The sequence below is a fragment of the Antechinus flavipes genome, chromosome 3 (genome assembly GCF_016432865.1).
Source record: "Antechinus flavipes isolate AdamAnt ecotype Samford, QLD, Australia chromosome 3, AdamAnt_v2, whole genome shotgun sequence".
In the NCBI taxonomy this organism is placed as follows: Eukaryota; Metazoa; Chordata; class Mammalia; order Dasyuromorphia; family Dasyuridae; genus Antechinus; species Antechinus flavipes.
This window is the reverse complement of record NC_067400.1, coordinates 597,272,942-597,345,030: the sequence shown is the minus strand read 5'-3', so window position 1 is coordinate 597,345,030 and position 72,089 is coordinate 597,272,942. Positions and strand designations below refer to the sequence as shown.

Below are 72,089 nucleotides of genomic sequence, written 5' to 3'. Positions count from 1 at the left end.
ATTGACCTTTCCTAACAGACCATAGTAACCCTTCTGGTCATCAGAGAGTTGTCTGTAAATGCCTAGGCTATAATGGGCTTTAAGCCCACATGGATATGGCTGCTGAAACAGCCCTTCCTGCTTTAGATCTGAAGTTGGTCTAGGAGCAGTGGTTCTCAAACCTTTGTTCTCAGTATCTTCATGTTGTTAAAAAACTATTGAGGATCTGTTCAAAGAGTTTTTGTTCACATAGATTATATTTATAGCTATTTACTATATTAGAAATAAAAAATCATTTTGAATTTGTAGACCCTCTGAAAGGGTTCCAGAGACCCCAATAATTCTTTGGATTATACTTTGAGGACCACTGGCCAGGGGATGAAAAGGATATTGTTTAAAACACTAAAATGTAAAATCTGCTGTTTACAGTTAGCTCAGCTATGAGCCCCTATTATGAGATCTAATAGTATCTGAGAACATAGAATGACTAAAAAAAAAAAAAGGCAGGTAGAGGAACACAGACACAGTAGCATAGTACAGAGGTGTTCAGGTGCTTGTACAGCAGCATAATTTCAGCAAGAATACACTCACCTAAAGAAAAAAGTGAGTCTCCAAAGGATCCTCCTCTCTTAGGTCACCTTCCAAGGCATTAGTAGATTCTGAGACTAGCATGCTATGATCATGAAGATTATTACAAGCAGAGTCCAGTGGAGAAGAAAGTTGAATAAACACTCAGGTGAAGACAATTTTCACGTATTCCCATTTCCCTCCTTGATCTTTTGAGGAAGACTGAACAGATGGAACAGAATCCCAGGTGTGTACACCCCATAGTTTAGATCTGGACTAAAAAGGGAAAATAGAGAAGATAATGAGAGGTTTTTAATAGTCTCAGCCTCATTGACTTAAAAGTGAAAAGTATTTCCTTAAATTCACCAGGTGAGTGGGATTCTCAGTAGCCTCAGAAATCCTGGATTTGTTTCCTCCCTGAGACTTCTAATTATTACTTCTTCTTTAGGCTTGGGAGCCCTTTGAGCTGCATTGGATTTCCTGAGGTTTTGCTCCTCTCGTGTGCTTTGGCTTCTGGGTCATGTGGGTAGTGGTACCCATGTTGCTCCATATGGTTGATAATCACTTCTGATGCTGTCAGTCTGAATGGTAAGATCTGAGGAAGGAAGATAGGAAGTGAAAAAGAATGAATTGAAAAACAGAGGAAGTATTTCTTTTGTCCTGTTACCTAGTTTCCTGCCACAAAAGGCAGTCAGAACAGGAACTTCCATTGTCTCTTTTTGTCCTAGAGAAGGGACAATCTCATTTCAGGTGGAGAGTCTCATAAATTCTGCCCCATGTGTCTTTTTTTCAAATAGCTTTTTATTTACAAGATATATGCATGGGCAATTTTTCAGCATTGACAATTGCAAAACCTTTTGTTCCAATTTTTCCCCTCCTTCCCCCCTCCCCCCCCATATAGCAGGTTGACCAATGCATGTTAAATATGTTAAAGTATAAGTTAAGTACAATATATTTATACATATCCATACAGTTATTTCGCTGTACAAAAAGAATCAGACTTTGAAATAGTGTACAATTAGCCTGTGAAGGAAATAAAAAAAGCAGGCAGACAAAAATAGAGAGATTGGGAATTCTACGTGTGGTTCATAGTCATCTCCCAGAGTTCTTTCCCTGGATATAGCTGGTTCAGTTCATTACTGCTCTATTAGAACTGATTTGGTTCATCTCATTGCTGAAGATGGCCAGTCCATCAGAATTGATCATCATATAGTATTGTTGTTGAAGTATATAATGATCTCCTGGTCCTGCTCATTTCATTCAGCATCAGTTCATGTAAGTCTCTCCAGGCCTTTCTGAAATCTCCTGCTGGTCATTTCTTACCGAACAATAATATTCCATAATATTCATATACCACAATTTATTCAGCCATTCCCCAATTGATGGGCGTCCACTCAGTTTCCAATTTCTTGCCACCACAAAGAGGGCTGCCACAAACATTCTTGCACATACAGGTCCCTTTCCCTTCTTTAGTATCTCTTTGGGGTATAAGCCCAGTAGAAACACTGCTGGATCAAAAGGTATGCACAATTTGATAACTTTTTGAGCATAGTTCCAAATCATTCTCCAGAATGGCTAGATGTATTCACAATTCCACCAACAATGTATCAGTGTCCCAATTTTCCCATATCCCCTCCAACATTCCTCATTACCTTTCCCTGTCATTCTAGCCAATCTGACAGGTATGTAGTGGTATCTCAGAGTTGTCTTAATTTGCATTTCTCTAATTAATAATGACTTTGCTCCATGTGTCTTGCTTCTTAGCCTTCTTCTCACCATAAGGGCCTTCATCCTCCATTATCATAACCTTGGACCCTGCCCTGGCCCCAGATTCTGATAGATGAACTGGACAGTGTCTTGCTTAGAACCAGGCTTCCATGCCACATGGCAGCCATCTCTTTGTGTTATCTGTCCTCTGACAGATCATCCTCATCTTCAGTCCCATCCTTATCTCTATCTTTTGGAAGCCTGAGTTCTTGCCTTATCTTGCTGAAACCAGGCTTCTGTACAAATACCTAAGCGCCTCTATACTCTGTTACCATGATTGTGTTCCTCCTCCTGCCTTTTAAAAAAATCCATTCTGTGTTCTCAGATACTGATTTATAAACAAAATCTGTTCATGCTTTTCTGTTCATGGATCACCTCCCACTCCCAGTACTGTATCTTTTCTCTCCCAGAGTCATCAGTCTAGGGATGGGCAATTGCCTGCAGCATTATTGACTGAATGGGTGGTGGGTGGAGGGAAAGAATGGAGGGAAAGAAGGAATAGGGCAAAGATATTGATTCTGGCCCTAATCTGGGGAGGACAAGAGGCAGAACTGTATCCCCCACCCCCACCAAATTCTCTCTTATTCCATTCCTAAACTCAACAATAAGTGTCATCCCCCAGGGCCATCTCCTCATCTATTTGCTTCTTTCTTTCTCTTTCCGTGCCTTACCGCAAAATACCTATTAAAGGACCTTCTCAGTCTGGGGTTGGAGATGAATGCTGGGAAGAGACAAAGGGATGGTTGAGTTGAGGCATCTCAAGATGGTCACTTTTTAGTCTGGAAGGCTGCCCCATCCCAATCCTGACAGATCCCCACATGTTTGGGAGTATGGACTGTGGCTAGGGCTTAGTCTAAGGCCCTTCTCATCCCTAAAGTTTAAAATAGAAGTGTCATACAATTCAGATCCTGAAGTCCCCAACCAGAATCAAATAGAATTGTCTGATACAGCTAGTAAGTATCTAAGGAAGGATTTGAACTCAGGAAGATAAATCTTCCCGAATCCAGGCCCAGCACTCTGTGTACTATGGCATCACTGACTTCCCACCTGGCCCATAGTAGGTGCTTAATAAAGTGACTCCACTTTGTGTCTGTCTGGTTTCTACTCCATAGAACTAGATGTTCCTCCTGGGATAATCAGCTCACCACTTCTACACACTACCCCTCTCTCTACATGCTTTGGAGGCTAGATTTGAACTTGTGGAAGCTAATCAGTGCAGTAGATAAAATGCTTTGCTGGAATCAGGAAGACACGAATTCAAATCTGGCCTCAGCTACCAGTTGTGTGACCCTGGGCAAGTCACTTGACCTTTGTTTACCTCACCTTCCCCAACTGTAAAAAGAAGATCATGATAGCACCTCCTTACCACGATGGTTGTGAAGTCCATGATGGTTGTGAAGTCCACGATGGTTGTGAAGACCAACTGAGTCAGCTGTAAAGACAGTAGATATATATCAGTGTTTATTCCTTTCCTAATTCTAAGTTCAGTGCTTATCATTAGCTGCCTATGTATCCATCTATGTATGTAGCTATCTATCAATCTATGTATTATGTATCTATCTATGTATCATCTTTGTATCTAGCTACATATCCAAGTATTCATCTCTGTATCTAGCTCTCTATCCATTTATGTATTATATATCTATGTATGTATATATGTATCTAGCTATCTATTCTATGTATCCACTTATGTATCATCTATATATGTATGTACATATGTATGTAGTTTTCTATCATCTGACTATCCATCTATTTATCTATCTTCCATCTGCCTATCTATCTATCCATCTGCACATCTATCTCTATTCCTATTCATCCATCCATCCATCCATTCATTTATCTATCCATGTAACCCTCCATTTCTATGTGTATCTCTCTTTGTCTTTATCTCTCTTTCTTCCCTCATTTCTCTCTCTGTCTCTATCTTTGTACCTTTCTTCTCTCTCTTTTTCTTTCTCTACTTTTTCTCTTTCTGTTTCTTTCTATCTCTCCTTGGAAGATTTCCTACTCTGTAAGAGTATCACAGAGATGAAAAATCACTTGCAGAGGCCCTGTGCTGCAGAAGTATTAAAGATTCGCTAATGTAGAAGAGAGCTCAGAGGCCATCATTTAACCCATAGATCATCACAAGAAGACCCTACAGTCTCTTAAGGTGTCCCACTCAATCTGTGGATGATTCTAATTCTTAGGAAGCTTTGCCTCAAGCCATAATTTGCCTTTTCCTGAATCAGCCTCTTACTGCTCCTGATTTGATCCTTTGGAGTCCAGTAGAAAGTTGTGTCTCTAGGTCATGATCTTTTACATATTTGAAGATAGCTGTAATTTCCCCACTTCATTCTTCTCTTTTTCAAGCTAAAATGTACCGAGTTCCTTTGATTATTCCTTCTGGGCATACTTTTGAGGCCTTTTCCATTCAGGTGGTTACTTTCCAGCTTACTCCGGACTAGCTACATTGTTCAAATAACAAAAACATGCTTGCCAAAAACATTATTTTATGGAGACCTTATCTAGGGAAAGTACTCACAAGGTGGTCAGAAAAAGCGATATAAGCATACTCATAAGGTCTTTCTTAAGGAACTTTAGAATTGATTGTATGATATCGGAGACACTGGCACAGGATTGCCCAGCATGGCATGCTCTCATCAGAGAAAGTGCTGTGCTCTGTGAACAAAGCAGAATTGAATTAATCTGAAGGAAATGTGAGATGTGCAAAGTCAGACAATCCATTCCAAATATTCGTAGGGACTGTTGTGTCTGACTTGTGGCAGAGCATTCTGAGTTCGTTGCTTTGATCAATCACAGTAGGATACACCATAACTCAACTCTAACATTTTGGTCCTTTTCCAGAATGAAGGACAGCAAGCATCATTATCCATGCTCTTTGCTTATTCTCCAACTTATCTGTGTCTTTCCTTAAATGTGATGTCCAGAATTGAACATAATAACCCTAATGTGAAATGCCCAGAGTGGGAGATAGCTGGAAGCTGAGCTTCTCTTAACACAGCCTAAGATGGCTCTAACCTTTGGCAGCTGAATCATACTGTAGATTCATAATGCTATTAAAATCCCCAATAGTCTTTTTTCTTCAGCTATAAAAAGGGTCACAGGGGAGACTCCAATCGACTTGATGATACTTCAAGGCATGGACCTTTACCTGAAGAGAACCTCCCACAAAATTAAGTGTGTGCATCCTGGCACCTTACAGAGAGGGCACAGAGAAATCTTTTTCTTGATTTTCACTGACTGGGGCTCCTTCCAAGAAGACTGGTGACAGAGAGTGGGGTAGGGGGCAACAGACCCTGACTGGAAGAATTGTTCCTGTCTCAAAAAGCAAGCTGTGAAGTGATTTAGGGCTTTTTCTGCTATTGTGCTTTCTTTCCTTTGACAGTAAAGCAGATTTTCCTTCTCCACCAAAGCTCAGAAAAAGCATATGGTGAATGGTTCCGAGTTCTTGGACCTTACCCAGTTTCTGGCCATTTCCTCTGCCTTTTTCTTTCCTTTTCTGAACACAGATTAGGAATCAGAGTTCCTGAGAATAGGTTGGCCATGTCCAAATATATGGAGCAACTCCATAAGAGTTCCTGAAGAGATACCTGGCAATAGTGGCCATGTACTCAAGAGGAAAGATATGAAATAGGCCTTTGCCAGCCTTGGGGGTTACCTTGTGGGCATTTCCAAGTATAATATGGATATTGAGCAGGATAAATGAAGATCAAGGGTTTTTCCTCATGTAACCTAAAGTAGAAGTTAAAGTCATCCAAGTACAACTGGAGTTGAGGAACCTTTATGTAGCAATTGTTGGAGTGATGTTGTATGGGTAAATGGAACCTGAGCAAATAAGTATTGAGCATAGCAGCACACCTGTACATATAAATGCTGGCAGAATGTTTAGCTGATGATCAGCCATAGGAAGTTTTAGCCAAACTGACTCAGGCTAAAAGAGCAACAGACTGAACAGGAGGCACCCAGCTCCCTAGCCCTTCAACACTTTAGCCCTGATGCTATGGGAAGCTTGTTCTTCCTAGGTATGCCTTGCCTCAAAGACTTCTCTATGTTGAATCTAGGGGGATAGTTTTGGCTTATATGTTCTCTCTTTTTTTTTTCCCTTCTTTTTTTTTTTTTAAAATTTATTTATTTATTTTTTTAAAAAATTAAGATAATACAAAATTGTTAATAGGCACACATTAAAATTAATATATAACATATAACACAAAGATTGTTAATAGGCACATATTAAAATTAACACATAATATATAACATAAAAGTGTTAATAGGCACATATTAAAATAAACATATATAACACAAAGGTTGCTAATAGGCATATTAATAAGGGCATTTTGGGTGGCACAGTGGCTAGAAGGCTGGTCCTGGCATCAGGAAAACTTCTCTCTGGTTGTTGCTCAGTTGTGACAGCCTCATCCAGCCCTTGTTGTCCCCATTTGGCCTTTTCTTGGCAGAGATCTTCCCTAGTGGATCCAGTGGATCCACTTTGTCACAGGTAAAATGACTTGTCCAGGGCTAGGCAGGATGTGAGGCTAGATTTGAATTCAGTTCTTCTTGACTCCAGGTCCTGTGCTCTATCTCTCTCTCTCTCTCTTTTTTTTTTTTTTTTTGTGAGTGGGTTGGGGAGGAGACATTTATTTGGTCACTCCAAATACAGGATTTGGAGGCACAGGAGTCAAGGGCATGTTTCAGTGTGCCTGACCATGGGAAGCACAATGGCAAGTGAAAAGAACATCGACTCTGAAGATAGAGGACTTGAATGAAACACTTGAGTCTTGCAGTATATCCTTCAATTTCTCATCTTTGTTGAAGTAGTTGTAGGAGGATTGGGTTGAACTGTATTCTCTTACTTTACTATGTTGTCTAGTTTCTCCTTTTTCTACTTCTCTTGATTCCTGTTGTTAGAGATCAAATTTTTTGTTTAAGTCTGTTTTTTTCCTTAGAAACAGATGGAATTTCTCTGTTTCACTAAATGTCCATCTTCTTCCGTGGAAAAAAATACTCAGCTTAGCTGGGTAGTTTATTCTTGGCTGCATTCCAAATTCTTTTGCCTTTCGGAATATCTGATTCCAGGCCCTTTGATCCTTTAATGTTGAGGCAGCCAGATCTTGCGTGACCCTTATTGTGGCACCTCGGTATTTGAACTGTTTTTTCCTGGCTGCTTGTAAAATTTTTTCTTTAGTCAGAAAATTCTGAAGTTTGGCCACAATATTCCTCGGAGTCTTTATTTTAGGGTCTTTTTCAGGTGTTCGATGAATTCTTTCGATGCCTATTTTCCCTTCTGGTTCTATTACTTCTGGCCAGTTCTCTTTGATGATTTCCTGTAAAATAGTATCTAGGCTCTTTTTTTCATCATAATTTTCTGGTAGTCCGATGATCCTCAGGTTATCTCTCCTAGATCTATTTTCCAGGTCTGTTGTTTTTCCAAGTAAATATTTGACATTTTTTTCCAATCTTTCATTTTTTTGGTTTTGCTGGACTGATTCTTGATGTCTCAATGAATCAGTCATTTCTATTTGTTCAGTTCTGATTTTTAGTGAGTTATTTTAAAAGAGAACTAGAAGAGAAATGGGGAAAGGAAAGAGAAGCTATGCAAGAGAGCAACAACTTCCTAAAATGTGAATTGGAAAAGATAAAAAACTCCCAAGAAGTGCAGGGAAACAGAATTTGAGAATTGGAAAAAGAAAATAACTCACTAAAAAAAAATTAGTGAAATGGAAAAAAAATTCCATAGAGCAAAACAACTCAATTGGACATATACAAAAAGAAGTAAAAAAAGCTAATGAAGAAAATAACTCACTAAAAATCAGAACTTATATGTTCTCTTGCTTATGGGAATGCGAACAAGCTCTTTCTTGACACTTCCTCAATACTTTAGCTTGTGCTGAAAAAAAACATATTATCTCTCATCTCTTTAAAGTGTCAAAGATCTCTTTCTAACTCTTTATCTGCTGTTGCTTCATTAATTACAATCCAAGAGGGGTCTAGGTCTGGAACATATAGAGAAGTATTTCTTTCTGATGGAGAACTGGGAAAGCCTGCTTTCTGGAAAAGACATTTATAACAGGTGACTACTTCCTTTCCTCTTATTGTCTTCTTGACTCTCTAAAATCTGGTTTCTGTTGTTCAGTTATTTTTAGTTGTGTCCAATTCTTTGTGACCCCATTTGGGGTTTTATTGGCAAAGATATTTCCAAAAAGGTGAAGTGACTAGGCCAAGGTCACTCAATTAGGAAGTGCTGAGGCTGGATTTAAACTCATCTTCCTGACTCTAGGCCTGATGTTCTATCTACTATGCATCCTAGCTGCCCTGGTTTCTGATCTTATCGTTAAATTAAAACTGTTCTTTCCAATGTTACCAATATTTTCAGTGAGCCTTTCTCAATTTTCATCTTTCTTGACCTTTCTTCAGCATTTGACATTGTTAATCATTCTCTTTTCCTTGACATACTTTCTCCTCTTGGTTTTGCTGATACCCCTATTTCCCAGTTCTATGCCTATCAGTTTGACTTATCCCTTTCAGTCCCCTTTGCTGGATTTTCATACAGGTCATGTTCACTAAGTATGGGTGTCTCCCGCAGCTCTGTCCTGGGCTCTGTTTTCCTTCTATACTTTCACCTCATGATCTCATTAACTCCTATGAATTAAATTATTTTCTCCCTGCTTTGAGCTAACCTATTTCCTAGATAGAGAGAAGCACTAGCCCTGGCAGTTCAAACCTCACCAACACACCAGTCACGTCTCAATAATTTCTGGATATTCCATTAGTTCTGATTACCTCCATTCCATAACAGAAGCCCTCAAGAGTTCTAGTCGACTGGGGAGATAGAATACAGTGAAGACTACTCTATGCTAAGGAGAGTCCTCCTTTCCTCCTATAACTTGGCTCTGTGCTGCTTCTGTATGGTCTTCAAGATGGATTCTTTTCTTTTTTCCATACCCAAAAGTCTCTCGAACCCAGAAGTTCAAATTGTGACCAAACTGGTAAATTCTGAGACAGAGTCATTCAGCTTTTTTGGGAGAATCATGACTCTAGCAACCGTTACACAGTTGGAAATTCTGAAGTTTGAGTGTTTCCAAGAGAATGAGAGTTTTTTGAATTAAATGATTTGGGTACCAGCCTGGTTTTCTGCTAGAGGGAAAAAGATACCCTCAGTGGCTTCTAGGAGAAGGAAGACAACTACCAACAGAGGTTTGCTCTGCAGCTGAAGAATGGAAGCCATGCCACAGTGGGATAAGCGATCTGGATCTTGCCAACTCTGCCAAAAGATGAACAGTCAGTGAAGGCTTAATGTGAAGTTGAATTGTTTTTTCATCAGGATCTCAAAGTGTACTTACCTTCTATGGGGAGTCTAAGGACCTATTTGAATACTTTATGTTCCAGTATTTATTTGTAAACTCCAGTGAATCCTTTGCATTTTGAACATCTTCTGTGATAGATATAATAAATAAAATCTGGCCCATATTTAACTATATTATACCATGAGTGATTCTGTGAAAGTTGGGGATCCTATTATCTGCATTGGGGAATCCTAGACATGAACCCTGGCTAAGCTTTATTTTGGAGATTTCTCTGGAGTAAAACTTCATAGCAAGGGTAGGAGCCAAAAATAGAATGGATTCCTAGGATCTGAGCCAGTCTACGTGAGCCCAGAGTTTTTGGTTAATGGATGACAGAGAAAAATTGCTGTCTGGCCATATCGCCTCCCATTTTGAATTTATAAGCTTAAATTTAGGTCAGAAAAGAAAAGTGAAGGGAGAAGATAATCTTTGAATATTCACTAAGCTAGACACCATAGAGAGCAGCTATAACTTAGGAAGAATAGTCTGGAAATTTATAGGAGAAAAATTCAAGAAAGGAACAAGTAGGGAAACCCAAGGCTTCAGATATCTATTTACAGATGGGAAAATATAGGTAGGTACAGACAAACTAGAGATCAGAATGCAAGGAGCAGAATTTGGTCTCATGGGTATCATAGACATTTAGTGGGATAAAAACCATGAATCTACATGCCTTGTATCATTATACCTTATTTAAAAGAAATGTGATTAAAATAATCATTGTATAGTAAGAAGATATAAGTGTAATCTTCATATAAACTATGAAGGATCTTTCTCCCAGCTCTTACTTTCATTGATGAATAGTGATGAATATTTCACTGATGAATAAATCTGACTAACTAAATAACCCTCAGAATTCTAGAGATACTGATGATGGGGGCCTTGATAAGGGAATAACTTTGTACTGTTGTTGGCTCAAACCTTTGGCATATTTTCTCAATATCAATAATTACTTACAGTACTCTATATCATTGTTTCACCATCATGTGCTCAATATTAATTAGCTATTATAGAGGAATATTTACTGAGAAGATACAGCAAAAACAACGTCACAAAGCATTTTCCCATAACAACTGGTGGGTATATTTTACCTCATACTATACCAGAGTGGTATGAGAAGAGTGGGATTAATTTAAAGTGGTTGCAACAAGATATTTGATCCACTCAGATCACTCCCAAATGTGTTATAACAGATGGATGAAGTGGCTCCCTTGTTTATGGAAGCCAGCATCCTGTTGTTGATCCCCTTGATCAAGCAGGTCCGTGGGACTTCAGTCATCACTGGGTTTAAGTGCCTGAAAACTCTAGGATGGACACTAATTTCTAGATCTTTGACACTCTTCTGACTTTTTTTTTTTTTTTTTGATGAAGCAAGTGATTTGTCCAAGGTCACACAGCTAGCAAATGTTAAGTGTTCGAGGATTTGAACTTGGGTCCTCCTGACTCCAGAGCTAGTGTTCTGTCCACTGCACCATCTAGCTACTCCTTTTTTTTTTTTTTTTTTTTAATATTTTGAGGCTCACAAAATCACAGCTTAGTTTCTTCTGTTTCCAATATTTTTGACCAAAGAGAAAGAAAGAACAATTATAAAAAGGGAAAGAAACAGAAGACTGTGTTCAAGTTACAGCTCAGGCTACTAAAGGTCATTGTTGCTAGGGCTGTTGCTGCTACTACTACTACAGTTACTACAACAACAACTACTATTATTACTACAACTATCACTACTACTACTACTATTATCCCATCCCCACTACTACTATTACTACTAGTACTACCACCACCACCATCACCACTGCTACTATTACTATTACTACTATTGTAACTACTACTACTATCACCACCACTACCATCTCTCTTCTTATCTAGAGGCTTCCAACAGTCTTTTTTTTTTTTTTTTTTTTTTTTTTTTTCATCATGGCAGTCAGGGAAAAACATTTATAGCTCAGAAGTTAATAGAAAAATCTTTCCTCACTACAGGGTAAAGTGAACTGGAAAAAGTCATAGACTACCTATGCATGCCCCAAAATCTGCATGGAGTATTATATCAATTAAACAGAGTGGAGAATATTTGGGTAAATCAAAGGCACAAAAAGAAACCATATGGCTGCTATGGTATATTGTTTACCACCAGGACATTTGGTGCATTTAGGAACTGATCACAAACATAATGGCATGATCTAGTAGTTATGGGGAATTCAGTTATCCAGTCATTCAGTAGAGTATTCTTTCTGTCAAAAGAAGGATTTATATTACTAAATATATATAATATATTATTTATACAATCATATATTATATAATTTATATATAACACACACAAATTATATTTAATTATATAATTAATAATAAAATAATTATAATATAAAATAATATATAAAATATACTATTATAATTATAATAATAAATAAATATTTGTAAGGCAAGCTTCACTTGCCTTAATATTAATTTCATTCTTCAAGAGACAAATAACAGGGAGAAAATTTTGTTTGGAATTTGATTTTCAGTAACAAGAAGAAAATGGTTTCTTAAGTGGATTTCCTGTCAATGTTGATAGGAATTGACCACTCCATCTTAGAATTTCTAATTGAGAAGCAGGAAGAAACCAGGTAAAATTTTAGATTTGGGGAGAGCAAATTTCAAAAAATTCAGTCAAAGGGCAGATAAGACACATATGACTTAAAATTCTATAGAGAAAGTCAGTTCAAGAAAGATAGGAAATTATGAAGAGTGACATTCTGCCATCGCAAAGAAAAACAATTTTAATGAGGTAAAGAGAATTTGTATTACGCACCTAAAGTATACATATAGAGAAGTCATAAGTCAACAGATTTTAAAAGGTCATATGGAAAGACGGCAGCAAGAACAGGTGAAGGAGATGAATAAGTATGGTTCAGTCCAGTAAAAATAGTATCAGGAATGCTAAAGCTCAGAATAAACAGAGGCTGCTAAGGAAACCTAATAACAGAAAGTTGTTTTTTTTTTCCTTTTTAAAAAAAAGTTATATTGAAGAAAGGGGTATCAAAAAAAGAAAATGGATTGTTGCTTGAGTTGCTTGGAATAAAAAAAATTAATAGGGGAACCAAGAAAAGAAAGGAGATAGTAGGAGAACATCTTGCTGTCCTTAATGAATTCAAAATATTTGGTCAAGAAAAATGACCTACTCAATACAGGGTATTCAATGAACTGTAGGAGGGGATTATTGAGTTGCTTTCAGTGATCTTTAAAAGACTAGGCAATAGGACCAGAGGAGACTAGAGAAGAGCAAAAGATCTGTTTTTTTTTTTTTTTTTTTAAGAGGAGGGGAAGAAAATAAATGTTGAAAACTACTGGCTGATGAACTTGATTTTACTTACAACATAGAAAATATTAAAGAGATGACCAGTGAACATATAAAACTCTTCCCAAGAATTCATTTAGTTTTATCAAGAAAACTTTATGCCAGACCAATCTTATTTCCATATTAATAGCTTTTCTAAATCATATAGATCAAGGAAAAGCTGTAGAATATATTTTAGCAAAGTATTTGATAAAGTTTTTTGCATTTTTCTTGTCAAAGAGATTGAGAATTAGACTAGCTGATAGTACACATCTGAAGTGGTTGATTGGCTAGACCCCAAAATAATTATTAGTTATTTGCTGTGAACTTGGAAAAAGATATCCAATGAAGTACTCCAGACATTGATAATTGGCTCCTAGTTGTTCAGTTAAAAAAATCATTGAGTTAGAGGTATAGATGGTGTGCTTAATACATTTTGATCAAGACACAGTGCAATGGGAGATATAATCAGGTTCCAAAAAACTCTTCTTGATAATCTAGAAGGTTTAAGCTAAGTTGAATAAGATGAAAGTCAGTCAAAATAAATGTAAAGTCATACATTTGGACTAAAAAGTCAACATTACAGGAATGACATAGAAGAGAAACAACTAGCTAGCAATTGATGTGTGTGTTTATCTGTCTCATATTCTGTAGAATCACTGCCATTTTCTACAACTATTGTTAGTAATTCAATAGTAACTTCACTGAATTTTTATACTGGGATGGAGTCAGGAAATCCTGAGTTCAAATTCTGCTTCAGACACTTACAAGCTGTGGAACCCTGGGCAAGAAAGACACTTAAGCAGTTTTAGTGATTTCATCTGTAAAATGAGAATAATAAATTCTCAAAATGAGAATAGTGCCTACCTCATAAGTTTATTATGAAGATCAAATAAAATAAAAAAATGTATAAAGTGTTTTGTAAACCTCAAAGCACTAAATAAATGTTAGCTGCTGCTACTGCAACAACTACTACCACACTTGCACCAATTACACTACTACAGTTACACCAACAACTACTACTACTACTGCTGCTGCTGCTGCTGCTACTACTACTACTATTGCTACTACTACCACTACTACTACAGTACTTCTACTATTACTACTATTACCACCACCACCACCATCACTATGGATGAATACTTATTTACATGTGGTACTAGGAGTAGAATATGGGAATTCTCAGACTCTGAATAAGGCTTCAAATAGGATGAATTTCTCCAGCAAAAACATCAAATATGGGGATTTAGCAGATAGTGTAAGTTCTTTCTTTTGGGTTGGGGCACTTATCTTTCCAAAAGCTGGGGCAATTTTCCTTTTGTTTCTTCAAGCCTCAAATTGAGCTGAGGTTTTAATTTCTGATCTTTTCTTTAAAACAATGTATTTATTTTTTCCACTAGTCTTTATTGTCCCTTTTTCCTCCAATGATTCCTTTTCATCCATTGTACTTTAAAATTTGGTGGCCTCTTGGGATTTTTGATGCATTGTTTAAAACCCACCTAGCTTTGCCTTTGAGCCCAGGTCTGGATTTAGTCACATACTCAATGCTTTGAGCTATTCTTGTCAGAATGGTAATACAGTTAGGTATGCTGTCTATTGTTGGAATCCTTACAAACTGCTAACTAGAGTTGATCTAATCTTACAAGAAGATTTTGGCCAGAACCTGAAACAAGGTACTAAGTAGAACTAATTAGTACAAGGCTTGTGTTTACACCTTTGTGTTCACACCTCCCTTAAAGCTCTTTGGGCCAGAGAGCACTATGGGAGAAAACCCATAATCCCATTCTCTCAGAAGATTCACATATAAGGCCAATGAAGAGAGAGCTATTCCAGAATATATTTTCCACTTGACTGGCTGGTCGCAGAGGAGAGTTCAGCTGGACTGGAGAGGAGCAACTCTGGTGCAGAGAACACTTTGACAGATTTCAGCGGAATTACACCAGAAGCCCTCTCTCTGAGGCAAGGCAGAATATTTTCCACTTGGCTGGCTGGTGGCAGAAGAAGAGTTTTCAGAGGAAGAAGCTATGAGTCGAGATTTCAGTGGACAACCAGATTCGTCTTCATCTCACACCACTGTGGTAGGTGGCTGGGCTCCTGCACTTCCCCCACTGAGACCAAGCTGGTCTGAAAGACTCACCAGAAAGCTAGCCGAGCACCAAGTGAAGGAGACAAGAGATTCATTCCATCTCTGTGCTGGTTGGAGGAAGCAGAGGCAGAGGCTGAAGGACAGAACCAGACCTTTGGATTTGGCGACATTCGGAGGGAGCTCTTGGAACCAAGCAGAGAGATAGACCTCTAAGCTAACCGGGCTATATTGGAGATAATAAAAGATCTGAACTTTTATCACCTGGCTGTGTTTTGAGAAGAAGAAGATCACAACATTTTGGCGCCCGAACAGGGACTGACAGACCCCTCAGTGGATTTCAGTGGAAAAGCTACGATCCTGATTCCAGTGGAAAAGTCTTCTTGACCCAGAAATTAGAGTGAGTACAACAAAGAAATTTTGTTAAAAGAGTTAAAGTATAATTTCAGCTAAGATGGGACAGATATTTAGAAAACAGCCTGTTTCTGTTCAAGGAAAATGTTTAGAGAGCATTGTCAAAGTTATGGAAAGCCAAGGTTTAATTATAAGTTTACAGCAAATCACTGAACTTTTACAAACTGTAAAGGACATATCTCCTTGTTTCTCTCTGGAAAAGGAATTAGATCTAAATGAATGGAAATTGATAGGAGAGGATCTTTGTCAATTCTATAATAAAAATGGGCCTAACTCAATAATTAATACATATAATGTAATACAATTGGCTATAAGAAGTTATTTAAGTGATAGAATGATGAAAAGGAAAGTACAGGAGGAAGAAGTGCCAACTTTACTAGGTGAAAAGGAGGACGAATCAGATGAGAATGGAGTTAATTACAATTCTGAGTATGATACTTCACAGCAAGAGGAATTAGGTGATTCCACATCTCATGACCCTCCCCCCGGAATTAACCCTTCATGGGTGGAACAAGGGGGAGGGAGAGAGACAGAAACACAGTCAGCTTCTCCTGTAAAGCAGAATTTAACAAGATTAGAAAAAGCATTAATTAAGGCAAAAAATGAAGGAGAAGATATATCTGATTTTATAAATGCATATCCTGTGATTGAAGAGCTCAACTCCTCAGGCCAAAAAGAGAGAAAATACACTCCTTTTAATTTGGAAAAAATTAAAGATTTGAAAAAGGGTTGCACTCTTTATGGGGCTACATCATCTTATGTGAAGATGTTACTAGATAATTTGTCTTATGAAATCTTAACCCCAAATGACTGGAAATCCATAGCTAAGACATGTCTAGAACCAGGACAAAATTTATTGTGGCTTTCAGAGTTTCGTGAATTATGTAGGATTCAAGCCCAATGCAATAGGCAAACAGGAGCTATTGTACAAATTACTTTTGACCAACTAGCTGGTGAAGGTCAATATGCAGAGAGTTCAGAACAGATTTATTATCACATAACAGTGTATGAGCAAATTTCTAAGGCTGCAATAAAACCTTGGAATTCTCTCCCTGGACAGAAAGATGGAAATAATGCTTTCACAAAAATAGAGCAAGGTCCCAATGAACCTTTTGCAGATTTTGTGGGACGTTTACAAACAGCTGTAATAAGAACCATTGGAGACAATGCAGCAGCAGAAATAATGACTAGACATTTGGCTAAGGAAAATGCCAATGAGGTTTGCAAAAGAATTATATGGGGTCTAGACAAAGATGCTCCTTTAGAAGAGATCATAAGACGCTGTGCCACAGTGGGCACAAATGCTTATTATGACCATCCTATGTTCCAAAACAAAAGAAAGGGGGAGATGTTGGAATCCTTACAAACTGCTAACTAATTAGAGTTGATCTAATCTTACAAGAAGATTTTGGCCAGAACCTGAAACAAGGTACTAAGTAGAACTAATTAGTACAAGGCTTGTGTTTACACCTTTGTGTTCACACCTCCCTTAAAGCTCTTTGGGCCAGAGAGCACTATGGGAGAAAACCCATAATCCCATTCTCTCAGAAGATTCACATATAAGGCCAATGAAGAGAGAGCTATTCCAGAATATATTTTCCACTTGGCTGGCTGGTCGCAGAGGAGAGTTCAGCTGGACTGGAGAGGAGCAACTCTGGTGCAGACAGAGAGCACTTTGACAGATTTCAGCGGAATTACGCTAGAAGCCCTCTCTCTGAGGCAAGGCAGAATATTTTCCACTTGGCTGCTGATGGCAGAAGAAGAGTTTTCAGAGGAAGAAGCTATGAGTCGAGAGTTCAGTGGACAACCAGATTCATCTTCATCTCACACCACTGTGGTAGGTGGCTGGGCTCCTGCACTTCCCCCACTGAGACCAAGCTGGTCTGAAAGACTCACTAGAAAGCTAGCCGAGCACCAAGTGAAGGAGACAAGAGATTCATTCCATCTCTGTGTTGGTTGGAGGCTGAAGAAAGCAGAGGCAGAGGCTGAAGGACAGAACCAAACCTTTGGATTTGCGACATTCGGAGGGAGCTCTTGGAACCAAGCAGAGAGATAGACCTCTAAGCTAACCGGGCTATATTGGAGATAATAAAAGATCTGAACTTTTACCTCCTGGCTGTGTTTTGAGAAGAAGAAGATCACAACAGTCTATATTTGGAAAGCTAAGGGATAGGGATGGAGAGCAGCTGACTGCCCTGCTTGTCACTAATGGAACCTGTAAAGTGGCTTTTCTCTTTGTCCTTGTTCTATGTACTTCCTTTATTCCAGAACAACTTGGGCTGCTGAGTCATCTTTGTTCCTTTCTATAAAAAAGCAATGAGGTTGAAATCTTCAGGGACATAAGTCTTGTATATACTCTTTTTATAACATACTTCACTGAATCTATAGCGAATAGTAAGTATTGACTAATTGTTAAGAGCATAAAAACACCAGGGACATATAGATTGATTTTTTCTGGGGTAGTATTTGAATCGATTGTATTGTGGATCTTAGAAAAGGAGGAAAGAAAGCAACACTCACTTTGAAAGCAATAGATGTATAGTGATATCTTTTGTTTTTACATCTCAAAGGTTTTCTCCTGTTTCCTGTCCCTTTCCCCAGAGAATCATCTTTTACAACAAATATTTTTAAGAAAATAAATAATAATAAGAAAAAATACAGCTAAGCTGATTGATACATCAGTAAAAAGCAAAGTAAAACAAAAGCAAACAAGCATGATGACTGCGTACATCTCCACTCTGCAAAGCATGGGGGTGTCAGAGAGGTTTTTATATATTGCTTCTTTGAGGCCATACATTAGCTTCTTTTAAAAATTTATTTTATGTTTTTTAATCAACAAAAATCTGCTTTTTCTTTCTCCAGCTTTTTTCTCTCATTCCTCCTTCCTGATTCTCTTCACCATACAACATTCACTAATGAAGGCAGTGCCTTAAACAAGTGAGGTCTGTTTTGATTAGAGAAGTAGTAGAGCTCAATATAAAAGTGGAAGTTGATGTAAATCATGGTTTTTCTAGAACAGAAGTTTTCAAAGTGTGTATGGTCACCCTTAGGCATCCCTGAGATACTTTTAGGGGTAAATAAATTGGATGCAGTGAATAGAGTATTGGACTGGGAAGACCTGATTTCAAAACTGGTTTCAGACATTTACTTAGCTATGTGATTTTGAGCAAGTTAATTCAATGTGACTTTGGGCAAGTCTGTTTGCCTTGGTTTCCTCATCTGTAAAATGGGGATAATAATAGCATTTATCTCCCAGAGTTGTTATGAGGATCAAATGAGATAATCTTTGTAAAATTCCTGGCATATAATAGGTGTTTAATAAAAATTTATTCTCTTATTTTCCTTTACCTTTCATGGGATCCTCAAGATTAAAACTATTTTCATGATATTACTCAGATATTTTAATCTCTAATATGGTAAATTCTGATAGTTATGAGCCACATAAACAAAAAGTTTTTGGGAAGGGGTCCTCAATAATTTTTAATTAAGAGTATAAAGGAATCTTGATATCATAGTCTGAAAATATCATCTTGAAGATGGGAACTGAAGTTAAATAAAGAGATGACTTTCACAATATGACTAATATGATAATATCTTTTGTAAGATTGAACATTTACACCTTATATCAAATTGCTTATAATTCAGGGCAGGGGGAGGTAAGGGAAGGAAAGAGAAAATTTGCAACTCAACATTTATTTATTTTGCATTATTTTTATTTTTTAATATATTTTTAATTAATATTTTATTTTATTTTATTTAATAATAACTTTATATTGACAGAATCCATGCCAGGGTAATTTTTTTTACAACATTATCCCTTGCACTCGTTTCTGTTCTGATTTTTCCCCTCCCTCCCTCCACTCCCTCCCCTAGATGGCAAGCAGTCCTATATATGTTAGATATGTTTGCATTATTTTTTTTAATAGTTTTTTATTTTTTCAAATACATGTAAAAATAGTTTTCAACGTTCATTTTGGTCAAACTTTGTGTTTTAAATTTTTCTCTTTCTCTCCTTTACTTCCCTCCTCCAAGATAGCAAGCAATCTGAGATAGGTTAAATATATGGAATTCTTTTAAACATATTTTCATGATATATTTATCATGACATTTGTCATGTTGTACAAGAAAAAGGGGAAAAAACCTGAGAAAGAAAAAGCCAAATAAAAAGGTGAAAATACTATGCTTCAATCCATAAGTAATCTCCATAGTTCTCTCTCTGGATATGAATAGCATTTTCCATTCCAAGTCTAATGGAATTGCCTTAAATCATCACATTACTGAGAAGAGCCAAGTCCATCACAGTTACCATCACATAATCTTGCTGGTACTGTATACAATGTTCTCCTGGTTCTGCTTGCTTTGCTCCACATCAGTTTATGTAGGTCTTTCCAGGCTTTTCTGAAATCAGTCTACTCATTATCCTTATAGAACAATAACATTCTATTATCTTCATATATCATAACTTATTCAGATATTACATTCAGACATTATTCAGCCAATATTGGTGGGCATCCACTTAATTTCCAGGAACTGAAAATTTAAAAAAGTAAATATTAAAAATTGTCTTTATATTTAATTGGTAAAAAATAAAAGATTATTTTTAAAGAAAAAGAGAAGATCGTTCTATAACTGAGCACTGAGAAAACAAAAGGAAAATATATTTTGGGGGGATGACCTTTGGAAATGAATACGGGGAATAAAGATTTTCTCTTCATTGTACTTTGCACTCACTGAATAATAACTGAGTCTCAAGAATAGAAATATATTCGTCACTAGTTGAGGAGATCTATGATCCTACTAATTCAGACATTTCTGACCTTATTGTGAATCCTACCCCATTTATGTCTTCTCTTTTGTTGTTCAGTTGTTTTAGTTATGTCCAGTTCTATGTTGTTTCCATCCATGACACACAATGACCAATCCTCACTAATACATCTTCCAGTCATGAGGGATCATAAAGAGATTTTGAGACATCTTAGCAAAATGAAACCTTCATCCTTCAACAAGAGATCAATATGGATGTCCTTCTCCATGGAGACAGAGCACATTCTGCATGGGAATTTCTCTGTTGTGCTAGAAAGTAGCCATATGGATCGGTACTTCCTGCTGTACTCTTGGTTTCTGGACATGGTTCAGTGGAGAGAGTATTGGGTCTAGGGGATCTAACCTCAAAATCAGTCTCAGACACTCACTAGCTGTGCCATTTAACCTTTGATGCCTCGTTTTACTAGTAGTGAAATGGGGATAATAATAGCACTTCAATGGAAGCGTTCAAATGATCAAATGAGATAATGTTTGTAAAAAGTATTTAGCACAGTGCTTGGTACATAATAGGCACTATATAAATGCTTATTCCTTTCCTTTCCCCATTTTGGTTAGGTCCAGCCTATCATCTTGACTTGATCTTAGGTAGCCTGCCCACTATCTCATATGGGCATATAGTATTTGAGTGGTAGAGTCCTCAGAGGGTGGTCCTATTTTTATTGTGGATGTGAATAGGCTGCTATGGAGATGTTCCATTTTATGTCAATTGTTTCATCTTCCACATTGATCAACAAAGATTCTTGAGGTATTCTGTCTTGGGTGAGCCCCAATGACAAGCATATACATACAGATGAAATGTCTATTCTCCTATTGCTGGGGTCATGAAGATGCTCAATTTTCTGAGTTCCTCCAAGTCTAAATTTATGTTCTCAACCCTTTTCCTTACTCTGGACAAGAACCTGCTTTGGCTTAGCTTGCCCATTTTACCCTGTTCCCTGCACACCTGGATCTTAGAGGAAAAACCAGGTGACAATTTGAAACTTGTTTTGACTTAGGATTGTCCATTGTCCATTGACCAAGGCAGGGCTTCTATTAAAGGCTCTATTAAAATGAATTGGGCGATGGTAGACGGAAGTGTATTCACATGATATAAACAGGACTACAGAATGCTTTACAACAGATGTTCTCAGAGACAGGAGATGGAAACAGGACATCCAATTGCAACAGAAGTTCCTCTGGTGAGTCTGCAATGGAAGAGGGGTACAGAGTATCAGTGGTCTATCAATATCCTGATTGGCTATAAAGCTTTTCTTGTTTTGTTCATGTCTGGGTCCATATAGATTTTAGGAAGAGGAAAGGTGTTTTTTTTTTTTTTTTTTTTTTTTTAGAGGTAGATCTCGACAAAGAGGAATAGGAAGAAGCAATTCCTGCTGGTTAACACCTCTAAAAGACAGGTAGGTATCATGCCTTAGGAGAAATGCTTGGAAGGATGAAAGACTTCAACTTTCAGGGGCCAAAGAAACTCTTAGAAGAAGGAGGTGGAAGAACGGGGCTCCTCCATGGGATGGGTCATTATTCTAGCTTGGTAAACTACAGAGCTATATCAATCGGGAATAAGAAAGGAAAATAGGCTTGTCAATGAAGTCAATATCCTGCTACATAATTAAAGGAAGGTTGGAAAATAGTTGGAAAATTAGAATGACTTAGTGGGGGAAAAAGCAAGAATTAGGGAAGAGGAAGCAGCACATTTTATATAGTCCAGATTCAGGGACAAGGAAGTATCTACTTGGTAGAATATCTCTAGGTCAATTTGAAAGAATCAATCTCGTCTTAAGAATCTATTTATGATTTCCCAAATAAGAAGAGAAAATCTTATTTAGCTTACTTTTAGGCAACCAGCTGAAGCAAAGTAAACAACCAAATGGAAAAGGAAAAGGGAAGGACCAGGATATTCCCTAGCAAAGCTCAAAAAAGAATAAGGACTTGATCTGTGATTTTAATGGTATAGGGAACTCCCAGGCAAGGAAAGTTCTTCCTTTAGTGCAGTTCAGTGCAACTCATGGTCTTAGAAAGTTGCCTAAATTAATGGGAGGGCTACACAGCTAGGATGAATCAGAAGCAGATATTGAACCCAAAAGTTAATGAGATAGCCCCAAAGTTTTCAGAACATAGAGGGAGCCCAAACAAGATGAACTTAGAAAAAATCAAAGCAAAGAAAGTTGAGGTAATAGAGCTTGGAAGAAATAAAGGGAAATATGAAAGCATTTTATATACCTTCCGTGGTCCTACTATTGAATGACTGGAAACCTTTCTGGTTTGTGGTTTTTGTGTTATGTTGTTAAGCATTAAAGAATCTTGGATCTATCACATCTCCAGAACGGATAATGAATATGTAAAGCACCTTCTTATAGTAATAATCTAGAATTTATATAGTACCTACTATGTGTTAAGCACTGAGTTTGGTGGTTTATAAATAAGCGGTCAGTAAACAAGCATTTATATTGCACCTACTATGTGCCAGGTACTGTGCTAAGTGGTTTATAAATAAAGGGGAAGGAAATATGCATTTATATAACACCTACTCTGTGCCAAGTTCTATGCTAAATGTCTTACAAATATTATCTCATTTTAATCTCACAACTACTCTGGGGGGAATGTGCTATTATTATTTTAAAGTTGAGGAAATTGAGTCAGAGTTTAAGTGGCTTGCTCAGGATCACACTTTGAAGCCTGTGTTCTATACACTATGGCACCACCCAGCTGCCTGCCAGTGTCCATCGAAGAGGATCCTTAGTAACATCTCATTTATCCAGAATGCAAAGCTATTGGATAAGTTGGCCACCACTTGTCACCTGTCATTTTTATTTTTAGATTCTCAGTATCTAGAACATGTCTACAGGAGGAAGGAAAGAAGTCTTCTGGGTACTTTAAATATAAAGAGGATAAGCATTATACCTGTGATTGCTTTGCTAGAGGGAATTCCCAGTGGAGAAAGGTCATGAGAGGAAATTGGCATCTTCTCCATAGCTTAACTTATGGAGAGTTGCCTAGTCCCGTGGTTCTCAAAATGTGGTCCAGAAAATCCTGGAATTTCTGAAACTCTTTCAGTCTACAAATTAACAATTAGTTTTTATTTCTAATGGTAAATATTTATAAATATAACCCACATAAATAATAACTTTTTGGACAGTTCCTCAATAATTTTTAATAGTATAAAGATACTGAGAACAAATATTTGAGAACCATTTGATCTAGAGCACCAAGGGGTTAAGCCCAGGTCATTTGTCCAGTAGATGTAAGAGGAAGGATTTGAACCCAGATCTTCCTGACTTTGAAATCAGTACTCTATCCAATAACATGCTTCTCTCTCTTCTCTTCTCTTTTCTTCTCTCTTCTCTTTTCTTCTCTCTTCTCTTCTCTTCTCTTCTCTTTTCTTCTCTTCTCTTCTCTCTCTTTCTTTCTATCTCTCTCTTTTCCCCTCTCTCTCCTCCCCTGTTTCCCAACTTGTTTCCTCTTTTCTTCTTCTTCTTCTTCCCACACACATATATGTACATGTACACATACATTTTTCACAACGGTTCTCTTTTCTCTTTTCACAGTCACCACCCAAGTTTGTACTCTCATTACCTCCCACATAGACAATTTTGAAATTACCTCCTAATTTATTTTCCTTCCATCATCCTCACCTTTCTTTGAATCCATCCTTCCAACACCTGTCAAAATAGTCTCCCTAAGGTGCAGGTTTGGCTACTTCACTTCTCTGCTCAAACATCTTTCATTTGTTGCCCTGCAGATAAATGACAAGTCCTTCACTCTGGATTTTATAGCTCTCTTCATTCGAGCTCCAAACTGTCCCTTATATCTTATTTTTCTTTCCTGTATTAATTCACCAATAAGTCAAACTGTGCTATTTGCTGTCATTTGAATATGATAGACCACTTCTTATCTTCGTATATTTGCACAAGCCGTAGCCCATGCCTGGAGTGCAGTCCTTTTTCCTCTCTGACTTTTCAGAATATATCTCTTCTTTTAAGGCTCAACTTTCCACCTCTTCCTCTATGAAGCTTTCCTTAATCCTTATTCCATTCCATTCAGTTCTGTCACTACATGTTTTTATAAAGCTTTTTATCTGATTTTTTTTCTTTTCCTCTGCTCTATCAACTCCCTATATAATCACAATATCATAGGATTACAGTTTGAAAGGATCTTAGAGAACACTGAATCCAACTCTTTCATTTTACAGGTGAGGAAACTGAGGTATAGAGTGGCTACATTGTTTGTCAAGGATGTATAGATAATAAGTTATCTAAGGCAGGGATTTGAACCAACTCTTTTTGACTTCCATTCTAATGCCCTATTCACTTTGCCACATTATCTGTATTCATGTTTTTCTTCATGTACCCTTATCCTTCCAGAAAATAAGTTCCTAGTAGGCTACACAAAATTTCATTTTTGTATTCCTGGCATCTAAGACAGTGCTTTGCATTTAGGGATAGGAGAGGGAGAAGACCTGTGAATGCATTGTACAAGGTGTTTCAAGTTCCTCCCAGAGCTAGGAAACTTCCTGCCAATCAGAGCAAGTTGATACTTTCTCTACAACCCACAGTCTTATAGGGTTAGCTCCAGCACAAAGAGATCATTTATGGTCTAGCCAGGATTATCCCACTATTACATGTCAAGAGTGGGACTTGAACTCATCTTCTTGGCTCCGATCCGTTATATCATTGACACATTTTTTTGAACTGAATTGAATATAGGGATGAATAGTGATTCTGCTTACCTGCCATGGGCTCTACAATGATTTTATAGTTAATTCCTAGTTTCAGAGAAGGAGAGAATCTAATTTATTATTATTATTATTATAGCTTTTTTATTGACAGAACATATGCATGGGTAATTTTTCAACACTGATCCTTGCAAAAACTTCTGTTCCAACTATTCTCTTTTTTCCTTCCACCCCTTTCCCTAGATGGCAAGTAGTCCCATACATGTTAAATATGTTAAAGTATATCTTAAATACATATATGTGTACATATTTATATAGTTTCCTTGTTGCACAAGAAAAATTGGATGTAGAAAGAAGGTAAAAATAACCTGGGAAGAAAAACAAAAATGCAAGCAAACAATAACAGAAAGAATGTAAATGGTATGATGTGGTCCACACTCACTTCCTAGTGTTCTTTTGCTGGGTAGAGCTGGTTCTGTTCATCACTGATCAATTGGAACTGAATTGGATCCTCTCATTGCCGAAGATATCCACTTCCATTAGAAATGATCATCATACAGTATTGTTGTTGAAGTGTATAATGATCTCCTGGTTCTGCTCATTTCACTCAGCATGGGTTCATGTAAGTCTCTCCAGGTCTCTCTGTATTTATCCTGCTGGTCATTTCTTACAGAACAATAGTGTTCCATAACATTCATATACCACAATTTACCCAAACATTCTCCAACTGATGGGCATGCACTCAGTTTCCAGTTTCTGGCCACTACAATGAGGGTTGCCACAAACATTTTTGCGCATATGGGTCCCTTTCCCTTCTTTAGTATCTCTTTGGGATATAAGCCCAGAAGTAACACTGCTGGGTCAAAGGGTATGCACAGTTTGATAACTCTTTGAGCAACTTTGAGAGTTCCAAATTGTTCTCCAGATCCATTCACAACTCCACCAACAATGCATCAGTGTCCCAGTTTTCCTGCATCCCCTTCAACAATCATCATTGTCTTTTCCTGTCATCTTAGCCAATCTGAGAGGTGTATAGTGGTATGAGAGAACCCAATTTATTCCATTTGGTATTTCTTAACTTGTAATTAATTCTAGAAAGTGGGAACTGAAAAAGAGATAATGATGTCCCCTGCCATCTGTGTAGTTGAGGCTCTGGGTGGGTCACTATTGATGATTATTGACAACTATCGTACCAAAGATTTAGAGCTGAAAGAAATCACAGAATCATAGATTAAAGAGCTTGAAAGGACCTTAGGGGCATTCTAGCTCAAACCATATCAGAAGGAATCCCCATTATACCATATCTAAGGAATGCTCATCTGACCTCTTCTTGAAGATCTCCAATGCCCTCCCAAGGCAACTCATTCCACTTTGACATGGTTCTAATTAAAAGGGAATTTTTCCTGATACCAAGACCCCATTTGGCCAGTGTTCTTCCTGTGGCAGTTGAGCAGATCAGGATCACTTAGTCCAAAACTTTCATTTCACAAAGAAGGAAACTGTATTTTGAGTCATATTCTCTATGGCCAAAACAGATGCAGTCAGATGTGAGCATGGCAGTTGTTTTTGGGACATCGCTGAAGGGCTCTCTCAGTTTCTGAAAACCCCATTTGCCAGCTGCGAGGATGCAGAAAATGCCATTGTTTTGGACGGTCTCCACATCCTGGCTCTCTTTGCCTTAGGTGCTTTTCTTGGTCTTGTGGATGCCCCAATTACAAAGCCTTCACTGTGTGGCTTTTCAAGGGAGTTTTGATAATGTTAGGATGTTCAGCAACCACCTTGATGGTGAATTAAAATGAAGATGCCTCCTAAACAGACAAGTCAACCTCCTATTTCAGCCTCTCTGGAACAGATGAGAAGGGCTCATGGTGATGGTGCTATTGCTTTAAGTGAGATGATGTAAACAGTAGAACAAGACAGTCTGGGTAAATGGTTGTTTATACTTTTTGGACTTAAAAAAAAGGCTTTTGTTAGAGAAATGCAAATTAAAATAGCCCTGATATACCATCTTATATCTATTACATTGTAATAGATACATGACAGAATAGACAGAATTTGTCTCTATTTGTCTCTGTCTGTCTGTCTGTCTCTGTCTCTGTGTGTGTGTGTGTGTGTGTGTGTGTGTCTTTCTCTCTCTCTTTCTTTGTCTCTCTCTCTCGCTCTTTCTCTGTCTCTCTGTGTCTCTCACTCTCTGTCTCTGTCTGTCCCTGTCTCTCTCTCTCTTACACACACACATAGACACATACAGAGAGAGAGAGAGAGAGAGAGAGAGAGAGAGAGAGAGAGAGAGAGAGAGAGAGGAAAGTGTCTGAGGCTGAATTTGACATTATAAGACAAATAACATGACAGAAAAGAAAAATGACAAATACTGGAGGGTATATAGAAAAATTGGAATATGAATGAATTCTTGATAGAGCTGTCCTAGAGGACAATTTGGAATTATGCCTAAAGGACTATAAAACTGTGTAAGCTTTTGACCCAGCAATAGCACCAATAGGTCTATCTCCCAAAGAGATGGAAGAAAAGGGAAAAGGACTGATTTGTGCAAAAATAGTCATAGTACCTCTTTTTGTGGTAGCCAAGAATTGGACATTGAGGGGATGCCTTTCAATTGGGGAGTGACTGGACATATTGTGGTATATGAATGTAATGGAATATTATTGCGCTATAAGAAATGAAGGGCAGGATGGTTTCATAAAAAACCTGGACTTCTATGAACTGATGCAGAGTGAAGTGAGCAGAATCAGTAGGACGTCATAACAGGAATATTGTAATGCTACTCAACAGTGGAAGACTTAGTCACTCTGATCAAGACAATGATCCGATAATTCTGAAGGACCTATGAGGAAAAATGCTGTCCCTTTCCAGAGAGAAAATTGATCAAGCCTGAATGCAAATGATGGTCAAACATCATTTTTTCCATTTTTAATTTTTTTGCTATGTTTACTTTAGCATGTGTGTGTGTATGTGTTTAATTTTGCGACATGGTTAATATGGAAATGTGTTTTGCATCCTTGTGCATGTATGATCTGTATCAAATTACCTTTTCAGAGGGGATGAGGAACTCAGAAGTTTAAAAAAATGAATGTTAAAATTTTAAAATGTAATTGGGAAAAAATTAATGGAATAAATAAAAATAATTGTTAAAAAAAAAGGGAGTGAAATAATAAACTAGTAATCTTTTTTTTCCCCCCTCAGGCAAATGGAGTTAAGTGACTTGCCCAGTATCACATAGCTAGGAAGTGTTAAGTGTCCTGAGACCAGATTTGAACTCAGGTCCTCTTGACTTCAGGGTTGGTTCTCTATCCACTGCACCAATTAGTAATCTCTTAAACAGCAAAAGTTTTTATTTTAAAAGGCCACAAAGTATAAATAACCATTTACCCAGACCATCCTGTTTTACTCTTAATGTTTCACTTCAAACAATAACACCATCACCACAATGGACCCTTCTCATCTGCTCTGTTTTGGGGAGGCTGAGATGGGTGTCTGCTCTGGAGCCATCTTCATTTTGATTAGTCATCAGGGTGGTTGCCGATTATCCTAATATTATCAGAACTCCTTTGAAATGCCACACAGTGAAGGCTTTGTAATTGGGGCATCCTTAGGACAAGGAAAGCACCTGAGGCAAAGAGAACCAGGATGTGGAGACCTTCCAAAACAATGGCATTTTCTGCATCCTTGCATCTGACAAATGGGGTCTTCAGAAACTGTCCTTCAACCAGGTCCTGAAAATAGCTGCCACTGGTTCTGCTTCTGATTTCAGACTCGGCTGCACCATGAGGACATTAGTTGCTCTGCTTTCTCTGCTTCTCACAGTCCACACTGAGGGAAATTCAAGTGGACACAGCTGGAAATACCCAGGTAATAACCAGTCCAAACTTTTGTCTCCTCCTAATGGGGGCCAAATGGTTGGGGACTTCCCCAACTGAACTGGTTTCTCTCTGTCTCCAGGAGGGTCAGAGAAACTGAAATGGTTTCAGGCTTGAAAGCCCATGGGTTAGCTTTGATTCTTGGGTTTAGCACCAGTCAGTTAATCAACCAGTATTTTATTAAGTACTTACTACTGGCCAAGCACTGGGGATACCAAGAAAGGCAAAAACATTTCCTGCCCTCAAGGAGCTTACTTTTTAAAGAGGGAGACAGTTGGTAACTAACTAGGATCAGACAAGATACACACAGAACAGATGCAGGCAATACGAAAGGGGAAGCTGTTCAGGACCGGAAAAGGCCCGGTAGGGTGTAGGATTTGAACTGAGTCTTAAAGTAAGCTGGAAAATTAAATGGTAGGTAGTGCCATAGTGCACAAAATGCCAAGTCTGTAGTCAAGAAGACTCATCTTCCTGAGTTCAAATTCAGCCTCAGACAGTTTCCAGCTGTGTGTGTGTGTGTGTGTGTGTAAGAGAGAGAGATAGATAGGGACAGACAGAGACAGAAAGAGTGAGAGAGAGACAGAGAGACAGGCAAAGAGTGAGAGACAGAGAGACAGAGAAAGAGAGAAAGACACACACACACACACACACACACACACACACAGACAGAGACAGAGACAGACAGGCAGAGACAGAGACAAATAGAGAGAGAGACAGAGAGATAGAGAAAGAGAGAAAGACACACACACACACACACACACAGACAGAGACAGAGACAGACAGGCAGAGACAGAGACAAATAGAGAGAGAGACAGAGAGATAGAGACAGGAAGGAGCTAAATTATGCAGAACATACATACATTTTTATAGCATTTATGTTACAGGTAATATCGAAAGCTTTTAGTTCTCACTGGTTTGGGGTGGATTGGGGGGTGATATGTCCCCTCCATAAATGGTTCATTAGTTCAGGCAATTATTTATTCAGATCTTGGTTATTTTCAGGTCTGACAAAAGACTGTTCTTCAGTATATAATTGAATGTAGGTTTCTCAAGGGTCCATACTTTGGTTTTTGTTTCTGTGCCTCATATCTAGTGGCTAGTACAGTGCTTGGCATATAGTAGGTGCTTAATAAATGAACAACAAGCATTTATTAGTAGTTTATTATGTATGAAGTGATAGTGTTATAGAAAGCCAGTTGTCTTCAAAAAGCTTTTATTCTAATAGAGAGAGATTACACAGGGGGGAATGGTCAGCAGGAGAGGGTGTCTGCTCCCTTCTTTTATGTTGCCCCTTTTATTGTTGCCATTGAATTTTTTTTTTTTTTTGGCCATATCCAACTCTTCATGACCTCATTTGGGATTTTCTTGGCAAAGACACTGGAGTGGCTTGCCATTTCCTTTTCCAGATCATTTTCCAAATGTGGAAGCTGAAGCAAATGGGGTGGACTTGCCCAGGGTCACATATGTAGAAAGTTCCTGCATCTTAATCTGAATTCATATCTTCCTAACTCTAGGACCTGCTAGCACTCTAATCACTGAGCTTCCTAGATGGTGTATAGACAGATGCCATTAGTTTGATAGGGTAGGGGCAGATAGGGAGTGCCATAGTGCATATACAGTGCTGGGCTTAGAATAAGGAAGATTCATCTTCCTGAGTTCAAATCTGAATTCAGACATTTAGTAGTAGGTGACTCTGGACAAGTCACTTAACCCTGTTCGCCTCAGTTTCCTCATCTGTAAAATGAGCTGGAGAAGGAAATGGCAAATGACTCTAGTATCATTGCAAAGAAAAGTTCAGATGGGGTCAGAAAGAGTTTGACATGATTGAAAAAACAGCAATAATAAAAGGAGCAACATAAAGCATTCTCTTAGTACTCTTCCAACCTGGAATTGGGAAACTCCCTCCATCATACCTTCGGTTTCATTTTTTTCTCTTTTTTCCCCACTTAACAGATGGCACAGGAAATGGGGCATGGTCCAATAACTTTCCAAATTGTGCAGGAGAGAAACAGTCCCCCATTGACATCCAGACAAACAAATTATTGGAGAACAACTTACTGGAGCCCCTAGAACTGACAGGCTACCAAGCTCAATATGGAAATTTCCTGCTGACCAACAATGGCCACTCAGGTAAGAGAGAAACATGGTGATGAAATGGCCCCCAAGTGGACTGAAGATTATACCAAAATACTAGCCTGATCTAGACAGAGTACAGACTCTGAAAATTACATGTGTCAATACTCCACAGCAATAACACCTGGGGTAGGAAATATCTATGGGATGCTTGTTTGGAATCTTGGCTCCTAGGTGCTAACACAAAAGTTAAAATCTAATTACAGACACATATAACATATCTAATTTCTTGAGAAAAGGGACAGGGAGAGCAAGGCAGGGAGAAGTGTGGAACTCAAAATATTATTAAAAATGAGTGTTGATAATGATCTTAATGTGTAATTGGAAAAAATAAAATACTATTTACTTTTAAAAATTTACTTAAAAAATCTAGCTTAGTATTATGTGCTATATTATATAATTACTATATTTGATATTATTATGTATTTATATTACATATTTATGCAATATATTATAAATCATTATTTATTATGTTATATATTATAATTATATAATTACATATTTTATGTATTATAATTATATATTATAATATTTAGTATCATAAACTAAAAATATATTAAGGTAGTATATACTACCTTAGTATTTGGATGAACTCAGTGCAATATCTGAGCCAACAAAGGGGGATAATCCCTCTATGGTTATTGAGGGCAATGCCAATACTGGCCACTAGAAGGCACTCAATTCTGAAAACACCTTAGCAGTTCCGGCATCCCCTTTAGTTATTGGTTCAACAGCTGTTTTTAACCACTTGCTGTACTGCCTTCATTAGAAATGAGATATTAATACAATTTTATAATGTGGAATTTACACTTACCTTTTTTGTCTCTATTCTGCCTTTCCCCCTTCCACACACACCTTGGGGTATCTCATCCCCAGAAGTCATAGATCTTGACATATAATACATAATCACAAAAGCTTATTGGAGGGAAAAAATGAAATGGGAAGTATGAAAAAAAAAGTACTTTTCCATACAGGCAAAAACACTCACTACCCCTGATATTCATAAAAGAATGGCTAAGAGATGTTCACTCATTTTTCTTAGGAATGAAATACTATGAGTAAGAACACATGTGGCCAGGGCAGCTCATGTCTCTGGTACTTCAGGTCCCGATAATTTTTTTATTTTTCTATTCTGTCCTCCCACTGCTTAGTCCTTGGGCACAGCTCTTCTGTTGGACAGGTAATTCTTTTGGGCTTGCTACTCTCAGTAGCTGAAGTCCCAGCTGTTGGAGATAATTCTTTTTTTTTTTTAATTTTTAATAGCTTTTTATTTACCAGGTATATACATGGATAATTTTACAGCATTGACAATGGCCAAACCTCTTGTTCCAATTTTTCCCCTCCTCCCCACCCTTTCCCCCAGATGGCAGGATGACCAATACATGTTAAATATGTTAAAGTGTAAATTAAATACAAAATAAGTATACACGTCTAAACCGTTATTTTGCTGTACAAAAAGAATCGATCTCTTAAATAGTGTACTATTAGCCTGTGAAGGAACTCAAAAATGCAGGCAGGCAAAAATATAGGGATTGGGAATTCTATGTAATGGTTCTTAGTCATCTCCCAGAGTTCTTTCGCTAGGTGTAACTGGTTTAGTTCAGACACATCTTTTCTCTGCTGCCAGAGGTTTCACTTCTTGAAGTTGCCTGTCTTTTTCTCTCTAATGGCTTGATTTGGGGTCTATTGCTGGGAGGGTAGCATCGATACTCAATCCTATGGCTGATGTGGTAAGATAGGCGAAAAACAGCTATTCCTCCAATAGTACCCTCTGGTAGGTACATTCTACAAAGGTGCTTCCTGAGAGTCTGCCAGGTGATGCAGTAGATAGAAGACATTTGACCTTGAGTCAGGAAGGTCTGAGTTCAAATTTAGTTCCAGGAATATATTAATTGTGTGACCATGTGCAAGTCATTTTCCTGCTATCTACCTCAGTTTCCCCAACTGTAAAATGAATAATAACAACACCTACCTCCCAAGGTTTTTAAGAGAATGAAATGAGATAATATTTGTAAAGTGCACAAGACCTTGCACTCAATAGACTTATTTCTAAGCATTTGTCTTGAGTGTCTCAGAGCTGTCAAGTTTTACTTTTAAGGGTTACCAGGACATGCCAGCCAATAGCAAGTTGCCCTTCTAATTTCACTGGGGAAAACACACTCACATTTTGTAGAATCACTTAGTTTTATCTTTGCACATCCTTTAATACACAATTATTTTATTTCTTTTTTAGCCTCTGGGATTACATCAACAAATTGGAGAGAGTATTAATTCTCTCCATGACACTTAAATTATTTCATTAAATACTCACAATAATCCTGATGCAATGACTGCTACAATCCTCAATTTTCAGATTAGGAGGATAAGATATAGAGTGGTAAAGTGATCTATTCAGGATCATATGGCTAAGGAGTATGAGAAGCAACACCCAAGTCTCCCTGACTCCAAGCCTAGTCCTTATGCCATTTCACTCTTGCTCTTCCTTAATTAAAAAATTTATAATAGCTTTTTATTTTTCACAAAGATAATTTTCAACATTGATCATTGCAAAACCCTGTGTTCCAAATTTTTCTTCCTCCCTTTCCCCAACAGTGTTTTAAGTGTTACCAGGACAAGCCAGTCAATGGCAAGTTGCCCCTAGACAGCAAATAATCCAATGTGGGTTAAACATATATAATTCTAAACATTTCTACATTTATCATGCTGCATAAAAAAATCAGATCAAAAAGGAAAGAGAGGAAAAAAGAACAAGCAAGCAAACAACAAACGGTGAAAATGCTATGAAGTGCTCCACATTCAGTCCCTATAATTCTCTTTCTGGATGCAGATTTCTCTCTCCATCACAACTCTCTTGGAATTGGTTTGAATCACCTCATTGTTGAAAAGAGCCCCTACATCAGAATTGATCATCATATAATCTTGTTGCTATGTACAATGTTCTCTTGGTCCTACTCACTTCATTTAGCATCAGTTCATGTAAGTTTCTCCAAGCCTTTCTGAAATCAACCTGCTGATTATTTCTTATAGCTGTTGCCTCCTTATTATGCCATCTCTTCCTCACATTTTAACTCCTCCTTTGACATTTCATTCCAACCCATCTTCTGAGCTTACTTCTTTCTGGATGTCAGTAGGAAATGCTGTTGACAGAATATATGTTGACATTAATGACATCTTATATTTGTACAGCTATTGAGAAGCTCAGAATCCTTTAAAAAGAGATCTAATATTTTCTTAGAGACAAAAATTTTCTCATTTCTTGTTTGGGTAGAGATCAAACAAAGTAAACAATATCTCAGACATTCCTCCTAGGATCCGCTTAAACTATTATTCTATAAGTTGCAGCAGAGGAGGGTGACAGAATGTTCAATGGAAAGGGCCTTTCTAAAGAAAAACATGAATTTGAATGTCATCTTTGACATTGCTAGTTGGGGCCTAGAGCAAGTCTCAATTTTTTCATCTGTGAAATGGTAATAGTATTTACCTTTTAGGGCTATTGGATGAGGATCAAATGAAATGATGGATAAGGTAAGACTTTGCAAACCTTATATTGCACCTTTGGTGGCTATACTGACAGAAAGTATGGTCTTTTCATGACTTTTGATATTTAGTCTTTTTTTTTTTCCTTTTGAGAGGCAATTGGGTTTAAGTCCAAGGGTCATACAGCTAAAAAGTGTTAAGTGTTTAAGGCTGGATTTGAACTCAGGTCCTCTTGACTCTAGGGCCAGTGCTCTATTTAGCTCTATTTAGCACCATTTAGCTGGCCCGACTTTTAACTTTTCCATGCTTGATTCACATTATATACTTGTCCAAATGTACTAATAAAAATGGAAATCACAACTGTAGAAATACAATCAATTCTCAGCTGCCTGTGAGTTAAATAGGATGAGAAACTCAAACTCAATAACAATGTACAAATTTCACGGCATCTAGAAATCCTCAAGAAATTGGAATTTCACTTTCTTTTTCCCCCTTTATCTTCCAAGTAGAGAAATGGACAAATATCAGGTAGCAAGGATAAAGAAGCAGTAAAATACACATGGGACAGTAATAATCATGGATGGACCCACTACATGCAGTGAGTTAGGGGCATATTTTCATTCCCTATGCATTGGGGGCTCCATCTCCAAATGTAAGCATATGTTTCAGACCAGGATCAGTCCTGGGGAAGTCTGGCCTCTAATGAGAGGGGTTAGTTTCTCTTTTCTCATATTCTTTTGGTTCATAACCCTTCCTCCAATTCTGATGCCCCAGGGGAAAATTGCCTAAAGATTGGATTGGTTGCTATCTAGTGTCTCCCCAAAGGGATGTAGCAATAGAAAAGTACTCCATGAACAACATGAAACTGGTAGATAATTTATTTTTTAGTTACAAAAGAAATCAAAATCAAAATATAAAAATCCTCATAGCTTGTGCTGACAGAAAATTTTAGTAAGTTGTAATAACAACTTCTGTTATACTCTCCCAGAAGGTTGACATTGACAGCTCATCAAAAAAAAAAAAAAAAAAAAGAAGAAGCAGAAGCAAATTATGGATTTACTACATAAGCATTCCACATTTCACTTCAGCTCTGCAATATCTCCTTCATAAAAGAGGTCCTATTGAAGTGTGTGAGAGTCATGGTTCACAGTTTGAAAGAATTCAAAGAGATTCTCTTAAAGTCACAAAAGAATTTATTTATGTCATAGTTGACAGACTAGTCTCTAAAGGGAGTCAAGCCATTAGAAAGAGTTTGAAAGAGACTGAAAATTTGGGGCTTAGTAGGCTAACAACTTACAAGATTGGAAAGTGTAAAAGAAAGATAAGAAAAGAGCCAGGATGTTTTTTATTCCAGGTAAGGAGACAAATGTCTTTTAGCAAGGTCAATCAGACAAGATGGTTTTTTTTTTTTTTTTTTTTTTTTGGCAGAGAACAAATAAGGAGCAGTAGATAAGTTTTATTGCTACAAATTCCTTAGCTAGATATGCAGTTCTGAGTAGACCCTCGGCTCTGACTCAGCATCTCCCCACTTTCTGTCTTTTGGGGAAAGGAAATTCTGGGCACAAGGACTAGGGACCCATCACTATGACAAACTGGGTTGGCATTGGGTTCATCAAGCTGCTGATAGTCATTTTTGAACATTAGAGTAGTTTCTGGGGACTTCTCTTGTTGGCAGTCAATGTCAGCCAAAGGACCAGGGCCCCAGAAACTCTCAATTCACGAGGTGGGTGTCCTAAGCCTGGACATGTACATCTTGGGATCAATACCTATTCACCCAAATGCTAAGAAAAATTGGAAATAATTAACAGAGGGAAGTTACTAGAATTAAGAGGAATTGGAAAGACTTTCTGTAGAAAATGGGACAAAAGAAGTCAGTAGAGCAGAGTTGAGGAAGGACAGCATTCCACACATGGAGGACAGTCAGAGAAAATAAAATGTTCAGAGCCCAGAGGGAGAATGTCTTATTAGCAAGATGGCAATGATACTAGTGTGTCTTTGGATCTAAGATCTACATATTAAAGAGTGATGACTGAAGACCCAAGAAGAGGACTGGAAAGGTAGGAGAAGACTAGGTTATGAAGGGCATTGAATGATAAACAGAATTTGAATTTGATCCTAGAGGTGAGAGAGAGCCATTGGAGTTTTATTGAGTAATGTGAAAGAGTAAAGTAGTTGCTTTATTTTTGACTATTCCCTCTCAAGATTTGTCTTCTTTCTTAAATACCCTTCTTTGCTTTCCCTATCCTGCTTATTTCCTTGTTGAATTCAATGTATTTCTATTCAAAATCTTATATTTATGAATATGTGTGTAACTCTTTGATGTGATTCAGATAATAGGGAGGATGATGAGATGCCCACTGAGGTTTTGTATTCTCTTCTTATTTACTTGAGCTGTATAAAATAGTAAGATCCTTTGCTTTTTTGCTCCTTTCTTCTCTGTTACAGCATTTTTTTTTGTTCTTTCTTCTCTTAATACTAATTAAATTGACTGAAACAATCTCTTTGTATGGTTTATAATTTTCTCTGTTACTTCAAAATCACTGGCAACTCTGAAGGGGCACATCACTTCTCCCCAGAAGTGAATATGTGATTCCTCTGCTTCCATCCTCACCAAGCTAAAGAGAGACAGAGACAGAGAGACACAGAGATAGAGAGACAGAGATAGACAGAAAGAGAGACAGAAACGGAGATAGAGACAGAGAGACAAAGAGACAGACAGAGATAGAGACACAGAGAGAAAGAGACAGAAAGACAGAGAGCGATAGAAACAGAGACAGAGACAGAAACAGAGGAACAGGTACAGTGATGTTAGGAGAAGTGTGGTCACTGCTCTCCTGCTCTACACCCTGATCTTTACTCAGGACGGGAGCCTCTCCTGCAATTGTTGTGCTAGTACTCCTCTAGGCCCTGTTACTATGACCAAATCCCCCTGTGAACAACTAACACTTTTGGTCACTTTTTTCTTTTGTAACAACAAGGTCTGAGATTATTTCTAAGTCTTTGGTATCTTCTCCTGTCAGATATTTTGAGAATTGATCCTTTAATGCCTTTTAAATTGTGTCACCTCTAGCACGTCCTCTATGTCTAATAGACATAATTGAGCTATATCTACGGTTCTCATCTATTTTCTTTATTTCCATTTCTACTTCTTCATTCATGACTATGATATTAGTCTGAATATGATGCCATATATGATGGAGAAAAATGTTACAAAAATCTTTACAAATCTTTTCTATTTTTAAGATGTTCCCCCCTTCCATTTTATCCTTTAATGCTTTCAGGATGCTCTGGTTTAAGCTGGGCTTCTCAATAAGCCTTCTGTAAACTTATTTCTCCCTTCACTGCTTCTTGCTATTTTATGAGGCAGTAATGCTCCTAATCTTCCACTATCATCTTCTATAAGATTTTACAAATGAGTTTATATCTCTTATCAGTGCTGCTCTTCATCACCGTAATCTTTCCACTTGGCAAAGAGATCAAGTGTTTGTGGAATAATGTTCTTTCTATACTGCTTGATCTTTTCTTTGTGGCAATTGATTTATATCAGTTAAAATTCTTTGGGAAATGGTCTGTGTCATATCTCCTTTTTAATCCTTTCCCTTTTTTTTTTTTTTTTTTTTTTTGCTGTCAACAGCTTATTTAAATAGGCCAGCTTTAATCACATTCTTTCTGGTCCTTTTGCAAGTTCAATGTGCATTTCAGTATAAAGATGATCAAGTGTTTCCATGAAATGTTGCCTTTGGGCACATAATATACTAACTTCAGCTCCTCATTTATTTGCTCTAAGGAGACCCATTGAGCCCTCCTTCCACTTATTTTTAACTTTCTTTTCTTCTGGCTGCATTGATTGGTAGTGGTAACAAATTATTGCTAAATGGTTACTTTATAGATCAGATTATAAACTCCATAAGGGCAGAGATTCATTTGCCTCTTTTTGTATCTCTGTTGCTTAGCACAATATGTGGCACATAGTAGGTGCTTAATAAATGTTTATTGAATCGATTGAATGAATGGATATGTTAAAATTTGCTTTCCATATCACATCAAAGCTTCATAATGCTTCACAATAATCTTATAAGGTAGGTACTATAGGTATCATTATCTCCATTTTGTAGATAAGGAAACTGAGATTCAAAGGACTAAACTTTTTCTTCTTCTTTTTTTTTTTCTTGCTGAGGCAATTGGGGTTAAGTGACCTGCTCAGGGTCACACAGCTAGGAAGTGTTAAGTGTCTGAGGTCAGATTTGAACTCAGGTCCTCCTCACTTCAGGACTATACTCATCTATTGTGCTACCTAGCTGCCCCAGGATTTGACTTCTATGATCAAGAATTCTGAAATTTCTTTCTTTCTTTTTTTAAAAAGTCTTTTTTTGTGCTTTGTAGAGTTTCCTTCCTCCTTGTCAAGATCAGTTTACATGCATACTTAATCTCATTTTCTTCCATTTTTATCAGGGGGAACTGCTCCCACAATCGTTCTTTGTCTCTGTCTGTCTCTGTCTTTTCTCTCTCTCTCTCTCTGTTTCTCTCTTTCAGCATGTTGATTTAGATTCAATCTCCATAGTTCTTTTTCTGGATGCAGATGGAATTTTCTATTCAAAGTTTATTGGGATTGCCTGGGAGTTCCTTCTTTTTAATCTTTATTCTTTTCTTTTTGCTAATTCCTTCCTTCTCTGCTGCCTGCAAACATGACTGCTTCTCCCATTCCTATTTTAAAAAAGATCAACCAAACTTTCATTTAACCATTTTCTTAAGCTGCAATCCTATCCCTTTTCTTCCTTTTACAGCCAAACTCCTAGAAAACTACCTATACCTTCCCCCTTTACTTCTCTCACTCCTCAGTCCATCTGCTGCATCATGCTGTTGACTCATCTTGTTGGTCATTTTGCCCATGATCTCTTCCTTGACAAATTTGATGGCCTTTTCTCAGCACTCATCCTTCTTGATCCACTTTTGGCCTTCACTTGACCTTGGCTTCTTGACTTTGAATCCTGCAAAGTATTCACCATTATTGACCACTTTCTCCTCCTAAGTGTTTGCTTTTCTCTTCTTTTGTTATTCTCTTCTTTTTTGATTCTCCTTTTCAGTGTCTTTTCCTAAACCACCAACTATATTGTGACTGCTAACTACAGTATCTTCCAAGGCTCTCCCCTCGACCTACTACTCTTCTCTCTCAACACTCCCTTTCTTGTTACTCTGGTCAGCTCCCATGTATTTGATCATCACCTCTATGTAAAAAATTTTCACATTTCTGTATCTAGCCCTTGCCTCTTCCCCAAATCCTAGTCCTCCATTTCCAGCTGATTATTAGATGCTTCTTACTCGACATTTTTTAGGCACCTCAAACTCAGTATGTCTTAAACATAACTCAATATATTTTCCTCAAACTACTTTGGAACTCCTCTATCTTTATCAAAGGTTCCATCATCCCTTCAGTCCTCTAGGTTCTTAACATCAAAGTCATCCTCTTTTTTTTTTTTTTCCTGCTTCTCCCTAGTACTGTCACCTCTCTTTTTCACATCTCTCCCCTGTGCTCATCTGAGCAGTATAACCCTGTGTTTCTATATGTATTGTGAGTTTCTTTTTTCTTTATTTTTAATACATATTGCTTTATAAATCATATTGGGAGAGAAAAATCAGGACAAAAGGGAAAAAAAATCCCAGAAAAAAGAAGTGAACATAGCATGTGCTGATTTACATTCAATCTCCATAGTTCTTTTTCTGGAAGCAGATAACATTTTCTGTCCAAAGTCTATTGGGATTGCCTTGGATCACTGCATTGTGAGTTTCTTAATGTCTTTTTAAGCTTCTATTGTGCGTACACCAAGAGAGAATGCACTAGGTGACACTGCTATGTTAGGGGAGCTTGGACATTCCTGTGATCACCATGAGGGGATTCTCTGTTGGATCCAATCATTGTGGGAACATGGAGAACACATACACAATGATATATTCCACATATCATTATATACACATCTGCTCCTGTACAGACATTTTTGTTTAATAGCTGAAAGTCAATCTCTGCTTGTTTCCTTTTCAGCTTTGTTTTTGGTCTTCTGTTTTTCAGTCATGTTTGATTCTTTGTGATTTTTTTCATCAAAGATCTCAAGAGTGATTTGCCATTTCCTTCTTTAACTCATTTTATAGATAAAGGAATTGAGGCAAACAGGATGAAGTGACTTTCCTAGGAGCACCCAGCTTTTAAAGCTGGATTTGAACTCAAGTCCTCTTGACTCTAGGATTAGTGCTCTACCCACTGTACCACTAGGTGGTACAACTTATAACTAGTTGACTCTTAAAAATGCAGATGTTGGCAAAAAACCTAAATGGTGTCTTAGGGAAGTGGTTTCATTTTTTTTTTTTTTTCAGGCTATAAAAGTTAGGAAGTATGCCAGAAGGACTTTTCTCAATTTTCTCATTCACAACAGTATAGAATTATACACACTCAGTTAAATTCACTATGCATCTTATGGAGCATAACATTTACAACTCAAAAAACTGGTCTGCTAGTTCCCTGTTTTATTCCTGGCCTAAGGGCCAGTAGGTTTTCTTACTGCCACCTTTGAGGTCAAATTTTCACAACTCTGACTAAAAAACCATGAATTCTAGACCATTTTATGACTTGTTCTTAGTCTTTTTAAAGATACTTTTAAAGGTGAACATCAATGTTTTGTTTTGTTTTTGCCACATATATATAGACTATTTGCTCTCAAATTGCTTTTATACAATTAATTGCTACTGGTTCTATTAATACAACTTTCCAAAAACAAAAACCAAACCAAACCTATAAGAAGGGCTAACACTCAGAATAATCTGAATATACTCAGGAAAACAAAGGGCAGTAACAACCAAATACAGATTTTTAATTACATTTAGAGAAAGAGTATGATCAAAGAAGAAAGAAATGAGTTCAAATTTGGCCTTAGACACTTATTAATTATATGACCTTGGGCAAATCATTTAATCTTTGTCTCCATTTCTTCATCTATAAAATGGGATATAACACTTACTAACTAGAGTTATTTTGAGGATCAAATGAGGCAATACTTCGAAAGTGTTTTGCAAACTTTAAGTAAATATTAGTTATTTATAATTTTTTTTAAGAAAGCAAAGCTCATACTTTTTTTTTTTTTTTTTTTTTTTTTGCAAAGTCTAACCAGTTACTGATCTTGACCTAATGTGTCCTTTAGGGGCTGAGTTAGGATAAAGATTCCACATAAACTCAAGAAATGTTCTTTTTGAAATGGCAAAGAAATACAATCTTTTTTCAAAATAATATTTTGTTTTTTTTAATACATGCAAAAGTAGTTTTCAACATTCACCTTTGCAAAATTTTATGTTCCAAATTTTTCTTCCTTCCTCCTCCCCAAGATAGGAAGCAACCTAATATAGGTTAAATATATGCAATTCTTCTAAACATATTTCCATATTCATCGTATTGCACAAGAAAAATCAGATCAAAAAGGGGGAAACATGAGAAGAAAAAAAACAAGCAAATAAAGAGACAACAACAATAGAGGGGAAAATACTATGTTCCAAGCTCCAAGGGTTTAATCCTTTGGTGCTAGGTCTTGATCAATTTTTGTACCTCACAGCCTAGCAAATCAATATTGTAAATAGAGGTATGCTGGTAAATGTCTGACAACTGACTCTCCAGAAAAAAAACTATGAAGAACATTTTAAAAAATTTAATCTGTATTATTCAAATAGTTATCATTTTCTCTGTTACTTTCTTTTTTCTAATAACTACTATAATTTTAATAGTATTTTATTTTTTCAAATACATGCAAAGATAGATTTAAGCTTTCACCCTTGCAAAACCTTGTGTTCTAAATTTTTCTCCCTCTCTCCTCCCTTCTTCCCCATCCCTCCCCCAGAGAACAAACAATCAAATATAGGTTAAATATGTGCAATTCTTCCAAAACATATTTCCATATTCATTATGCTGATCTAGAAAAATTACATTTTCAAAAGAGGAAAAAACACAAGAGGGAAAAAATCTAGCAAACAATAACAACAACAAAAAGGTAAAAATGTGCTTTGTTCAGCATTCACTCTTGATAGTTCTCTCTCTGGATAAGGATAGCACTTTTCTTCACAAGTCTTTTGGAATTACTTTGAACCATCTCATTGTTGAAAAGAGCCAAGTCTATCACAGTTGATTATTACATAATCTTGTTACTGTATAATGTTCTCTTAATCCTGCTCACTTCACTCAGTATCAGTTCATGTTAGTCTTTCTAGGCTTTTCTGAATTCAGCCTGTTCATCATATCTTATAGGACAGTAATAGTCCATTACATTCATATACCATAACTTATTTAGCTATTCTTCAATTGAGGGGCATCCATTCAATTTCCAGTTCCTTGACAGTATAAAAAGGTTTGGTACAAACATTTTTGCACATGTAGGTCCTTTCTCCCCCTACCCCTCACCCCCCCTTTTTTTTTAATCACATGATTAGACCAAGGGTTGGTGAACTTTTTGTAAAGGACTAGATCTCAATTTAGGATTTATGGGATAAGAGACAAAATTGAAGATATATTGTAAATGCTTATGTAACAGAAGAGGAAACAAATTTCCACAAATTTTCATTGATGAAATTCAAAATATAATAATAATAAAGTTATTGGGAGGGGGTAGTGGTAATAATGAGAGAAATAGGATTCTTTTTGTGTATGTATATGGGACAACATTTCATTTGATTTGGGTTATTTCTTAGCTAAGCAAGGAAAGCTATTTACTGATGAAGAGTTAATTAAATAGCTTCTGATTAGAGTCCAGAGAAAGTAGATTTGATCAAGACTATTAGCTTTTCAGCTCAATTAAAATCATACACTTGTGGACTGACATTAGCATTTGGCAGTCCTATCTATATGAAGACATTTTCCAAGATGAAATACGTAAAATTTCATTCCAGGTCATCATTAATAAATCAATATTTCCAATCAATTTTGATGAAGAAGAACACTAATTTTGAATCCAAAAGCTGCCAGGAAACTTTGATTGTAACTTTATTTTTACTTTTAATTTAATTAAAAAATGTTTTATTTCAAGCAATTCTCTAGCCATGAGATATTACATATCAAAACTTTCAGTTTTTCTGACTATTGCTTTCCTGTGAGTTGGGAATATTGTGATGTCCAGTAATATCAATATATGCTATATTCTTTTTGCACAGCTTTAGCATTATTGCATAATAAGCACAATGTTTTGCCATCTAATGAGATAAAAAATTAATCTATCCTTCACTGTGCCTCAAAAGTGCCTCATTGGAAGCCCTTTTTACTTTTCTTTTCTTGTTTTGACATGATGGGTATGCACTAGTAATAAAGAGAAATGCTACCCTACAGGATATACATGGACAAATGAAATGTTGAGCTCAAAAAGATTGGTGATTTGTTAGCGCAGATATGTGGGCTCCATCTGGTATGTCTCAATTACTTAACTTCTACATTGCAGCAGGAAACCAGTCACTAAGAATAAATAAACAAATAAGTTTAGCTGTTCAATTTAGGAACACTGAAGGAATTCATATAATTTTCACATCATGGAATACTCTTCTTTTCAATTCTTCTCAGCTATTTACAAATGTAAAAATCATAATCAACTCAGAGTTTATATACCCTTCCAATGAGAGGCTGATGTCTCTTATCATCATGTCACTCTTGGAGAGAAAAAAATATTTCTAAACCAGGCCACTCCCAACCTTGGGCTACTTAGACCAAAGATATATCTCCCACCAAAATTGAATAGAAAACAACAGGTTTCCCTACCTTGGATTAAATTCTTTGTAAGGTTGGGTAGGATTTGACCAAGATGGAGAGGATTAAAATAATCTAATTATCAGTAATGTCCTATACGATTCTGAACTTTTTAAAATGAGAAATTTAGGAGAAGGGAAAAGTCTCTGAATCACTCCAAAATATTGGTTATTAATAATCATTTTTCTCAGTGAGGTTTTAAGAAGAGTTTTCAAAGTAAGCATATACAAAAGGGTTTTATGTTTATTTTCATTCAATTTTTATTTAATTTTCAGTTCCAGAGTCTCTTCTATCCCCCTTCCCAAAACCTTCCTCACCTATTGAGAAAATAAAAAATATTAAATTCTATATAAATAGAAATTCATGGAAAACAAATTTCTGCATTAGTCATGTCTTGAAAAAAATTAATTGAAAAAAAGAAAGAAAGTTTTAAAAATATGATTCAATATGCTACACTCTGGGTTTATTAGTTCTCTATCTGGAGGTAGACGAAATGTTATCATTAGTTCTTTGGAAGTGGAGTGGATCATTGTGTTAATCAAATTAATAAGTCTTTCACAGTTGATCATTTTTACAACATTACTAGTTACTGTATAAATTGTTTTCCTGGTTCTATTCATTTCACTTTCCATTAGTTCATATAACTTTCTCAGGCTTTTCTGAAATCATCCCTTTCATCATTTCTTATAATATAATATTTCATCATTGGTTTTGAAATATAATTTTACTATTAAAAATCCTTATTAGTAAAACATCGTTTGCTTATGAACTGCATCCAGGCCCAATGGATTTGGCCATTGGGCAGATCATCATTTATCAACTCCTATTGTACAAGGTTACATGGACTATTATGTCAACTCACTGTGTATTAGGGTAGCATCTTAAACTTAAACAGTAAATCCAAATCCTTTACTACTCTCAGAAGGTACAATGAAAAATGATCACTGGAGCTGTCATTGGTTTGGGTTTTTTTTCCTACTTCAGACAAGTTCTGAAATTTGGCAAGGATAATGGGATGATGGTATTGGAGCAAAATGAGTCAGATCATAGACTCATTTCCAAATTCTCTTAATTGATTAGGATTGTAAATTCACAGATAGGGCAATTTGCATTCCTGATTGATTTGTGAGAGCCTTCTCATTTGATTTAAACTATTGACTCATTGTGGGCAAATAGGTGGGTGGGTGGCTCTTGGTAAGGCCGCTGAGCCTATAAGGACTGGTTGTGCTGTGTCCTAACCTAACAATCCCTTGGATGCTTTCTGTTCTCTTCCAGTCCAGTTGACTTTGCCAGCTGACATGCATGTCATTGAAGGGTTACCCTATAAATTCACAGCTGTCCAGATGCACTTTCACTGGAGAAGTACTACACAACCCCATGGTTCGGAGCACACCATAAATGGAGTTCCATCTGACTGCGAGGTATCCAACTACAATTTAGTTTAAGAATATTTCTTCTCATTAGAAAGAGATCTGATGATGGGGTAAATACTGGAAACTTTGGAAATCAGGCAAGTTAAAGTAAAGTAGATATTTAAACTAATATACTTTTATTCAAATTTTCCTGGGTTTGGGTTTAGCTTGAGCAAAGCCTGACCACATGTGAATCTTTGTAAGTCACAATTTGACTATAGTGTCTTACTCGAGGCAAGATAGATGGCTCAATGCTGAGAGATGGGAGTTCAAATCTATTATTAGACACTTACTACAATTCTTTATTACCATGATCTCAGAGTTAGAGTGATTGCAGTGGATAGAGTGGCTGCAGGATCTGGAGTGGGGAAGACTTGAGTGGCTCATGTAGCTATGGAGATGAGGAGCCATCTGCAGAGACAGCTGACAGATGGCACCTCCACAAGGCTTGGTCCCTTGGTCATGATGGCTATAGAGGTTAGGCTGGTGACAGGGTTAGTGCTTTAGAGAACGGGGACACCGCTGTTCTTGGACTTATCCATTTGTCAGAGGCAATCGGTCAGATAATGGTTCTGGTGATGTTGGGGATGGTGGGCCCCTTCTCCACTGGAGTTGTTGCCTTCAGTGATGCTTGTGAGGAGCAGAATGGAAGCAGGATCAGTTGTCTGGGGAGGGGGATACCTCAGTTCTCGGGGTCTTGGGCTATCTGTGTTGAAGTCTGAGTGAAGTAGGGGATTGAAGTGGGTCCCTTGTCACATGGTGCCTCCTGCCTCTCCCTCATGATGCATTTCTTGGTTTTCCTACTCCCTCAAATCAGATAATATTGATAAACCCTTAGTAGGATGCTCTATTATAGGTGCTTAATAAATGTTTGTTTCCTTCCTTCTCCTCAGTTGGGGGTGGGGAGCTCACATTCTGATAAGTGAGATGACACAAAAAGGGAGGTTTTTAGCTACAAGTCAGAGGGAAAGATAAATAACTGAGAGAAGAGGACCGATATTTGTAAAAATCTTAAACGACACTCACACTTGACTTTCTTCCTTCAATTTTCACAGTAACAATGTCAGCATGGAAAAGGGAATTGGGGGAAGTTAGGTGGTGCAGTGGATAGAGCACCAGCCCTGAAATCAGGAGGAATTGAGTTCAAATCTGGCCTCAGACACTTGACACTTCCTAGTTGGGGGGCCCTAGGCAAGTCACTTAACCCCAATTACCTCAGGGAAAAAAAATCCTGGTCAGCTATATGGCCCAGTGGATAGAGTACCAGCCCTGAAGTCGGGAGGACCAGAGTTCAAATCTGGCCTCAGACACTTAACCCTGCCTAGCTGTGTGACCCTGGGCAAGTCACTTAATCCCAATTGCCTCAGCAAAAAAAAAAAAAAAAAAGAAAAGAAAAGAAAATGGGGTTGGTAGTACTTAGAGTTACAGTTTTCACCCATAAATTTTAATTGAAATGTTGGTACTCAAATATGAATCCTTTGACCTAGAAATTAATATACTATTAGAAAAACAAAATCATATCTATATGAATATGCAAGTAAAACCAGATAACATTTTAAAAGCTGTGTTAAATGGGAGCACAGATGACAAATTTTGTTTGGAGAGGCAATATAAGGATCTGGTAGAGTAGACTTTGTTGTGTTACCAATAGCAAATAATTTGTGGGATGAAATGGTCATCTTGGCTTGCCATGCTCATGATGAGCGGGAACAAAATTCACATGAATATGATTGCAGTAAGTGCATTAATGTAGAAAGTATAGAAAGAGATGAGAAGAGAGCAGTGTCTTAAGGGACTCCCTTGAGTAGGGGGCAGAAGATGGAGGTCAGATGACTTTACAAAAAGAGATAATGAATGATTGATTAGTTTCATGGAAGCCGAGAGAGGAGAGAATTTTGAAAGCTTTTTAGAACTCAAGGAAAATGAGGACTGAGAAAAGATCGTTGGATTGACCAATTAAGAGGTCATTGGTAATCTTGGAAAGTGGAGTTTCAGTTAAGTAGTGAGGTTGGAAGCTAGATTGCAAGGGGCTTTAAAGAAGTGAGTGGTAGATGAAGATGGAAGATTTTCAAGTATAAATTACTTTCCCTTTGAGGTTGATTGTGAAAGGGAGGAGAGATATAGGATGATAGCTTGTGGAGATAGCAGGGTCAAGTGAAAAATGTTGTGTGGTGGTTTTTTGTTTGTTTGTTTGTTTGAATATTTTATTTTTTCTAATTACTTGTAAAGATAGTTTTCAACATTAATCTTTTTTTAAAAAAATATTTATTTATTTACAAAGCATATGCATGGGTAATTTTCCCAACACTTACCCTTGCAAAACCTTTTGTTCCAAATTTTCCCCACCTTCCCCCCACCCCCTCCCCTAGCAGGTAGTCCAATACGTGTTAAATATGTTGAAATACTTGTTAAATCTAATATATGTATACAGATTTATACAGTTATCTTGCTGCACAAGAAAAATGAGATCATGAAGGAAGGAAAAGAAAAACAGAAAGAAAACAAAATGCAAGCAAATAACAACAGAGAGAGTGAGAATGCTATATTGTGTTCCACACTCTTCAGCATTCATTTTTAAAATAAGATTTTGAGAGCTAAATTTTTCTCTCTCCATCTTTTCTCTCCTCTACCCTCAAGACAGTGAGCAATCTGATATAGGTTATACGTCTAATGACACTGAACATATTTCTACATTAGTCATATTGTGAAAGAAACAGAACAAACGGGAAAAAAAATGAAAAACTAAAGCAAAAAACAAAAAAAAAATTAACATAGTATGCTTCAATCTTCATTCAGACTCCATAGTTCTTTCTCTGGATGTGGTCAGCATTTTCTATCATGAGATTTTTGGAATTATCTTAAATCATCACATTGCTGAGAAGAGTTAAGTCTATTGTAATGGATCAGTCTACGATACTGTTGTTGCTGCATATAGTATTTTCTCCTAGTTCTGTTCATGTGAAGTTTAAGGATGGAGGAGATCTTTGTAGGTAGCAGGAAAAGAGCCAGGAAGATAAGAAAGGAGACAGAAGAACAAGGAATCAAGACCACAGATAAAGGGGTTTGCCTTGGCAAAGAACAGGTTACCCCTTCTTCAAAAGCAGAGACTGGATGAAGAGTGATATTGATATAGAGTGGTTTTAATAAAGAATGGTTTTGAGATGTGGAGTAGAGAAGAACAGGGAGCTCCCTGAAAGTAGCCTTGATTTTCTCAATAAGTAGGAAAGTCCTGTGCCAAGAGTAAATGGGATACTAAGTGCATTAGGAAGGCAGAATGTGTTGAAGGGACATCAGTTGGGGTGTTGAATTCTGCCAAATATGAGGGCAATGATTAGAGAAGAAGCCTGTAAACTACATATTGAACACTTCATACTAGATGGACTTGGGGAACTAGATAGACCCCTATCAATATTTGGAGAAAGTCAAAGAGGAAGTTGAGCAATAGTGCCAGAGGGAAGGCTTAGAAATAACCAGGAGCAGCAAGGAGTGTGGATGTCCCTTCTTCTAGCCCAGTAACATTAGCAAACATGAGAGAAAGAGCCCCCAGTACTGGAATGGATGACCGCAAGTGTGGTCTTTTTGAGAGAGAGACAAGTTTTTGTGAGCTCAAAACGATGGAAAGACCATGGGCCTATATCGCCATTAGGTCTATACCTGAAAGAAATTAAAGGAAGAGAGAAAGAATCCAAAAACATTTATAGCAACTATTTTTGTGTTAGCAAAGAAATGGAAATTGAAGGGATGTCCATGACTTGAGATTTGGCTAAACAAATTCTGGTATATGGATATGGTGGAATATTATTGGGTTGTAAGAAATGACAAAGGGAATGTTTTCAGAGAAACCTGAAAGACTTGCAAGAACTGATGCAAAGTGAAATGAGCAGAACCAATAGAACAATTGATATAATAGCAACAATATTGTAAAGATACTCAACTGTGAAAACCATAAGAACTCTAATCAACACAATAACCAATTATAATTTCAAAGGACTCATGATGAAATATGTTAGTTACTTGCAGGCAGAGAGTTGATACAGATTAAAGCATATTACTTTTTCTTTCCCTTCCTTCCTTCCTTCCTTCCTTCCTTCCTTCCTTCCTTCCTTCCTTCCTTCCTTCCTTCCTTCCTTCCTTCCTTCTTTCCTTCCTTCCTCCTTCTTGCCTCCTCCTTCCTTCCTTCCTTCCTTCCTTCCTTCCTTCCTTCCTTCCTTCCTTCCTTCCTACCTTTTTTCCTTTCTTTCTTCCCTTTTTTTTGGAGGAAAGGAAACATGGCTACTGCAGGAATTATTTTGCATAATTATACATATTTTTAAGGGGTTTTGTTTTTCTATTGCTTTCTTAGTGTGTAGGGAAGGTGAAGGAGAAACAGTATTTGGAACTGAAAATAAATTAAAATAGAATAAAAAAAGAAATATTATGGGAAGAAAGAGTAGAGAATTCTATAGTACCCATAATGGAATAAAATGTAAATAGCCTGGAAAGGTGGAAAGAGGATAGTAATAGCCAGCATTTTCATAACATCTTAAAAGTTTGCAAAGTGCTTTATATACCTTATTTCAATTGGCCCTCCTGACAAATATGGGAAATTAGGTGACACAGTTGATAAAAGTCCTAGGCCTAGAGTTAAGAAAACTCATCTTCCTGAATCGAATCTGGTCTCAGACACTTATTAGCTATGTGTCTCTGGGCAAGTTATTTTACTCTGTTTGCCTCAGTTTCCTCAGCTGTAAATGAACTGGAGAAGGAAATGGCAAAGCATCCCAATATTTTTGACAAGAAAGCAATGAAGAGTCAGACGTGATTGAATAACATGAAACCCAAACTGTCATATTTCTCTATGAAGATATTAATTACTGTAGGAAGCATCAATTCTATGTGACTTTTCCTTGGCACTAAATGGGAACTTAATACATGTGTATTGATTGAGTGATTTTAAAGCAGGAGTTCTTAATCTGGAATGTATGAACATTTTTTTATCATTAGTTTCCTTTATAATCTTCCATATTTTATTTTATGCATTTAATGAAAATATTAGTCTGAAAGTATACATAGGTATCACCAGACTTCCAAAGGGTTCTTGATACCCCAAATTTGGGAAACTCCTGCTTTAAATGATCATTATCCATTCTTATAATTTTCTTTCTGTTCTTTGGCTGATCAGGACAGTGATCTCCAAAGTGTGGAGGGCATAGCCCCTGAGAACTCAAGGGGCCCATAGCTTGACTCTGAGACAACTCAGGCGTGTGATAATTAATTAGATAGTTGTTCAAGGTGGGAAGGACAGCTCTCAAAGTCTGATTCTTGGAAGTTGCTTTTGGTTGTGTTTTATTTTTGTATCTACACTGTCTAACATGTTTTTAAATGTGTTGGATTGAATTAGCATCTTACCTGGGCGGGGAGGGGCAGGAAATATTAGGAAAAGGCTTCCATGATCTCTACCCAATGATTGTTACGTTAGAGTCTTGCAGGGGATTCTGGGACTCAAATGAGAGAAGCTTTGTTTCAGGTAGCTGTGGTTTTTCTTTTAGAGGAACATCCAAATTTCATCCTGATCTTTTCTTTGTCACCACAGTTACACGTTGTACTCTTCAATTCTGAGAAATATAAAAGCTTTGAAGAAGCCCAAGATAAGTCTGATGGATTAGCTGTGATTGCCGTCCTCATTAAGGTAAGCTGAAGTTGTTCATTTTTTACGGTGGCCGATTGAGCTTGACAAGCTAGCTTAGGATCTGAAAGAACTCTTTATTTCTCTTTCCCTGTTTATTCTTTTTGAGATAGGACTAAATTTACAATTCCCAGAAGCTCAGACCCTGCTCTGGGTTCATTTCTTAACCCAGTCCCTCCTCAACACCACTAGCGCATCCTTTATTATCTATTTCAGTGAACCACAAGTTCCCTTGAAATTTGGGGTCATCTTTGAATCATGTTTGAAGAACAGAAATTAACCAGTCCTATACATGATGATGGTGATTCCAACATGGTCTAAAGGCAATGGTTAAACATGAAAGCTTTGTTAGAAAGATTGGCCATTTTCTCATGTTCTAGTGTATATAAAGGGGAAAAATGGAATAAACATATATTAAACTCCTACTGTATTAATTAATCACTTTACAAATATTATCTCATTTCATTTTCACAACAACCTTGAGAGGCAGGTATTGTTAATTATCTCTATTTCACAATGGAAAAAACAGGCAGAGAGAATCTAAGGGACTTGCCCACAGAACCACAAGTGGGAAATGTTTGAGGCTGCATTTGAACTCGTTTCCTGATTGTAGGTTTAGTGCTCTACCACTATATTACCTAATTCTCTTTAGTCCTGTGTATGATACATGTGGAGGGCTGTGGAGATGACACTGGGTGCTTCTTCAACACTGTTGATGACCACTTATATTTTCTCTCTACTTAATCCCCTCCACCTCCTACCCCAGCAACAGAGTTCTCCTGTAATATTTTGGAACTGGGACTACTGTCTCTTTTACACCTTAGTGACATCTCTCCAGTTCCCAGTTTTCTCACAAAGACACTACTAAAGGCCTGGGATGAAGCAAGAGGGGTGAGGGTGTGGGGGGAACAAGCAATTATTAAGCTTCTAGTATCTACCAGACACTGCTAAATGCCTTACAAAGATTTTCTTATCTCATTTGATCCTCATAATAATTCTTTGAGGCAGATTTTTTTTTGTCTTTCAGAAACTGAGGCAGACAGAGATGAAGGGACTTGCGTGTGTCACAGAGCTAGGAAGGTTCTGATGCAAATTTGAATTCAGGTCTTCCTGACTCCAGACTCAGGACTCTTCTGCACTTTGGTGACCCATAACTAGGGGAAAGAGCTGAATATGTCCAGCCTAATATTGCTTAAAACAAGCTATCTTAGTACTGATGAGGTTGAGCTAGCAATACCTAGTTTGAAATAAACATGTGACAAATTTGCAAGGGCCATTCTCTTTGGCAAAAGGCAGATTTATTTAGGGGAAACAGGTCACAGACAAAATTAGGCGGTAAAAATAGGTACCAGGAGTGGCAGATATGAAATAAAGTTGGGAGAATATATAGTTAGACTAACCCAGAGTTAGCCAGAGTAAGGAAAAAGAAAGATGTGATTAGAGGGAAGGCACCATGAGGAGGGACCTGAAAATGATTTAGCAAAGATCTTCATCATAAGCAGATCTTTTATAGGGGAAATACAACCTTGGAGTTTTTTCTCAGGCAGGAACTCAGAGGGAAGGGTGAGGAGCCAGGTGGAATGCACCTGGCAGACCAAGTTCCAGACCTGTCCAAAGATATGCTAATCAATGCCTCAAAAGGTTGTTTGAAAATACCCAGAGGTTGGGGGATGGACAATGGGGCTTGATAAAGAGTTCCTTCTTAGATAGTCTGGGAATTATCTGATGATAGTGCCTTCCTGACAGGGAAAAGAGTAAGTCACATCATTGCCATTTAATAATCATTTATGGCTATTCTCCTTAGGGCAAGAAGTCTAGAAGGCAATCTTTGGTCATTTAATACCCTTTCTCCCACCCAAGTCCTCACTCTGAGAGGTAATCTGGAGAGGTGGCCAGAACCTTGTGGTCCAATTCATGTCTTGCTTTGGCTACTTAAAAGCCACAAGATCTTTTTATTTTATTTTATTGAAACTTTTTATTTTCAAAACATATGCATGGATAATTTTTCAACATTGATCCTTACAAAACCTTGTGTTCCAAATTTTCCCCTTTCCCCTATTTCCTCTCCTAGATGGCAAGTAATCCAATATATGTTAAATATGTTCAAATATATGTTAAATCCAATATATATATTTATACAATAATCTTTCTTCACAAGAAAAATCAGATCAAAAAGGAAAAAAAAAACATGAGAAAGGAAACAAAATGCAGGCAGGCAACAAAAAGAGTGAAAATGCTATGTGGTGATTTACATTCAGTTCCCACAGTCCTCTCTCTGGGTGTAGCTAAACCACAAGATCTTGAGAAAGTCAATGTACTTCTTGAGTGATTTATATCCCAAAGGTAAAGTGAGAATTAGTATGAAGAATGCCTACAAATCATTTTGTAACTAGAAAGTGCTTTGTGAAAAAATTTTTTTAAATAAGCTTTTGTTCATATTTTGTTTCTTACATATCACTCCCCTACCCAGAGAGCTATCCAATATAACAAACAGTAACTTTCTTAGAGAGGGATAAAAAGCACAACTGATTAATACATTGAAAAAGCCCCCAAAGCTGTGCATTATGGATCTTCCACCTTCAAGAAGAACTAGGTTGGGGGAGTTTTCCCATATTGAATTTGAATTCTGCTTGATCTTTATAATTTTGTTACATTTACTTTTGACTTTTTGGTAAGTCATTGCTCTATTTACATTGTTGCAGTCAATATTGGATATAATTTTCTTGGTTCTGCTGACTTTATTTTTCTTTAATTCATGTGGATCTTGTATGCTTCTCTGAATTAATCATTCATTGTAAACTCTTTAAAATATTTATTTATTTTTCACACCTCTGATTTCATTAGTGTAAGGCAATGGTTCTCAAAGTATGGTCTAGAGAATCCTGGGGATCTCTGAAACCCTTTTAGAGGGTCTACAAATTCAAAAATAATTTTATTTCCAATATGGTAAATGTCTATAAATATAATCCAGATAAACAAAAATGCTTTGGAGACATCCTCAATTTTTAATAGGATAAAGATACTGAAAATAAAAGTTTGAGAACCATTGGGGAATTGCCTTTAAGAAAACTATATAACCCTGGGCAAGTTTGATTGCCTGGGCCTGGGGGGCGAGGGGAGTGGGAAGGGAGGAAGGGAAAAGTGTCTTTGACATATATTGGATGTGTGACTCTGAGCAGGTCTAGGTACTTAGATCTCTCTAAAACTTTAAGCCAGTGGTGTGATGTTAAAAGTTTTAACCTCCTGGAGGTGGGGAGATATGGCTAGAATGCATTTTAAAGCTTTAGCCTTAAGTTTATTAATGTTTTTCCCATCACTTTCTTAAGGCTAGGCAATAAACAAAATAATCAAGCCTTGATATGAAGCATTAGCCAATTTCTGCTCATATTGAAAATTTAATGGTTTTCCCAATATTTGCAGTTAACTTTGGCAACCCCCTTCTTTAAGTTATTATTTTCCTTGGAAAATCTCAAAGGATTCTATAAGCATTGTCCCCCATTTAGCAATGAGTCAATTGTAACAGTGAGAGATTGGTTTTTGTGGTCATTTGATAGTAAGGAAGAATTATATCATCTCCAAGAGAACCTCCTCCTTATCTGCTTTTCCTTACTTCTTCTCAGAGGGTTGGAAATAGGATGAACTTGGGGTCATGACAGATCTACATTTGAATCCTATCTCTGTCACTTTCTAGCTGAGTTATCATGGGCCAGTCTTTTAACCTCTCCAAGCATCAGTTTCTCCATCTGTGTAAAAGTAAAGGGGACACCTTCTCATAAGGTGGTTAATAAGAATCAAATGAAATATTTGTGACGTGCTGCCTTGTCACCTATTATAATTATTTTCTGTTCTTTACCATTCTGCAGTGCCACTGAACTCTCTCACTGTTCTGCATTTTTCCTATAGGCTAAAGAAAATAAAAAGAATAGACATTATGAGCCGTTTTTTTCCAGTTTGTCCAAGATCCACAATGCAGGTAAGTTAAAGTCAGCTCAGCTCCAGGGAAAGACAAATTAATTTAAGGGACACATCAAAGGGAAGAGAGAAGAAATAGGGTACAAGGCAGACAATTTGGAAATAAGGACCCATTTGGGGGTACCATCCATTTTGGGGACCAAGTATCTCATTGCATATTTGCTCTTCCGATGGAGTCCTTGGAAGAATTTGGCCATAAACTTTCATTATGGTGAATAGCTATGTTTGGGGATTCAGGGGGACAAAAAGGAATATTGTACAGGGGGAAAAATACAAAATTTGATGTCAAAGTATTAGAGTTCAAATCCTGCCTCACTTACTACCTATATGAGACTGGGCAAATTATTTAATTTCTCCAGACCATGGTTTCCTTCGCCATAAAATGACAGAGACCTTGGTGACATCTAATGATTGTCTTAGACTGCTTGATATGAAGTCTGCTAAGTCTATTTCTTCATTCCTTCTTTTCCTCATCTTCTTATTAGCAGTGTTCATCTTTACTCTTCAGCATCTTTGTCATTTTCTGGCCAACAATGACTAACCAACAGAGAGGTAAAATTCTAGTAGAATGTAAGTTCCTTGAGGGCAGGACTTTTTTATTTATTTATTTTTTTTTTGTAGCTCCAACCTGTCTGGCACATTGTAGGCTTCTTAATACATGGTTCATTTTTTTTTTTTTTTTTGGTATTTAATTGAATCCATTTTGAGCCAAACAAATTAAAAAAGGTTTTGAAGTACCTCAAAACAACAACAGAACTACTATCCCAACCTTATCGTTTATAGCATACAGTCACAGCCAACATTTTCCCCTTTCCTAAGAAGTATTTCCTCAGATTACCACATTTCTCTGGGGCTCATGCCTAGATCAATAGATACCCTGGAACATATCATCACATATGGTACTCATGGCTTAGAGTGCCCTCCATTCTTAAGGCCAGCCCAATAGAGTTATTTTCTTTCTTTGAGTCATTGAACTTTTCTTGCCATAAAGCTTATTTATTGCTCCCAACCATCGCTCCTAGTTACATCTTCTGAAACAGTTGTTGTTGAGTCATTTCAATCATGTCCAATTCTTCATGGCTCCCTTTGGCATTCATTTTATAGAAGAGGAAACTGAAACAACAGGGATTCATAGCAAATAACTGTTTGAGGCTGGATTTGAATTCAGATCTTCCTGGCTTTGCTTTATCATCTTGGCTCTGTCACCCTATCTGACTTCAGAACTGGCACTCTATGCACTAGGATTGGTCTATTTATGCTTCCATATTATAATCTTTCAGATACTTGATGATAGCTATTCTGTCCTTCAAAGTTTCCTCTTTTCCAGGCTAAATATCCCTAATTTCCTCAGTTGCTCCCCTTAATTTCCTCTGCTTTCTTAAAGTCTGAGCTAAAATCCCACCTTCTACAGGGAACTTTTTCTAACTCCCCTTAATTCTAGAGTCTTTTCTCTGTTGTTGCCAGGTTATTTTGTAGATAGCTTGTTGGTACATGGTTGTTTGCATGTAGTCTCCCTATCAGACTGTGAGTTCCTTAAAGACAAGGACTAACTTTTTTTTTTTTTCTATATTTCCAGCACATTGCTATTGTTATTATTCGATCATTTTAGTCATGTTTAACTCTTTGTGACCCCATTTGGGGTTTTCTTGGCAAAGATACTGGAATGATTTGCCATTTCCTTCACTGATTCATTTGACAAATGAGGAAACTGAGGCAAACAGGGTACAGTGACTTGTCCCGGATCACAAAACTAGATCTGATCTCAGATCTTGCCAATTCCAGGCCTGGCATTCTACCTACTGCATCACCTAGCTTCCCCAGGCATTTAACAAATATTTATGGACCAGCTTACTAAAATGGATGTCCTTCACTATTCTGGGCAGCTTTCTTTGGATTTATTCCAGCTTATTTATTTCTTAATTTGAATTATATTTGAGAACTGATGTTCTAAAGAACTCAAAGCACTTGACCCTTCTCCTTGTTGGGGATAGGATGTGAAGATAATAACGGTTCCTTACAATATCCCAGTGATAAGGACACTTTGAAAGGACAAGGGACACTTTGCTATTTAACTTACTAGGAGAATAAAAAGCAGATCAGGGATAGAGTTTTTATATCCCAAAAGAAGGGCAGTCAAAGCCACAGTTCAGCCTCATGACCTCCTCTGTGTGGTTTCCCCAACCCCAGAGCCATATTGCCTAGCCACCTCTGCTTGTCACAGATCTACTGAGTGGTTCAATTTCTCTCATTTCCTGTTTTTCTTATAGGGGAAAATGTAACTCTGCCCTTCATTGATGTCCAACATATGTTGCCCTGCAACCTCAAAAGATACTACCGATATCATGGCTCATTGACCACTCCTCCCTGCACTGAAAATGTCATCTGGACAGTTTTGACAGAACACGTCTTCATTTCTACAGGACAGGTAAACATTTGCTCTCTTGCTGTTATCTTTGAAAAATTTCCACTGATGGTTTTGGAGAGTGTAAGGAATGAAGTCCTTTATTCCACTCTGTCCCCTCATTCTTCGTGATGTTTATTTCATTCAATCAATCAAAAAGTACTTTTTAAGTACCTACCATGTACCAAATACTGTGCCAAGGCTGGGAACACAAAGAAAGGCAAAGCAGTCCCAGCTTAATCAATCCTAGACAGGGTTCCTGGAAAATAATAACGGTTTGTTGACTGTCAAAAAGGAGCTCACTGTTTAATAGAGAACACAACATGTAAATGACTAGGTACAGACAAGATATACAGAGAAGGGCTAGAAAGCTGTGCAATCTTTGACCCAACAATACCACTATTAGGTCTGTATCCTAAAGACAAGAAAGGAAAAGGAAAAAGGACCAATTTATACAAAAGCATTTATTTATTTAGTTTATGGTGGTAAAGAATTGGAAATTAAAGAATATCCATAAATTGGGGGATGGCTGAGCAAATTGTGGTAAATGATTGTGATGGAATACTCTTGTTTTATAAGAAATGGCAAATGGGACGTTTTCATAAAAAACATGGGAAGACTTACATGTATTAATATATTATATACAGCAACAGTAACATTGTACAGGATCGACTGCATGGCTTAGCTGTTCTCAGAAATACATTGATACAAAAGAATCTGAAAGACTTATGCTGAAAAATGCTATTTGACTTCAAAGAAAGAACTGTTAGAGTCTGAATGAAGATTGAAGCATACTTTCTTTTGCTCTTCTAGTATTTTTGGGTTGTTGTTTTTATGCTGAGGCAATTGGGGATTAAGTGACTTGCTCCGGGTCACACAGCTAGGAAGTGTTAAATTTCTGAGATCAGATTTGAACTCAGATCCTCCTGATTTCAGGGCTGGTGCTCTATCCACTGCACCAGCTAGATGCCCCTATTTTTGTTTTTTTTAAATATACATTTTCTTTTGTAGTATGGTTAGGATGGAATGTTTTGCTTGACTGGACATACGTAATCTAAATCAAATTACTTGCCATCTCAAGGAGAAAAGTGGAGGAGAGAGAGTATAGATGTAGTACAGTATTGATAGATTAAAGAGAATTCACACTTTTGTAGCCCCTTGGGTACAGTTTAAAATTGTTCTCCAGAATGGTTGGGCTAGTTTATAACTCCACCCATGATACATTAGTTTCCCTATTTTCCCACAATCCTTCCAGGATTTGTCATTTTCCTTTTCTATCATGTTAGTTAATCTAATAAGTATGAGGTTGTACTTCAGAGTTGTTTCATATTTCTATTGATAATTTTGATTTCTTCTTCTGAAAACTGCCTGTTTATATCTTTTCACCATCTATTAATTGAAGAATAGCTCTTATTTTTATAAATTTAAATTGGTACCCTATTTATTTGAGAAATGAGATCTTTATCGGAGAAACTTGCTGGAAAATTTTTCTCTGGGTTTCATGTTTTTCTTCTAATTTTGGCTGCATTGGTTTTGCTTGTGCAAACCTTTTTTGATTTAATATAATCCAAAATAACCATCTTACCTTTCATGATCTCCTCCATCTCTTGTCTGGTCATGAACTCTTCCCATATCCATAGATGTAACAGTAATTTTTCTACATTCCCCTTATTTTCTTATGATATTACCTTTTATATCTAAACCAGGCCCCCATTTTGAACTTATTTTCATATATAGTATGAAATGCTGGTCTATGTTTAGTTTTTGACCAGACTGCTTTCCAGCTTTCCCAGCAGTTTTTTGTCAAATATTGAATTCTTGTCCCCAAATTTTGTATCTTTGTTTTATCAAAGATTAGATTAATGTGACCATTTACTTCTGTATATTGTATACCTAACCTATTCCATTGATTAATGTTGTTATTCTTAGTATCAGATTGTTTTGATAATTACTACTTTTTATTTATTTTTAAATTTTTATTTCTTTGCTGAGGCAATTGGGTTTAAGTGACTTGCCCAGGGTCACACAACTAGACATGTTAAGTGTCTGAGGTCAGATTTGAACTCAGGTCCTCCTGACTTGAGGGCTGGTGCTTTATCCACTGCACCAACTAGCTGCCCTCTGACCATTACTATTCTTTAATTTGTAGCTTGAGATCTGGTCAGATTGCCTTCTTTTATTTTTTTTTAATTGATGCTCTGGATATTCTTGACCTTTTTTCCACCTTCAAATGAATTTTATATTGTTTTTTCAGCTCTATTAAATAAACTTTGATAGCTTGACTGTCATGAAACTGAATAAGTAAATTATATTAGATAGAATTGTCATTGTTAGTATGTTGACTCAGCTTGCCCTTGAGCAATTAATACTTCTTTAATTGTTTAGATATTTTATTTGTATGAAGAGAGTTTTATAATTATGTTATATTTATATAGTTCCTATGTGGGTCTTTCTAGATAAACTTTCAAGTATTTTATACTACATGCGGTTACTTTAAATAGGATTTCTCTATTTCTTCCTACTGTTGCTAATGTGTAGAAATGCTGATGATTTATGTGGGGTGTAAGGTGTGTTCAGGGAAGACTAGTACTCTGGGGTGAAGGCTGCTGAGCCTTTTACAGGGCTGCTTTCCACCTTTGGTGTCCACCTGATCCACCTAACTCTCACCTGTGGCTCACCAAGAAGCTGTAGCACGCACAGTGGCTATATCCCAGTAAACTATTTTGGCAGGCGGGTTAAACCAGGTTGAGGGTAACCAAAGGATCTCAAACCCTACGATGAGTTAGGGGGATTCTACCTCAGGCATATAAAGACTCCCCTGGAGATGAGAATAATTGTTCCAAAGGCCATGAAAGCAGGTGACGCAGGTGTTGTGGAGTGCTTAGAGCTTTGTTAAACATCAAAGATACTAAGGTCATCCATTGCATCTTGAGTCATTACCAGTCATCTTGACTCTGTCTGTCACTGGACAGGGGTGACTTTAGAAGAGACAGTAAGGGCATGACTTCATGCAATTCTGCTTCACTTAAATTCAATTTATGCATGAATCAAAAGACATCACCATATTATTTTACCATTTCTACCTATCTCAAAACCTTGTGGCAATACGTGAGTGATGGAGCAACAGGTGTGTCACTAGTAGCTACAGTCACATAGGCAGCCCAGGCCAGAGGGTCCTTTTGTCACTGGAAGCAGCAGTGGGATTCGCTCACTTCCATGTATGAGGAAGGGGTTAGAAAGGATGTACTAAAAATTTTCTGCTTACCCAACCCTGGCCTGATTACCAGGGCAGGCAGAGATCCTACTCTACACTAAAAAAAAAAGTACAAAATCTTCTGAAAGCTGATTCCTCTCACCCACTGATACATGAAATCTCCGTACACTTATAGATTTTGTTTTATATCCTACAATTTTGTCAAAGTTGTTAATAGTTCATTCTCTAAGGTTCTTTAAGTATATCATCAGGTTTCTGAAACTCTTTTCTCTATTAAAAATCATGGTGACATGGCTCAACCCAGACCCTCAAAGTAAATGGGTGGATGGGTAAAATTTCTAAAACTGTGTTCTTGGGAGTTAATTTTCTGGTAACCCTTTGGAACCTAAAGCAAACATTAGCATCAGCAAATGCAATTCAGGAAATTTTGATCTCTAGGCTGGAAATATGAAGATCTTTAAAAAAAATTATTCTATTTATTTTGTTAAATTTAAAAAAAATAGAAAAAAAATAAAAGGAAAATAAAAACAAAACAAAGCAAAACAAAACATTGTCATGTGCCCAGTAGAGGGAGGATTCAAATTATATGACAATAAATTTTCATTTAAAAAAAAGATACATACAAGTAGAAGAAATTACAAGTGTCCATCTTTTCTTTGTTTCTTGTAGATTGTTCTTTTGTTCTCTGCTGTGCACTTTTTAAATTTTATTTTCCTTTTCTCCTTTCATCCTCCTCACCTTCCCCAAACAGACATATTTATATATACATATATAGATATATACATACTCACATGTATACATTCCCATATTTATATATATGTATATATATATATATACATATATATACACATACATAGACCCGCACACATATACATACATCTATATACATACATAGAATTATATGCATATATCTACATATACTCAGATGTGTATAAACATATTTACTTATCCATATGTAAAAATGCATCGAAAACAATATTAGTATGACTGACATATAATATAGATTTCTCTCTTGATTAAATCTTTAAGTTTGACTTTGTTTAAGATCAATGCTTACTAGATGTACTTTTTTTCTAATAAATTCTACTCTAGATTTTTTTTTTTTTTTTTTGGTGAGGCAATTGGGGTTAAGTGACTTACCTAGTCACATAGTTATAGTAAATGTTAAGTGTCTGAGGCTGAATTTTAATTCAGGTCCTCCTGACTCCAGGACTGGAATTCTACTGGTGTACCATCTAGCTGCCCCAAATTTGTTTTTCTTGATTATGCCTAATTTTTTTAAACAATGGGTTTTATTTTATTTTATTTTTTCCAGTGAAGGGGAGTAGGAGAGAAAAATAAATGTTTGGTAATTGGGAAAAAATTAATTTAATTAAACTCCCTCCCCAGAAATAGCCTATATTAAAAATATAAGGATTCATTTCTCCTATGTTGTTAACAATCTCATGGCTATGTCAGTAACAAGTTCCCAATTCCAGCCTGGAAGCTAACTAAGCCCCATAATTTCCCTGTATAACAAATGTCTCTTTTGTTTACTCTACAGATGCATAAACTATTTTCACTCAAAGATAATTTTTCTCATTCACTTGAAAACAACTTTCGGCATGTTCAGCCTCTCAACGGAAGGATAGTGGAGGCCAGTTTCCCACCTGAAGAAGCTGAAGGTCAGTGAGGGTTGGAGCCTTTGGGTCAGTCCTTGGGGATGGAGTTTTTCCCCTTGGAATTTATTAGTCATTAGATACATTAGAGATTGGCTACAGCTGATCACACTGACCATGCAAAAGGTCTTATTTTCAGATCCTGGCTGTCCTTAATCACCAGGTTCATACATAATGAATAGGTGTCTAATGAAATTAGCATAATGTGGAAAAGACACTGGCACCCTATATAATCCTGAAATAGGAATATAGAAAAAGATTTCATGGCTTCCTAAGACCTAATAACAAATTAAAATAATTAATATAAATTAAATAAGAATAGCAATACTATTATTATTTTGCAGGAGGCACTAAAATAATTTATAATTAATAACAATTATTAATAGTAACAATAATTATGACCATAGCTAGCATTTGTCTTGTACTTCAAGATTTTCCAAATGCCTTAAATAAATTATCTCATTTGATTCTAGTAACAACCCCTAGGAGGAAAAGGGGGAAAAGAAAAAGGGAGGCTAAAAAAAGGGAGAAAAGAAGTAGAAGGGGACAGGAATAAGAAGAGTAATAACCCTAGTAACAAATATTATTATCATGATTTTACAAATGAACAAATTAAGACTGAGGTTGAGTTTCCCAGAATCAAAAAAGTAGTATCTCAGGTGATATTTGAACTCATCTTCCTAATTCCTTATATTAGTGGTCAATCAATATTTATTAAGTTCCTGCAATTTGTCAAACTTTGTGCAAAGTGATGGGGATATAAAGAAAGGTAAAGACAGTTCCTGCTCTCAAGGATTTTACAGTCTAATGGGGAGGACAACATGCAAAGAACCATGTACAAAAAGGCTGTAGACAAGATAAATTTGATATTTGTGGACAGAAAATTGAAGAGGATTAGCAAACGCTTCTTGAAGAAGGTCAGATTTAGCTGAGAATTTAAACTTTTTTGATTGTTCTTCCCATCATCCAAAACAATTTTGAGAATGCATCCCCAATATGGAAATCCTTATTTGCAAGTTATATACATATGTGCTAATAATTACAAACATTATAAAATTTAGAGAAATAGAATTTATAAAGAAAAAGAACAGATGAAACAAGCTTTTATCCTGGAACTTTTAGGAAGTCACTGTTATTTATTGAGTTAGATAATGACATGTCAGATTTCTATGGAAAATTACCTTGACAGCTGAATGGAGAAGGGATTAAAAAAAGTAGAGATGAGACAAGGAGATTAAATAGGATATTTTAGTAGTCCAAGGCAAGAAGTACTGAGATTGGAAGTAAGGTGGGAACTCTGAATGGTGATAGAGTATGTATGAGGGTTATGAAAGAAAAAAAAGACAATATTGGTATTGGAATGTATTTGTGGGGTGGATGAGGAGTTGGGGATAATGTCAAAGTTATAAGTCAGGGTACTCGAGAAAATGGTGCTGCCCTGGACAATAGTAGAGGAATTTAGAAGATGGGAGGATTTGGTAGAAAGGGGAAGACATCATGTAATGAGATCTATGGTGCAGATTATATCTACATCTACCTGTTCTTTTTCCTCAACATATTCTGCTGAAAAGGAAGTCAATTTGTTCACTGCTCACGGTCCGAGTCACGGGGGCGATTTAAAAGGCACAGAGCCAGCTCAAGGGAAAGATCCTAGAGGTGATTTTGGGTGAGTGACAGGGTTGAGGGGAAGGGTAGCATGTGGGTATGGCTTGTGAGATGGGGTGTTCCCAAAGGTGCCAGAGGAAGTGGTAGTCTATGTTTCTGGGTTGGAGCTAAATTATAATTGCCCAGGGGGACAGAAGGGGAAAGGGCAGGAGCAGGAATAGCTCAGGGAGAGGGAGGAGTGGAACTTATATTTGGAGTTAATGAGTAAGGGGTGAAGTAGGAAAACATGTCCTTCCACTGACCTTGCTGCTGTGAGAACCATGGTTTGCAGCCATTTTCCCACTCCTTCCTACTGGTTTATCAAAGTCCTTTGGGGTCATACCACCTCCATCCTTTAACCTGGCCCTGTCTTTAAAGCCTTTCGTCACCTTTAACGTGATTAGGATCATTTTCTGGGAGATAGAAATTCTGTCTTTGCCAAGAAAGGTCCTCAGTGTATTGAAAGTCCCCTAATAAATGACTGCTCTTTTTCTAGACTGCTCTGAAGATACCAATGATGGTTTTTCTAAAGAAAAAAGCCTCGAAATAAACAAGAACACCCCAACACAAATCAAAAACAAGCAAACAAACAAAAAACCAAAAAAGAAAAAAAAAGCTGCCCAAGATACTACTCTACAGTTTAAAAATGGCACAAAGGAGACAATCCTTATCAGAAGTAAAAAGAAGCATTGAAGACAACCGTCATTAGCCATCAGCTTAGATGGCAGTCCACCATTTCCTTCACCATAAAAACATTGCTTGCTCTGATTCTTTACTCAGTTTCTTCCTTATCTATATAAAACTCCTTCTTGGATTGCTAATTTTGCATATTTCCTAGATACCTCAGTAGAACTACTATTGCTGAAATGAGCAGATAATAGAATTAAATTATTTCTGGAGGGATTTAATAGAGACATAACTGATGAATTAAATTGAAATCAATCACTTTATGAATATCAGTTTTCTTTTGCTAATATCTGCTTTGATGGATACCAACTCTCAACCAATCTGTGCTTCTTTTATGTATTGAGATTTTAATAAAATAATTCGATGCTTAAAAATTGTCCTTTTATATTTTTTCCTTTTTCTCAACTATCTTACTTCTTGAGATATACTCAGGGACAAAACAGCAGAGAGATGAAAGGAAGGAGAAAAAGAAGACAGTGGGAATAAGACTAAAGGATATGAAAGATAGGGATACTAGAGATGGGCATCAGAGTTAGTGTGTGTGAGTGTTATAATGGGAGGATAAAAAGATAAGGATCCTGAAGGAAACATAAAGGGAATAGGGATAACTTTGTTCAGTTCTTTATTATAATTCTGTAAGAGGTGAAGGTCAATTGAATAGATCAATCATATCACTTCTGTTCCATTTAAAATAAGTGTCAAGATGCTAAGTCCTGATACATTTATCAGGTTAGAACACATCAGTTGTTCACTAAATGTGAACAAGTCCTGGATACCTCCTTGAATTAATCAAGGACAAAAAGTCTATTCCAATATGACCATAGACATGTGATCCTTTTTCTTCAAACTGCATCCCCAAATCCTTTCCTGTTCATTCAAGGCTTCAATCAAAAGATATTTTTTCTTTTTCTGAATTTCTTCTATTGTATCTATTTCATTTATTCTCTCTTTCCTTTCATATTGATAGTTTTCATTTGCTTTCATCTTTTCTCCCTCTCAACATTAGTTTTTTTTTTTTTTCTATAAAAAGGATACCTAGTCACAGTTACAGGATGGAAAAGAGTGTCTATGGTTACTCATAGATCAGAGCACAGACTAAAGGGCAGTGACCACACCTTTCCTTAGATTGTACCACCATGGAAAGATCCCAACCTTCCAGACCTCCTGAAATAGCACAAAAAGCCAGAAGCTTTGGATAGTGCCCCCTCTATCCCAGGAGCAGGGCTCAACTTTATTATTATTTTTTTAAATAATAGCCTTTTATAAGGGGCAGAGCCAAGATGGCAGAGAGTAGAAAGATCTTTGTCTAAACTCTTCCTGATTTTCCTCAGAGGACCACCAGATTAAGTCTCTGAATGGGTTTTAGAATGACAGAACCCACAAATATTTGGAGTTTAACAAATTTCCAGCAGAAGGTATTTTGGAAGAACTTCAGAAAAGATCTGTTTCAATTGGTCAGGGAGTGTGGGAATGAAGCCCAGCACAACTACAATGCATTACAGTGCAGAGAGAGACCCAGGGCGGAGAGGCTTTTGCAGGCTGAGGGAATCTAGTGGGAGTCTTGTAGCCAAAGTACAGCAGCTTTTGCTACTTTCTCCTGGTTCAGAAGCCAGTGAATCAGCAGACTAGCTGTGAGACCCCCAACATAACTACAGAAGGCAAATAGTGAGCCCTTAAACTTCAGCATAACAAGTGGGATTTAGCCAAGCCCATCCAGCACAGAGGAAGTCAGCAGTAACAGTCTCAGGGCAGTGTGGAGCTGCTGTCACTTATAGAAGAAGCTTGGAATAATCTCCCCTTTACTCTAAGAGCACATTTCACCCTTTAAAAATGAACAAAAAGCAAAAAGAGCTCTGATCATTGATAGCTATTTTGGAGGCAGGGAGGAGCAAACCTCAAACCCTGAGGACACTAAAGGCAAAACATCTCCAGATGAAGCCTCAAGGAGTGATATAAGTTGGTCTCCAAGATTCTCCTGGAAGAACTCAAAAAAGATCTTAAAAGAGAGGAGAAAAATGGGGAAAGGAAATGAGAGCTCTGGAAAAGGAAGCACAGAAATTGTCTGAAGAAAGCTACTCCTTAAAAAATAGTTTTGGTGACATGGAAAAAGAAAACAACTCCTGGAAAAACAAAATTTATGAAATGAAAAAAATACAATGAACAAAACAACTCATTTAAAAGTTCAATTAACCAAATGCAAAAGGACATAAAAATTTTAACTGAAGAAAAGAATTCACTAAAAACTAGAACTGAACAAATGGAAGTGAATGACTGAATGAGACACAACAAGAATCAGTCAAACAAAACTAAAAATATGAAAAAATAGAAGAAAATGTAAAATAGCTCATCAGAGAAACAAACTGACCTGGAAATTACATCCAGGAGAGACAATCTAAGAATTATTGGACTATCTGAAAAAAGGGCCAAGATAACATTTTTCAGGAAAATCATCGAAACCGTCCTGATATCCTAGAACTAGAAGATAAAGTAGCCACTGAAAGAATTCACCAACCATCTACGGAAAGAGACCCCAAAATGAAAACTCCAAGGAATATCATAACTAAATTTCAGAATTATCAAGTCAAGGAAAAAATATTGTAAACAGCAAGAAAGAAACAATTCACATATTGAGGAGCCACAATAAGGATTGCCCAGGACCTAGCAGCTTCCACCTTAAAAGACTGAAGGGCCTAGAATCTGATATCCCAAAAGACAAAGGAACTTGGATTGCATCCAAGAATCAATTATCCAGATAGATTGAGCATTATCTTTCTGGGGAAAAGATGAACATTCAATGAAATAGGAGATTTTCATTGATTTTTGATAAAAAGACCAGAGCTGAACAGAAAATTTGGTCTTCAAATACAGAACTCAAGAGAAGCATAAAAAAATAAAAAGGGAAAAAAACAAAATTATGCTTTTTAAAGGTTAAGATGTTTATATTCCTATATGGGAAGATGATATATTAAACTCCTGAGAATGGTATCTTTGTTAGGGGTATACTTAGAGGGTTAAGTATAATTCAAGTTTACTGGTGATGATATAAAAAAGAAAGTAGGGGTGGAAAAGGGATTGTACTGGAAGAAGATGGAAGGGGAGGTAAAATGGGGTAAATTACATTACATGAAGAGGCAAAAAAGACCTATTACAATTCAGGAAAAGAAGGGAGAGAATGAGTATTCAATGAACCTTAATTTCACTGGATTTGACTCAACGAGAGCATATCAGACATATTTAGTTTAATATAGAAACTTGTCTCATCCTATAGGGAAGTAGGAGGAAAAGGGGGAAAAGAAAAGGGGAGGCTAAAAAAAGGGAGAAAAGAAGTAGAAGGAGACAGGAATAAGAAAGGGGAAGGGACTGTAAAAGAGGAGGGCAGATTGAGGGAGGTAGTGGTTAGAAGCATAACACTGGGGAGCAGGGAAAGGGGAAAAGGAAAGAGAAAAGTATAACTTAGGGAAAATAAGATGGCAGGAAATACAGAATTAGTAATTTTAATAGTGAATGTGAATGGGATGAACTCTCCCATAAAATGGAAGTGGATAGCAGACTGGATTAAAATCCAGAATCCCACACTATGCTGTTTACAAGAAACACATTTAAAGCAGAGTGATACATACAGAGTAAAGGTAAAAGGCTGAAGCAGAATCTATTGTACTTAAGTTAAATTTAAAAAAAAAGCAGAAGTAATGATCCTGATCTCAGATCAATCAAAAGCAAAAATCTAATTAAGAGAGATAAGGAAGGAAACTACAATTTGCAAAAAAAAAAAAAAAAAAAAAAGATACCATTAATAATGAAATAGTATCAATACTAAACAGATATGCACCAAATGGTATAGCATTCAAGTTCCTAAAAGAGAAGAGAGTTGCAAGAAAAAATAGACAGCAAAACTATACCAGTGGGGGATCTCAACCTTATTCTATCAGAACTAGATAAATCAAACCACAAAATAAATAAGAAAGAAGTTAAGGAGGTATATAGAGTTTTAGAAAAGTTAGGTATGATAGAGCTTTGTAGAAAACTAAATGAGGACAGAAAGGAAGGTACTTTTTTTTTTCTCAGCAGCATATGAAACCCACACAAAAATTGACCATGTATTAAGGCATAAAAACCTCAAAATCAAATCTAGGAAGGTGGAAATAGTAAGTACATCTTTTTCAGATTATGATGCAATAAAAATTACATGTAATAAAGGGCTAGGAAAAAATAGACCAAAAATTAATTGGAAACTAAATAATATAATCCTAAAGAATGAGTGAATGAAACAACAAATCATAGAAACAATCAATAATTTTATCCAAGAGAATAACAATAATGAAACAACATACCAACATTTATGGGATGCAGTCAAAGTAGTTCTTAGGTGAAATTTTATATCGCTAGAGCCTTACTTGAATAAAATAGAGAAAAAGAAGATCAATGAATTGGGCATGCAACTAGAAAAAGAACAAATTAAAACCTCCCAATTAAATGCCAAATTTGAAATTCTGAAAATAAAAGGAGAGATTATTAAAATTGATAGTAAGAAACTTGTTGGTTTTATGAAAAACCCAACAAAATAGATAAACCTTTAGTTTAATTTCATTAGAAAAAGGAAAGAAGAAAATCCAATTACTTATATCAAAAAGGAAAAGGGTGAACTTTCCACCAATGAAGAGGAAATTAGAGCAATAATTTTAGGGGCTATTTTGCTCAACTGTATGCCAATAAATTTAATAATCTGAGTGAAATGGATCAATATCTACAGAAATATAGATTGCCCAGATTAACAGAAGAGGAAATAAATTACTTAAATAGTCCCATTTTATATATAAATATAAGGGGACACAGATTTTTATACAGTAAAAACAATTAATTAAATAAGACCCACTAATTAAAAGAAAACAATTAACCACTTTACAACATTGGGTAATCTGATTTCTAGTTGGATTGGAGGAAAGATTAGGGACTTTCTAAATTGGGAGGGGAAGAGTGAAAAGGTGCAATTTTCTAAAATCAGAAAAAGAGGTGTCCCACTACCCAGGTTTCTATATACAATCCAAGGAACATGGGAATAAAAAATTGTTCATCAATATGGGGCCAATTTTCAGATAAATATGGTTGCTTGAAACATGTTATTGTGAGAAAAGTCCCAACACCAGTCTTCAAATTTGACAAAGTTTCTGGTCAGCATAATTTAGGTCCTTAATGAAAGATCTCTAAGCAATAGATGGAGGTGGTCCAACTTTGCAGCCACACAAGGTTAGGTTCAAACAATACAATCCTCTCACAATCCCAACAATTGAGTAAAGTTTTCTCATAAAATAGAAATTGGATTAGACCCATAGTTGAATAGAAAGAAAATTGAGTTAGCTTCAGAACTGAGTCACAAGATGGAATCTATATGGTTTACTCAATTCCTGCTACCACTTAGTGTTCTAATCCTCTCAGTTTCCTCGCAGAAAACTACACTTTGCTAAAAGATACCATAGACAATGAAGTAACATCAATACTAAATATATATGTACTAAATGGCATAGCATCCAAATTATTTTTTAAAATAATAGCTTTTTATTTTCAAAATATATGCAATATTCACCCTTACAAAATCTTGTGTTCCAAATTTTTCTCCCTCCCTTCCTCTATCCCCTTCCCTAGACAGCAAATAATCAAATATCTGTTAAACGTGTACAATTTTATACAAATCTCCACATTTATCATGCTGCACCAGAAAAATCACATAAGAAAGGGAAAAAATGAAAAAAATAACAAAAATCAAGCAAACAATAACAAAAAGGTGAACAAATTATGTTTCATAAATTATGTTGTGATCCATACTCAGTCTCCACAGTTCTCTCTCTGGGTGCAGAGGCTCTCTTCATCACAAGTCCATTGGATTTGACTTGAATCACCTCATTCCGAAAAGAGCTGTATTCATCAGAATTGATCATCTTATAATCTTGTTGTTGCTGTGTACAATGATCTCCTGGTTCTGCTCATTTCATTTAGCATTACTTCAGAACTTTCTGAAATGATTCTGCTGATCATTTCTTATGGAACAATAATATTCCGTAACATGTATATACTATACCTATATATCTATCTAGATATACCTATTACTTTCTATAGGTAATAGTTCAAATACCCATCCATCTTCAGCTCATTTAATCTGCCTGACAGTCTTGGTAATTAGCTAGGCAAGGGAAATTGATTGTTTTTGAGTTAACTCAGTGAAAACTTTCCATATTTATTCCTTCATTCAAATACTTATTAAATGGCTACTTTGTACAGAGTGTAGAACCAGACAGTGGGTTATAAGACATATTATATTATTTAAGTTATATAAGACATGCCCACATGGCGTTTACTGTCTAGTAAGGGATTAATATACAGAGGACAATATATGGTATTACACGATAAGTGCTTTAAAGAGGTACAAAATAAAATGAGGTTCAGAGGGTAAGATCATTACCAATAGAGAAAGTTTCCTGGTTGTGCTATAGATAAAGCACTGGAAGTCAGAAAGCATTTCAGATATTTACTAGCTATGTAACCCTGGGAAAGCCACTTCACTCCTGCCTCAGTTTCTTCAAGTGAAAAATAGGGACAATAAGAGCTCACCTTACATGGCAGTTATGAGTATCGAATGAGATAATATTTGTAAAAAGTGCTTTGCACAGTGCTTGGCACAAGTGCCTTTTGGCTACCAATGAGGAGAAAAGATGAGCGGCTCACTATTGCGATGATCTTCTCTGAAGGGTAGGAAAAGGTTGCCGATGACTTGCTCAGATGGTTGGGACCATTAAAAATTTGTTTCCTTGGCAGAAGTTGGGTATGGACAAGAATCTAAATCTGTTGTTTCTTCTTTTTTCTTCTCTGGGATTTCCACCTTATTTCTTTTGGCAAAAACCCGGTTGATTTCCACAAATGTTTGGCCCTTGGTCTCCGGAATAACCACATAGATGTAGATGGCAGTGAGGAGGCAGACTGCAGCGAAGATGAGGAAGCTGTAAGCACCAATGCCCTCCTAAGCAAGGAAACAAGAAGCAAAACACCAGGATATTTCCAGTCAACTCTTTCTAGGAGGATAAAGTCTTTTGCTTCATTAGAATAGTGGCTCCCAACCTGTAGGACAGTTGACTCCTCTAGGGAGTTTGAGAATTTATATATATTGTTGCTGTATAATCATATCTGATTCTCCATGACCCCATTTGGGGTTTTCTTGGCAGAGATACTGGATTGGTTTACCATTTCCT

At 36.8% G+C, this 72,089-nt stretch overlaps 2 protein-coding genes across 2 annotated transcripts in view; one reads left to right on the top strand and one right to left on the bottom strand.

The window, feature by feature from the left end:
* The first annotated feature begins 28,735 nt into the window (after window positions 1–28,735).
* On the top strand, window positions 28,736–65,029 carry CA6 (carbonic anhydrase 6). Its single transcript, XM_051991404.1, has 9 exons — window positions 28,736–28,820; window positions 30,782–30,958; window positions 45,474–45,619; window positions 51,183–51,278; window positions 55,179–55,248; window positions 57,515–57,672; window positions 62,406–62,526; window positions 64,092–64,186; window positions 64,661–65,029. The coding sequence occupies exons 1-8, from the start codon at window positions 28,736–28,738 to the stop codon at window positions 64,172–64,174; spliced, it is 936 nt and encodes a 311-aa protein (XP_051847364.1). The 3' UTR covers window positions 64,175–64,186; window positions 64,661–65,029.
* A 5,370-nt stretch (window positions 65,030–70,399) lies between these two features.
* LOC127555909 (solute carrier family 2, facilitated glucose transporter member 7-like) overlaps window positions 70,400–72,089 on the bottom strand; it is a 26,175-nt gene continuing 24,485 nt past the window's right edge. Inside the window, exon 12 of the mRNA XM_051988627.1 lies at window positions 70,400–71,860. Coding sequence (XP_051844587.1) covers window positions 71,636–71,860 — 225 coding nt within the window. The 3' untranslated portion in view covers window positions 70,400–71,635. The remainder of the gene's footprint in view (window positions 71,861–72,089) is intronic.

What these genes read in the sequence shown, in the direction of transcription:
- CA6 (XM_051991404.1), top strand. Translation starts at nt 28,736, where the DNA reads ATGAGGACATTAGTTGCTCTGCTTTCTCTGCTTCTCACAGTCCACACT. An exon ending in TCTTCATTTCTACAGGACAG is followed by an intron (nt 57,673 to 62,405) that starts GTAAACATTTGC and finishes TTTACTCTACAG; the next exon opens with ATGCATAAACTATTTTCACT. An exon ending in CCCACCTGAAGAAGCTGAAG is followed by an intron (nt 62,527 to 64,091) that starts GTCAGTGAGGGT and finishes TCTGCTGAAAAG; the next exon opens with GAAGTCAATTTGTTCACTGC.